At 44.4% G+C, this 72,089-nt stretch overlaps 1 protein-coding gene and 1 long non-coding RNA gene across 3 annotated transcripts; one reads left to right on the top strand and one right to left on the bottom strand.

The window, feature by feature from the left end:
• Positions 1–36,655: 36,655 nt before the first annotated feature.
• LOC123060458 (uncharacterized) lies at positions 36,656–43,255 on the bottom strand. 2 transcript variants are annotated; one of them, XM_044483188.1, is made up of 5 exons: positions 43,067–43,255; positions 40,626–42,873; positions 38,558–40,144; positions 37,694–37,943; positions 36,656–37,590 (listed from the first exon to the last, which is right to left on the bottom strand). In XM_044483188.1, exons 2-5 carry the CDS (start codon positions 42,771–42,773, stop codon positions 37,049–37,051), a joined length of 4,527 nt encoding a protein of 1,508 aa, XP_044339123.1. In that variant the 5' UTR covers positions 42,774–42,873; positions 43,067–43,255; the 3' UTR covers positions 36,656–37,048. The 2 variants fall into 2 exon arrangements, with proteins under 2 accessions (XP_044339123.1, XP_044339121.1); XM_044483186.1 differs by having other exon boundaries at positions 36,656–37,596.
• Positions 43,256–43,438: 183 nt separating this feature from the next.
• LOC123060459 (uncharacterized) lies at positions 43,439–47,414 on the top strand. The gene is made up of 2 exons (XR_006427967.1): positions 43,439–43,714; positions 43,831–47,414. It is a non-coding gene; the product is annotated as an uncharacterized lncRNA (long non-coding RNA).
• The last annotated feature ends 24,675 nt before the right edge of the window (positions 47,415–72,089 follow it).

Consider the following 72,089-nt stretch of genomic DNA (forward strand, 5'->3'; position numbering starts at 1 on the left):
TATGTTCTGTGGAATTTCAGGCGGACTACCGCCGTTTTCCCTTTATACTTAACCGTTATGCCAGTTTTATTTATTGTGCATTAAGGAATTAATCATGTTGCATCCATGCATGCATTTGTTATATCTTACGTCCGAACTGTCTTGCGAGTACTTTCAAAGTACTCACTGGCTTGTTGATTTGGCCAGATGCTGACGAAGGCGATCTCATGGATGAAGAGTTCGATAGCGAGCCCGACACTTAGAGGAGTCCCAGTCAGTCTTGTGCGACCCTGGATTTGGCCACTGTTTTATATCCGCTTCCGCTACCAAATAAATTCATCGAGCCTCTCCTCGACGCTCGATGAGATGACAGACGTAGAGTCTTGTCTTTCTCTCCCCGCTGTGTTTTTCCACCACCAGCCTATCCTTGAGTCAGTAGTATGTCTCCACACCACTGTGTTCTGTCCGCCATTATGTATGATTATTGGCGTGCTTGTAATAATTTGGTTGAGCAACCGTAGTTCGACCCTGTAATATATTTTATGCTACTGGCTTATTGTATCAAGAATTTGTCTGCCAGTGTGGAGGATTTCTCTCATACTGGACTTAAAAGATTGGCTTTTCAATAAATATTTTTATTGGAAAACCGGTCGTGACAAGCTTGGTACCAGAGCCAGGCTGACTGTAGGAAGCCACTAGGTGCGATCGCTAATTGGTTATTAGCCTGATAGAGCTAATTTATATTTTTGCAATGGTAGTCATTTTCTGTCAGTCAGCATAAATTTATGATCTGACCCTGCAGAATTTTGCCTACTTTTGTAGATGGCCGACGTCAGCTGCGAGTCTCAGACCTTCGCCAACGTACCCGATGGGTTCGTCAAGCTTCTTTCTTCCATCGTTCAGGTCGCGATGGGGCCATCCGTGCGCCCAGTCTTCACACTCTACCAGCACCGAGTCAACGACAGTCTGACCATGCACCAGGCCGCGGTGCAGTTCAGGGGAGGGCGTGGTGAGTTACGCCGCTTCCGGTTCGTGGGAAGAGCCATGCCTACGGAGAGGCATGCTATGCAGATGGCAGCCCGCGAGGCGATAGCTCGTCTCAGGGATGTCCTTCCCGTGATGAAGACTCGTCGTTACCGTTATCTTCCGTGCCATGTGCCTTACACCTGTCACTACGCATATTCCTGCCCCAGAGGAGAACGAGACGAGGCTTTTGAGATGCTCATTGAGTATCTCCGGGCCCTGGAGGCAGCCTTCGACAACCTGGTGGACGACTTCGTAGCTACCCGCATGGACTCAGTCCATGGCTGTGCTGCCAACAGGAGGGAGCTCCTACCCATCGCTCCGCCACCGACTTTTGTCTCGTCATCAGCATCTTTTACGCCTACTCGTCGCCTGCCTTCTACCGAAGAATTTAACCAAGTCATTGCACCCACTCCAGCGCGTACTACACCAACCTTCGCGCCCACTCCTGTACGTGTTGCTCCGCCCCTGGCGACCGCTCCGCCCGCTCTGCGCAACACTACACGTATGGAGCCCATTAGCGAGGAGGAGGTTGAGTCCCCAACCTCGCTACGCCTCGCCCTCGGCAGGGCAAGGGAGGTCGTCAACATTTCTGCCTGAGTACGCTTAGCTGCCGTGTGTTGTACCGCTTTGTAAGATATGTGCATAGGCTGGGAGAAGTAGCCTGTTTTCGCATCATGTAGGATCTGGAGAAGTGCACTAGCCTTAATAACATGTCAGGATTAGGTACGCATATCCTGAGTGATGTACTGTATAATTACCGCCCGCGTGTAAGATGTGTAATGAGCAGTCCTTCTCCGTGCGCAAGTCGTTTTTTTTTTCTTAAGTAAGCTGAGTTATTTAATTCTATTTGCCAGCTTTATGCATTTTATGGATTTGTTTTTGCGACTCTTTCCGCTTTTCTTATGGGTTTTACAAAATATATCCCCAGAGTGAAAAATGTCTCGTCCTTGGACTCGCTCCATGCCAATTCCATCAGAGGAAAATTATGATGCACAACCCAGCAACGAGTTCACTCAGGGACAGTCAAGCCAACCGGGAAATGAATCGGCACTTTCACAAATGTGCCGCCTTTATGAACAGAGTCAGCAACAACATCGTGAAATAATGAACCAAGTCATCAACATGGGAAATCACCATGGACAGTATCAGCAACATTCCAAGTTATCTGAGCTACAGAAGACACGTCCTCAAACATTTTCTCACACTGACAAGCCTCTTGAAGCCGAGGACTGGCTTCGAGATATGGAGAGGAAATTAATTATTGCAAAGTGTTCAGATCTCGAGAAAGTACTATATGCTCCACACTATCTCACAGGAGCAGCCGCATCGTGGTGGGAGAATTTTCTGCACATGCATCCCAACGAAAATGACATAACCTGGGATGATTTCAAGGAAGGTTTCCGTGGTGCACATATTCCTAAGAGTATTATGAAAATCAAGAAGAGAGAATTTGATGACCTCAAACAAAGGAACATGACAGTGTCAGATTACAACAGTCAATTTACCCTATTATCCCGCTACGCCAATGAGGAGCGTATGACTGAAATCAAGAAGATGGAGAAATTCCTTGACGGTCTGGCGCCCGCACTTAAATGCCAACTGGTCGTGCACACTTTTCCTGATTTTAAAACGCTGGTGGACAAGGCCATTACTCTGGAAAATGAGAGACGCAGTCTGGAAGATATCCGCAAGCGAAAAAGGGACCAGACTAACCACACTCGCAATCACCGAAGCAAGATAGATTTTAAAAAGGGTGGGACACCCAAATTCTCATCCAATGTCTCACGCCCAATCAAGAATTTTCATGCAAGGGACAAGGAATTCACCTATCGCCCCGGCGTTACTTGTTACGCTTGTGGAGAAGAAGGGCACTATGCCAAACAGTGCCCCAAGCCAAGGAACTCAACCCCAAAGCCGAACAACGACAGCAATAATTCAGCGCCCAAACGAAACAATTTCAATCCCAACAATAACCACAGGAAGGGTCATCTGAACCACGTAACCAAAGAGGAGGCACAAAATGCTTCGGATATCGTACTCGGTACGTTTCCTGTCAACACAATACCTGCAATGGTTTTGTTTGATTCTGGAGCTTCTCACTCTTTCATCTCGAAAAGTTTTGCTTTGCAAAATAATTTTTCGATGCTTCCTTTGGAGAAATCCATAATAATCAAGTCCCCCGGGATTCAGCAAGTTTCTCAGAATTACTGTCAGAATGTGGTCATTGAGTTTGAAGGATTGGAGTTTTACGCAAATCTTATTGTATTGGAAAATAAAGGACTGGATGTCATCCTAGGGATGGATTGGCTAACCACCAATAAAGGTTTTATAGACTGTTTCAACAGGACCGTGATTCTCACACACCACCAAGGGAAGACAATAAGAGTATCAGCCAAGGAAGGAAAAAGACCCCGGCAACCGAGATTAAATAAGGTGGACGTTTCTGAGCTAAACAAGGTTCCAGTAGTGTGTGAATTTCCAGATGTATTCCCTGAAGAGCTGCCAGGCATGCCACCAGATCGAGAAATAGAATTCCGCATTGAGCTAGCACCAGGAACCACCCCCATATACAAGAAACCATACAGAATGGCACCATCCGAGTTGATCGAATTGAAGAAGCAGATAAAGGAATTACTGGATAAAGGGTACATTCGGGCCAGCTCCTCACCTTGGGGATCACCAATTTTATTTGCCAAGAAGAAGGATGGAACGCTGAGATTGTGTATCGACTATCGAGCACTTAACATGGTCACAGTCAAAAACAAATACCCGATGCCAAGGATAAATGATTTGTTTGATCAACTTGCTCAGGCCAAGGTATTCTCAAAGATTGACTTAAGGTCAGGATACCATCAATTGAAGGTACGAACGGAAGATATCCCCAAAACAGCCTTCACCTCCAGATATGGACTGTACGAGTTCACAGTGATGCCATTTGGATTAACTAACGCCCCGGCATATTTTGTTCACCTCATGAACAAAGTATTTATGAAGTTTATGGACAAATTCGTCGTAGTATTCATCGACGATATTCTGGTATACTCCAAAACACCAGAAGAGCACGCAGAACATCTCAGGATTGTACTAGGAGAGCTAAGGAAACACCAATTGTATGCCAAGTTCAGCAAGTGCGAATTTTGGCTAAGACAAGTAGGTTTTCTAGGCCACGTGCTGACTCAAGACGGTATAGCAGTGGACCCAGAGAAAGTCAAGGCCGTACTCGACTGGAAGTCACCAGCCAGCGTAACAGACATACGAAGTTTCTTGGGAATGGCAGGGTATTACCGCAGATTTATTGAAGGATTTTCCACCATATCCAAGCCTATGACACAGTTACTCAAGAAAGATAAGAAGTTTGAATGGACAGAAGCCTGCGAGAAAAGCTTCCAAGAGCTAAAGCGGAAATTAACAACAGCACCAGTATTAATTGTACCCGATATACACAAGAATTTTGAAGTATTTTGTGACGCATCCAGAAAGGGTCTCGGATGCGTGTTGATGCAAGAAGGCAAGGTTGTCGCCTACGCTTCAAGGCAACTTCGCAAACACGAGGAAAATTATCCCACTCATGATTTAGAAATGGCAGCAGTTATTCATGCACTCAAGGAATGGAGGCATTTTCTACTTGGGAATCGATGTGAGATATATACGGATCACAAAAGCCTCAAATACATTTTTACGCAGCCAGAACTAAATTTACGGCAACGCCGCTGGTTAGAATTGGTAAAGGATTATGATGTTGGTATCCATTACCATCCAGGGAAAGCAAACGTAGTGGCCGATGCCCTGAGTCGGAACCCCAGCTCCGACGGGAACTATCTGCACAGCTTGAGGCCCGAATTCCATCAAGAATTTGTCAAGCTCAACTTGATAATGGTAGCAGAAGGCACCATATCAAACTTGGAAATACAACCACACCTTGTGGAGAAAATTAAAGAGGCTCAGTCCGGTCACCCCAGCATTGAAGGAATTAAAAGGAAGTTGAGTATGGGCAAGGCCTCGGAATTCGTCATAGACAATGAAGGAATATTATGGTACGGAGAAAGGCTATGCGTGCCAAACATAGAAGACCTTAAACAGCAAGTTTTAACTGAAGCACACACCACTCCATATTCGATCCACCCTGGAGGAACCAAAATGTATAAGGATATTCAGGAAAGATTTTGGTGGCACGGTATGAAGAGGGACATAGCCGCTTTCATTGCATGCTGCGACTCGTGTCAACGCATAAAAGCTGAACATCAGAGACCAGCCGGACTACTGCAACCTAACAAAATACCTGAGTGGAAATGGGATGAAATAGGGATGGATTTTATTGTCGGATTACCTCGGTCACGACACGGGAATGATGCCATATGGGTCATCACTGACAGGTTGACCAAAGTAGCACACTTTATTCCAGTGAAGACAACCTACACCACTCAGAGGCTTGCCAGGATTTATCTTTCCCGCATAGTCTGTCTGCACGGTGTCCCGAAGACTATAATTTCCGACAGAGGCACTCAGTTCGTCTCAAGATTTTGGGAGCAATTACAACAGGCTCTGGGAACCCAACTAGCCTTCAGTACCGCATACCATCCTCAGACTGATGGACAAACAGAACGCGTAAACCAAGTTTTAGAAGACATGCTGAGAGCATGTGTCCTCACCTATGGAACCAGTTGGGAGGACAGCCTGCCATATGCCGAGTTCGCATACAACAACAGTTACCAGGCCAGCCTGCAAATGGCTCCTTTCGAAGCCCTATACGGAAGGAGATGTCGTACCCCGTTAAATTGGTCAGAGACCGGAGACAGCCGCATCTTCGGACCAGATATGCTCAGAGAAGCCGAGGAAAAAGTCAAGCTAATCAGGGACCGACTTAAGACCGCTCAAAGTCGACAGAAAAGTTATTATGATCAGAAACATCGTAGGGTCAGCTTCGAACCCGGTGAATTCGTATACTTGAGAGTATCCCCGATGAGAGGATTGCAACGGTTTAAGATTAAAGGAAAATTAGCACCAAGATTCATTGGACCATTTTGCATAGTGGCACGAAGAGGCACTGTAGCCTACCAGCTAGACTTACCCGAAGACTTGTCCGACATTCACGACGTGTTCCACGTCTCTCAATTAAGGAAGTGCGTAAGCAACCCAGAGAAACAAGTATCTCATGAGAACATTGACATACAGCCAGACCTCACTTATCGAGAACGTCCCATAAGAATATTAGAGGAGTCTGAAAGGAGGACCCGACAGAAAACCATCAAGTTTTTCAAAGTCCAGTGGAGCAATCACACCGACAGTGAAGCAACCTGGGAAAGCGAGGATTTTCTTCGGACAGAGCATCCACACTTATTTAAGGATCAGCTGAAATCTCGGGGACGAGATTTTTCCTAAGGGGGTAGGTGTTGTGACACTCCAAAATTTTTACTTTGGTTTTCAGCAAAAACTTTGTGGTTTTTGAAAAGAGGCCATTTAAAATTTTCCAGAAAACCTTCCTCTTAAGAGACTTTCTTTTCTTTGGCAAGGTTTTTATTCTGGCTTCAAACTTTGGTGTTTGACCTTTTGAAACTTCTTCTCTGTTGGTTCTCTCTCAAATTATTTTTGGGAGTTTAATCTTTTTCTTTTAAAAAAGAAACTCCATGAAATTTGGGATTTTCATATCTTGGAACCACCATGACTTGGCATTCTTGCCCATGTGGTAAAACCCCTCCAAAACCTCCCCTACAACTTGTGATCAACCTAAATTCTCTGTCCCAACTAATCCAAACTGGTTTTGGATTTTTATTCCAATTATTTTTCCCTCAATTCAATTCTGAAAATTATTTGGAGCCTGAGAGATTTTCAAAGCAAGTGCCCTATTGCATTTGAGTTTTGACCTCAAACCAATTCTCCTGGATTGTCCTTTGAACCCACAACCCAGAACCATCTTGATCCACTCCTCCTCTTTTCAAATTTTTCAAAATTCAGTCTCTGCAAGTTTGGACCAGATTTGCCAAATTTGGTGAAATTCATATCTACACTCCTCCAAAAATTCCACCAAAATTCAGGCAGCCTATTTGAGCAAGGAGAAGCCACTCCACCAAAAATCAGCTCAAGGAAAAATCACCAGAGGCCAATTTCATTCGGTCGAACACCTTGTGGGCACTGTTACTGTTCAATGTTCAGAAATTCAGTTTCAGTGTCATCTTCAGTTTCGACAGTTTCAGTCACGCGGCCACAGTGCACTTGGCACGTTGCTCGCGGCCTCGTTGCTTGTCCGAAGCTTCACACGCGCACTTGGCGCGACCCTGGCGTCGGTGGCGCCCTGGCCCGCCTGCGCCAGCGTGTCTTGCGGCGGCCGGCTCCCCGTAACGGCCGACAGGGAGGAGAACGGCGGCGCAACGCCGTTCGGCACCGCCCAAATCTTCTGGTGGCTCCGCGTGGCCTTCTCCGTGCCAGCGCACGCATGCGGCACCGTCGCCGTGGCGCAGCACGCACGGAGAGCGCTCTCTGCCGCCGACGGGCCCGCGCCACCCCGTTCCGTCGAGCTCGACCCAAACGCCCAAACCCCGGCCAGCTTAGCACAAAAATGGACCCGTTGAACCTCCGTGATGACGCTCGACCCCCTAACCACCCCGACCGAGCACTGCGCCACCGTAATCGCTCGCCGGAAATCTCCGTTCACGGCAACCGCCTCGGACCGCCTATATAAAGGGGTCCCGAGCTCACTCTCGTGCACGCAGCACCTCCACTACTCACCAACACCCCGCCAGGCCACTGGGAGGACCTCGAGGAGGTCTCCTTCCCCGGCTCCGGCCACCCCGATCCGCCTCGGCCTCCAGCTCGATTCACTTCGGTGAGGCCACCTCCGGCGCCCAAACCTCGTCCGTAGCCCTCTCTTGCACCCAGTAGTCTAACCCCCACCTCAATTTAATCTTTGCAGCCCTCTCCGACGAGCTCCATCCACGCCCGAACCACCGTCCGCCGGAGTTGAGACCGACGTCGACGTGCTGCTCACCGGCGACCAACACCACCACCCACCGTTGCGGAAGGACACGGTGAGCACATTGGTAACCTCTGATCCCCATGCCTCGCCGTGGATCGCCGCCGGCGACCACAGCAGCTCTCGGGCGCCGACGAGCCTCGTCCCTCCCATTTGAAATTTAAACATGACAAGTGGGACCCGCTGTCAGCCTCTCTGTCCTTTCTAAACGAAGCGTTATCTGAAAACGCCTTCTGCCAAATACGTTTTCTCTTCGGGCTGGCGTAATCGCTACCGAAGCGTTTTCTGCTTTTATAAACTAGCCCCTGGAAATCTTCTGTTTCATTACAGATAAGTCCCTGGACAAAAACCCTTATAACTTTTAATCAGAAAAGTATTTTTGATTGATTCTTTTTCTGTTCTCTTTAAAATTTTGTCTAGTTTTTTATCAGATTTATTTGAAAAATATTTGGTTTACCTTCTGTGCTCTCCTTGGTATTTACGTTAGCGCATATATCTTCTTTAAACGTAGATACCGAAGGAGGTGACGGAGCCGCGAACTTCACCGAGCTAGGCTCCGACTACTCTGAACCAGGCAAGCATGTTTGAACTTTTGATATGATGAGTGTCTTGGCATGTTTTGCATTTAGTTAGTTTCATGGCATGCCGGTGAGTATACCGATGAACGTTATTTTATGTGATAATGAGGTAAGTGAGTTCGATGATCCATACGTGGATGAATGTGAATATGAATGGCCATGTGTTGGCATGAGGATGGGTACGACGGCAGTGTTGTAGCATGCCAGTCTTACGCCAGACTATGTGACTTCAGTGTCAAACCATATCGGTCCAGTACCTATCATTTCCTTCCTTGTACTACCACATGTTTTCCGCAAGGAATATGGTTTAGTAAGTTCCAAACCGCTTTCATGGTACACACCAAAGAGGAGAGGCCGTGATGATGGTTCCATGGCCCTGGATTAAAGCCAGTCATCCGGTCAGGGGGCATGGGTGTTTCCGGTTGGGACCGAGAGGGGGGCACCCCTTAGAGCGCGCGTATATAAATTTGATCCCATGCTATTCGAGATTGTGATCTCCCCGTCTCAAAAGTTTTTCTTGGACGATGACTAGGGTGATTCCTAGCATCGAGAGGTAGGATGGGTGTGTACCGGTTAGCTGTGTTTTCTTCTGAAATACCGTAAACGGAACTAGTCCTTCGTGACTACGGAAATCCGTTGACTGTGGGAAAAATTTTGTACAAACTCTGCAGAGTCATATATTCCTCCAAATCATCTCTTCCATGTCAAGTTTCGTTCCTTCTTATCCTAATCAATTGTCAGCTTTGATGACAGAGACTCCGGTGAATCGCATGAGTGCTAAGTCCGGTTAAATGATCACTCCTGTGGATGGACTAACCCGTTTGTTTTCATGAATTGAATGTTTATTATGAGTATTATTTACTTGTGAATTAAAGCCCTTTATGTGATGTCGCTCAGACGTCCGACTGTGGCATTTCTTTTAAAGCCCTTTATGTGATGTCGCTCAGACGTCCGACTGTGGCATTTCTTTTAAAGCCCTTTTTGTGATGTCGCTCAGACGTCCGACTGTGGCATTTCTTTTAAAGCCCTTTATGTGATGTCGCTCAGACGTCCGACTGTGGCATTTCTTTTAAAGCCCTTTCTGCGATGTCGCTCAGACGTCCGACTGTGGCATTTCTTTTAAAGCCCTTTCTGCGATGTCGCTCAGACGTCCGACCGTGGCATTTCTTTTAAAGGCCCTTTATGTGGTGTCGCTAAGATGCCCGACTGTGGCATCATTTTCCTTATTTTTATTTGTTCACCTTTCGAGGCGTCGCTTCAGACACCCGATCGGTCCTTATTTATGTTCTGTGGAATTTCAGGCGGACTACCGCCGTTTTCCCTTTTACTTACCCGTTATGCCAGTTTTAGTTATTGTGCATTAAGGAATTAATCATGTTGCATCCATGCATGCATTTGTTATATCTTACGTCCGAACTGTCTTGCGAGTACTTTCAAAGTACTCACTGGCTTGTTGATTTGGCCAGATGCTGACGAAGGCGATCTCATGGATGAAGAGTTCGATAGCGAGCCCGACACTTAGAGGAGTCCCAGTCAGTCTTGTGCGACCCTGGATTTGGCCACTGTTTTATATCCGCTTCCGCTACCAAATAAATTCATCGAGCCTCTCCTCGACGTTCGATGAGATGACAGACGTAAAGTCTTGTCTTTCTCTCCCCGCTGTGTTTTTCCACCACCAGCCTATCCTTGAGTCAGTAGTATGTCTCCACACCACTGTGTTCTGTCCGCCATTACGTATGATTATTGGCGTACTTGTAATAATTTGGTTGAGCAACCGTAGTTTGACCCTGTAATATATTTTATGCTACTGGCTTATTGTATCAAGAATTTGTCTGCCAGTGTGGAGGATTTCTCTCATACTGGACTTAAAAGATTGGCTTTTCAATAAAGATTTTTATTGGAAAACCGGTCGTGACAACACCTTACAACTCAGGTAAGAACCCCTTCTTTGACTGATCTATTTTGAACTCCTTCAAAAACATGTCAAGGTGTGCGTTCTTTGAAAGTATCATCAGGCGTTTTGATCTATTTCTATAGATCTTGATGCCCAATATGTAAGCAGCTTTATCCAGGTCTTCCTTTGAAAATCACTCTTCAAACAACTGTTTATGCTTTCCATAAATTCTACATTATTTCGAATCAACAATATGTCATCCACATATACTTATCAGAAATGTTGTAGTGCTCCCACTCACTTTCTTGTAAATACAAGTTTCTAGCAAACATTGTATAAACCTAAAAGCTTTGATCACTCCATCAAAGCATATATTCCGACTCCGAGATGCTTGCTCTAGTCCATAGAAGGATTGCTGGAGCCAGCATATCTTTTAGCATCCTTAGGATCGACAAAACCTTTTATTGTATCACATACAACTTTTTCTTACGAAAACTGGTAAGAAAACTTGTTTTGACATCCATCTGTCAGATTTCATAATCGAAAAATATAGCTAATGCTAACATGATTCCGATGGACTTAAGCATGCTACGGGTGAGAAATTCTCATCGTAGTCAACTCCTTGAACTTGTGAAAAGACTCTTTCCCACAAGTCGAGCTTCATAGACGGTAACATTACCGCCCACGTCCGTCTTCTTAAAGATCCATTTATCTCAATGGCTTGCCGATCAACAGGCAAGTCCACCAAAGTCCATACTTTGTTCTGATACATGGATCCTATCTTGGATTTCATGGCTTCTAACCATTTGTCGGAATATGGGCCCACCATCGCTTCTCCATAGCTCATAGGTTCATTGTTGTCTAACAACATGATATCTAAGACATGATTACCATACCACTCAGGAGTAGTACATATCCTTGTCGACCTACGAGGTTCGATAGCAACTTGATCCGAAGCTTCATGATCACTATCATTAACTTCCTCTTCAACAGACGTAGGCGCCACAGAAAACATCTTTCTGTGTTGCATCACTCTCTGGTTGAAGTAAAGGTTCGACAACCTCATCAAGTTCTATCTTCCTCCCACTCAATTCTTTCGAGAGAAACTCCTTCTCGAGAAAGGACCCATTCTTAGCGACAAACAATTTGCCCTCGGATCTAAGATAGAAGGTATACCCAACTGTCACCTTTGGGTATCCTATGAAGATGTGTTTGTCCGCTTTGGGGTTCGAGCTTTTTCGGCTGAAGCCTTAAGCATCGCAACCCCAAACATTAAGAAATGACAACTTTGGTTTCTTGCCAAACCAATGTTCATATGACGTCATCTCAACGGACTTATATGGTGTCCTATCTAAAGTGAATGCAGCTGTCTCTAATGCATAACCTCAAAATAATAGCGTTAGATCGGTAAGAGACATCATAGATCGCACCATATCTCATAAGGTTCGATTACGACGTCCGGACACACCTGTGATGTTCCAGGTGGCTTCAACTGTGGAACAATTCCACAATGTCTTAAGTGATTGCCAAACTCATAACTCAGAAAATCCCCTTTGATCAGATCGTAGGAACATGATCTTCTTGTTATGATGATTCTTAACTTCACTATAAAATCGCTTGAACTTTTCAAACGTTTCAGACTTGTGCTTCATTCAGTAAATATACCTATATCTACCCAAATCGTCAGTGAAGATGAGAAAATAGCGATATCCACCGCACGCTTCAATTCTCATTGGATCACACGCATTAGCATGCATGATTTCCAACAAGTCACTTGCCCGTTTCATTGTACCTGAAAACGGGGTCTTAGTCATCCTGCCCATGAGGCACGGCTCGCATGTGTCAAGCGATTCAAAATAAAGTGACTCCAAACATCCATCGATATGGAGTTTCTTCATGCATCTTACGCCAATATGACCTAAGCGGAAGTGCCACAAGAAAGTGGAACTATCATTATTAACTCTACATCTTTTGGTGTGAACATGTGTATTACCACGACCAAGATTCAATGAACCATTCACATAGGGTGCATGACCATGAAAGTTATTATTCATGTAAACAGAATAACCAGTATTCTCTAACTTAAATAAATAATCGTATTGCAATGAACATGATCTAATCATATTCATGCTCAACGTAGACACCTGATAACATTTATCTAGGTTCAATACTAATCCCGAAGGCAGATGGAGCGTGCGATGGTGATCTCATCAACTTTGGAAACACACACATCGTCACCTCGCCCTTAGCCAGTCTCCGTTTAGTCTGTAGCTTTTGCTTCAAGTCACCAATAATAGCAACTGAACCAGTATCCAATACCCAGGTGCTACCAGGAGTACTAGTGAGGTACACATTAATAACACGTATATACTTTGTTAAAGTTGCTAGCCTTCTTATCTACCATGCATTTGGGGTAATTCCGCTACCAGTGACCGTTCCCCTTACAATAGAAGCACTTAGTCTCGGGTTTGGGTTCAACCTTGGGTTCCTTCACTGGAGCGGCAGCTGGTTTGCCATCCATGAAGTTTCCCTTCTAGCCCTTGCCCTTCTTGAAACCAGTGGTTTTGTTAAACCATCAACACTTGATGCTCCTTCTTGATTTCTACCTTTTGCAGTCTTAAGCACCGCGAACAGCTCCGGGATCAACTCCATCCCTTGCATGTCATAATTCATCTCGAAGATCTAGTAGCTTAGTGATAGTGACTAGAGAACTCTATCAATCACTATCTTATCTGGAAGTTTAACTCCCACTTGATTTAAGTGATTGTAGCACCCAGACATTCTGAGCACATGCTCACTAGTTGAGCTATTCTCCTCCATCTTGTTGGCAAAAGAACTTGTCAGAGGTCTCATACCTCTCAACACGGGCATGAGCCTGAAATCCCAATTTCAGCTCTTGGAACATCTCATATGTCTTATGGCGTTCAAAACATCATTGGAATCCCGATTCTAAGCCGTAAAGTATGGTGCACTAAACTATCAAGTAGTCATCAGGATGTGTCTGTCAGGTGTTCACAACCTCCACAGACGACGTTGTAGGGGTTTGCACATCGAGCGGTGCATCAAATATGTAAGCCTTCTGTGTAGCAGTGAGGACACTCCTCGGACTACGGACCCAGTCCACATCATTGCTTACAACATCTTTCAACTTGGTCTTTCTCTAGGAACGTATTGAAACAGGGAGCTACAACGTGAGCTATTTATCTACAACATATTCGCAAAGACAATTTAGACTATGTTCATGATAATTGAGTTCATCTAATCAAATTATTTAATGAACTCCCACTCAGATAGACATCCCTCTAGTCATCTAAGTGAAACATGATCCGAGTCAACTAGGCCATGTCCGATCATCACGTGAGACGGACTAGTCAACATCGGTGAACATCTTCATGTTGATCGTATCTTCTATATGACTCATGCTCGACCTTTCGGTCTTCCGTGTTTCGAGGCCATGTCTGTACATGCTAGGCTCTTCAAGTCAACCTAAGTGTATTGCGTGTGTAAATCTGGCTTACACCCGTTGTATTCGAACATTAGAATCTATCACACCCGATCATCACGTGGTGCTTCGAAACAATGAACCTTCGCAATGGTGCATAGTTAGGGGGAACACTTTCTTGAAATTATTACGAGGGATCATCTTATTTGAGCTACCGTCGTTCTAAGCAAATAAGATGTAAAACATGATAAACATCACGTGCAATCAAATAGTGACATGATATGGCCAATATCATTTGCTCCTTTTGATCTCCATCTTCGGGGCTCCATGATCATCGCTGTCACTGGCATGACACCATGATCTCCATCATCGTGTATTCTTGAAGTTGTCTCATCATCTATTACTTCTACTACTATGGCTAACGCTTTAGCAATAAAGTAAAGTAATTACATGACGTTTATGTTGACACACAGGTCATAAATAAATAAAGACAACTCCTATGGCTCCTGCCGGTTGTCATACTCATCGACATGCAAGTCGTGATTCCTATTACAAGAACATGATCAATCTCATTCATCACATCCTTTTGGCCATATCACATCACACGGCATATGCTGCAAAAAAAAGTTAGACGTCCTCTAATTGTTGTTGCAAGTTTTTACGTGGCTGCTATAGGTTTATAGCAAGAACGTTTCTTACCTACGCCAAAACCACAACGTGATATGCCAATTTCTATTTACCCTTCATAAGGACCCTTTTCATCGAATCCGATCCGACTAAATTGGGAGAGACAGACACCCGCTAGCCACCTTATGCAACTAGTGCATGTCAGTCGGTGGAACCAGTCTCACGTAAGAGTACGTGTAAGGTCGGTCTGGGCCGCTTCATCCCACGATGCCGCTGAATCAAGATAAGACTAGTAACGGCAAGTAAATTGACAAAATCGACGCCCACAACAACTTGTGTTCTACTCGTGCATAGAAACTACGCATAGACCTAGCTTTGATGCCACTGTTGGGGATCGTAGCAGAAATTTAAAATTTTCTACGCATCACCGAGATCAATCTATGGAGTAATCTAGCAACGAGGGGAAGGGGAGTGCATCTACATACCCTTGTAGATCGCTAAGTGGAAGCGTTGCAAGAACGCAAATGAAGGAGTCGTACTCACAGCAATTCAGATCATGGTTGATTCTGATCTAAGCGCCGAACAATGGCGCCTCCGCGTTCATCACACGTGCAGCCCGGTGACGTCTCCCACGCCTTGATCCAGCAAGGGGAGAAGGAGAGGTTGGGGAAGACCCCGTCCAGCAGCAGCACGACGGCGTGGTGGTGGTGGAGGAGCGCGGAACTCCAGCAGGGCTTCACCAAGCACTACGAGAGACGAGGAGGGAGAGAGGTAGGGCTGTGCCAACATGGGAAAAACTTCGTGTGTTGGGCTGCCCCTTTGCCTCCACTATATATAGGGGGAGAGCGAGGGTTGCGCCCCCACCTAGGGTTTCCACCCTAGGGGTGGCGGCAGCCCCAATCCCCATCTGGGGTGGCGGCCAAGTGGGGGGAGAGGGAGGCGCACCAGGCATGGGCCTTAGGGCCCATCTGCCCTTAGGGTTTGCCCCCTCTTCTCTCTAGGCGCATGGGCCTTGGTGGGGAGGCGCCCCAGCCCACTTAGGGGCTGGTCCCTTCTCACACTTGGCCCGTGTATGCCTCCGGGGCCCGTGGGCCCTCCCGGTGGACCCCCGGGCCCCTCTGGTGGTCCCGGTACACTACTGGTGATGCCCGGAACACTTTCGGTGGCCAAAACCATACTTCCTATATATCAATCTTTACCTCCGGACCATTCCAAAACTCCTCGTGACATCCGGGATCTCATCCGGAACTCCTAACAACATTCGGTAACCGCGTACATACTTTCCCTATAACCCTAGCGTCATCGAACCTTAAGTATGTAGACCCTACGGGTTCGGGAGTCATGCAGACATGGCCGAGACAACTCTCCGGTCAATAACCAACAGCGGGATCTGGATACCCATGTTGGTTCCCACATGCTCCACGATGATCTCATCGGATGAACCACGATGTCAAGGATTCAATCAATCCCGTATACAATTCCCTTTGTCTATCGGTATGATACTTGCTCGAGATTCGATCGTCGGTATCCCGATACCTTGTTCAATCTCGTTACCGGCAAGTCTCTTTACTCGTTCCATAACACATCATCCCGTGATCAACTCCTTGGTCACATTGTGCACATTATGATGATGTCCTACCGAGTGGGCCCAGAGATACCTCTCCGTTTACACGGAGTGACAAATCCCAGTCTCGATTCGTGCCAACCCAACAGACACTTTCGGAGATACCCGTAGTGCACCTTTATATCCACCCAGTTACGTTGTGACGTTTGGCACACCCAAAGCACTCCTACGGTATCCGGGAGTTGCACAATCTCATGGTCTAAGGAAATGATACTTGACAATAGAAAAGCTTTAGCATACGAACTACACGATCTTGTGCTAGGCTTAGGATTGGGTCTTGTCCATCACATCATTCTCCTAATGATGTGATCCCGTTATCAACGACATACAATGTCCATGGTTAGGAAACCGTAACCATCTATTGATCAATGAGCTAGTCAACTAGAGGCTTACTAGGGACATGGTGTTGTCTATGTATCCACACATGTATGTGAGTTTCCTATCAATACAATTCTAGCATGGATAATAAACGATTATCATGAACAATTAAATATAATATAATAATAACTAATTTATTATTGCCTCTAGGGCATATTTCCAACAACCTCAACCTTCGAAAAGCATCCGTTATACGAGTTATGGCAATACTCTCGAACTCCCGCCCCAGTACTGGGTGGCGTCGAGGTTATCTCACCAACAACTGCATAAAAGAGATTTTCGATGTCGGCAAAACTCAGGTATTCTAGAACTGCAACGATAAAATTGTGATGACAACACCTTGGAGCTCTGCTCCCCGGGACACTGCCACAACCCCTAAATGTCAGGAGGCACCAAGAACAATGTTCTCGTCACAAAACCATCGGAATGATTCCAAGATACCCGCGTGATCCTAAAAAAAGTTTAGTGAAATTTTGAGAATAGAAGAGTCAAAACTCTACGTCAGGATGCCTCACCAGAGCGACGAAGGGACCGAGGAGTAAAAAGAATCCTACTCTCTGATATATATAATCCTAAATGACTCAAAACATTTTTCTAGACTCAACAACGCCAACGATTCGATCAAGCGGGGGCTCCTAAGGTCGGGGAAGGCTCTGATTACCAACTTGTAACGCCCTCGATGCGGCTATATCTCCCACGTGTCGAAGCACGACTTAGAGGCATAACCGCATTGAAAGCAATGTCGCAAGTGAGGTAATCTTCACACAACCCATGTAATTGATGCGTCTCCAACGTATCTATAATTTTTGATTGCTCCATGCTATATTATCTACTGTTTTTGACTATATTGGGCTTTATTTTCCACTTTTATATTATTTTTTGGGACTAACCTATTAACCAGAGGCCCAGCCCAGAATTGCTGTTTTTTGCCTATTTCAGTGTTTCGGAGAAACAGAATATCAAACGGAGTCCAAACGGAATAAAATCTTCGGGAACGTGATTTTCTCACTGAACATGATCCAGTAGACTTGGACCCTACTCCAGGGGGTCAAAGAGGAGGTCACGAGGGTGGGGGCGCCCCCCTAGGGCGCACCCCCTGCCTCGTGGGCCCCTTGGTGCTCCACCGACGTACTCCTTCCTCCTATATATACATACGTACCCCCAAATGATCAGAACAGGAGCCAAAAACCTAATTCCACCGCCGCAACTTTCTGTATCCATGAGATCCCATCTTGGGGCCTGTTCCGGAGCTCTGCCGGAAGAGGGCCATCATCACGGAGGGCTTCTACATCATCATAGCCCCTCCGATGAAGTGTGAGTAGTTTACCTCAGACCTTCGGGTCCATAGTTAGTAGCTAGATGGCTTCTTCTTTCTCTTTGAATCTCAATACAAAGTTCTCCCCCTCTCTTGTGGAGATCTATTCGATGTAATCTTCTTTTTGCGGTGTGTTTGTTGAGACCGATGAATTGTGGGTTTATGATCAAGTCTATCTATGAATAATATTTGAATCTTCTCTGAATTCTTTTATGTATGATTGGTTATCTTTGCAAGTCTCTTCGAATTATCCGTTTGGTTTGGCCAACTAGATTGGTAGTTCTTGCCATGGGAGAAGTGCTTAGCTTTGGGTTCAATCTTGCGGTGTCCTTTCCCAGTGACAGAAGGGGCAGCAAGGCACGTATTGCATCGTTGCCATCGAGGATAACAAGATGGGGTTTATTTCATATTGCATAAATTTATCTCTCTACATCATGTCATCTTGCTTAAGGCGTTACTCTGTTTTTAACTTAATACTCTAGATGCATGCTGGATAGCAGTCAATGAGTGGAGTAATAGTAGTAGATGCAGAATCGTTTCGGTCTACTTGTCACGGACGTGATGCCTATATACATGATCTGAAGGAAATATGCCCTAGAGGCAATAATAAAGTTATTATTTATTTCCTTATATCATGATAAAAGTTTATTATTCATGCTAGAATTGTATTAACCGGAAACATAATACATGTGTGAATACATAGACAAACAGAGTGTCACTAGTATGCCTCTACTTGACTAGCTCGTTAATCAAAGATGGTTATGTTTCCTAACCATGGACAAAGAGTTGTTATTTGATTAACGGGATCACATCATTAGTTGAATGATCTGATTGACATGACCCATTCCATTAGCTTAGCACCCGATCGTTTAGTATGTTGCTATTGCTTTCTTCATGACTTATACATGTTCCTATGACTATGAGATTATGCAACTCCCGTTTGCCAGAGGAACACTTTGTGTGCTACCAAACGTCACAACGTAACTGGGTGATTATAAAGGAGCTCTACAGGTGTCTCCAAAGGTACATGTTGGGTTGGCGTATTTCGAGATTAGGATTTGTCACTCCGATTGTCGGAGAGGTATCTCTGGGCCCTCTCGGTAATGCACATTACTTAAGCCTTGCAAGCATTGCAACTAATGAGTTAGTTGCGGGATGATGTATTACAGAACGAGTAAAGAGACTTGCCGGTAACGAGATTGAACTAGGTATAGGATACCGACGATCGAATCTCAAGTAGCATACCGATGACAAAGGGAACAATGTATGTTGTTATGCGGTCTGACCGATAAAAGATCTTCGTAGAATACGTAGGAACCAATATGGGCATCCAGGTCCCGCTATTGGTTATTGACCGGAGACGTGTCTCGGTCATGTCTACATTGTTCTCGAACCCGTAGGGTCTGCATGCTTAAGGTTTCGATGACAGTTATATTATGAGTTTATGCGTTTTGATGTACCGAAGGTTGTTCGGAGTCCCGGATGTGATCACGGACATGACGAGGAGTCTCGAAATGGTCGAGACATAAAGATTGATATATTGGAAGCCTATGTTTGGATATCGGAAGTGTTCCGGGTGAAATCGGGATTTTATCGGAATACCGGGAGGTTACCGGAACCCCCCCCCCCCCCGGGAGGTATATGGGCCTTAGTGGGCCTTAGTGGAAGAGAGGAGAGGTGGCCAGAGATGGGCCGCGCGCCCCTCCCCCCTTTGGTCCGAATAGGACAAGGAAAGGGGGCTGGCCCCCCTTCCTCCTCTCTCTCCTCTCCCCCCCCCCCCCTCCGCGAATCCTATTCCAACTAGGAAAGGGGGGAGTCCTACTCCCGGAGGGAGTAGAACTCCTCCTGGCGCGCCTCCTCTTGGCCGGCCGCCCCCCCCCCCCCTTTGAACCTTTATATACGGAGGCAAGGGGCACCCCTAAGGACATAAGTTGATCCACGTGATCATATTCTTAGCCGTGTGCGGTGCCCCCTTCCACCATAGTCCTCGATAATATTGTAGCGGTGCTTAGGCGAAGCCCTGCGACAGTAGTACATCAAGATCGTCACCACGCCGTTGTGCTGACGGAACTCTTCCCCGACACTTTGCTGGATCGGAGTCCGGGGATCGTCATCGAGCTGAACGTGTGCTAGAACTCGGAGGTGCCGTAGTTTCGGTGCTTGATCGGTCGGCCGTGAAGACGTACGACTACATCAACCAAGTTAATGCTTCCGTTGTCGATCTACAAGGGTACGTAGATCACACTCTCCCCTCTCGTTGCTATGCATCACCATGATCTTGCGTGTGCGTAGGAATTTTTTTGAAATTACTACGTTCCCCAACATGATCATGCCTAGATATTCTCATAACTATGCTCAATTCTGTCAATTGCTCAACAGTAATTTGTTCACCCACCATAGAATACTTATGCTCTTGAGAGAAGCCACTAGTGAAACATATGGCCCCCGGGTCTATTCTCATCATATCAATCTCCATCACTTTAATCTTGCTTTGCTTTTTACTTTGCCTTTACTTTTTACTTTGCATCTTTATACCAAAAATATTTTATCTATTAGATCTCACTCTCGTAAGTGACCGTGAAGGGATTGACAACCCCTAATCGTGTTGGTTGCGAGTAGCTATCGTTTTGTGCAGGTACGAGGGACTTGAGCGTGGCCTCCTACTGGATTGATACCTTGGTTCTCAAAAACTGAGGGAAATACTTACGCTACTCTGCTGCATCATCCCTTCCTCTTCGGGGAAAACCAACGCAAGCTCAAGACGTAGCAAGAAGGATTTCTGGCGCCGTTGCCGGGGAGGTTCACGCAAGTCAAGATTTGACTCCCGACAACGAGCCATTTCTGGCGCCGTTGCCGGGGAGTCTACGCAAAAAGTCAACATACCAAGTACCCATCACAATCCCTATCTCTCGCATTACATTATTTGCCATTTGCCTCTTGTTTTCCTCCCCCCACTTCACCCTTGCCGTTTTATTCGCCCTCTCTCTCTCTATCCTCCCTCTCTATTTGCCTCTTTTGCCCACTTGCTTTTTGTTTGCTCATGTGTTAGATTGCTTGTTTGTCACGATGGCTCAAGATACTACCAAATTGTGTGACTTCACCAATACCAATAATAATGATTTCCTTAGCACTCCGATTGCTCCTCTTACCGATGCTGAATCTTGTGAAATCAATACTGCTTTGTTGAATCTTGTTATGAAAGATCAATTCGCCGGCCTTCCTAGTGAAGATGCCGCTACTCATCTGAATAGCTTCGTTGATTTATGTGATATGCAAAAGAAAAAAGATGTCGATAATAATGTCGTTAAGTTGAAGCTATTTCCTTTTTCTCTTAGAGATTGTGCTAAAGCTTGGTTTTCGTCTTTGCCTAAGAATAGTATTGATTCATGGAACAAGTGCAAAGATGCTTTTATCTCTAAGTATTTTCCTCCCGCTAAGATCATCTCTCTTAGAAACGATATTATGAACTTTAAACAACTTGATCATGAACATGTTGCACAAGCTTGGGAGAGAATGAAGTTAATGATACGTAATTGCCCTGCTCATGGTTTGAATTTGTGGATGATTATACAAAAAATTTATGCCGGATTGAATTTTGCTTCTAGAAATCTTTTAGATTCGGCCACGGGAGGCACTTTTATGGAAATCATTTTAGGAGATGCTACTAAACTCCTAGATAATATTATGGTTAATTATTCTCAATGGCATACTGAAAGAACTTCTAATAAAAAGTTCATGCGATAGAAGAAATTAATGTGTTGAGTGGAAAGATGGATGAACTTATGAAATTATTTTCTACTAAGAGTGTTTCTTCTGATCCTAATGATATGCCTTTGTCTACTTTGATTGAGAATAACAATGAATCTGTGGATGTGAATTTTGTTGGTAGGAATAATTTTGGTAACAACGCTTATAGAGGGAATTTTAATCCTAGGCCATATCCTAGTAATCCTTCTAATAATTATGGGAATTCCTACAACAACTCTTATGGAAATTATAATAAGATGCCCTCTGATTTTGAATCTAATATTAAAGAATCTATTTCTTCGCAAAAGAATTTTAATGCTATGATTGAAGAAAAATTGCTTAAGATTGATGATTTGGCTAGGAATGTTGATAGAATTGCTCTTGAGGTTGATGCTTTGAAACTTAGATCTATTCTACCTAAGCATGATATCAATGAGTCTCTCAAAGCCATGAGAATTTCAATTGATGAGTGTAAGGAAAGAACCGCTAGGATGCGTGCTTCCAAAGATGCCTTTATTAAAGCGTGTTCCTCTAATTCCTATGAAAATAATGATGAAGATCTAAAAGTTATTGATGTGTCCCCTATTAAATCTTTGTTTTGCAATACGAATCTTGATGAAACTGAATATGATCTTCCTTTACCTAGAAGGCGTTCTAAAAATTCGGAGTATTTAGATCTTAATGATGAAATTGATGAAAGTGGGATTGAAAGAAATAAAAATCTAGATGTTGCTAAACCCACTATATTGGATTTCAAGGAATTTAATTATGAAAGTTGCTATTTAATTGATTGTATTTCCTTGTTGCAATCCGTGCTAAATTCTCCACATGCTTATAGTCGAAATAAAGCCTTCACCGAACATATTGTTGATGCCTTGATGCAATCTTATGAAGAAAAACTTGAGTTGAAAGTTTCTATCCCTAGAAAACTCTATGATGAGTGGGAACCAACTATTAAAATTAAAATTAAAGATCATGAGTTTTATGCTTTGTGTGATTTGGGTGCTAGTGTCTCCACTATTCCCAAGACTTTATGTGATTTGCTAGATTTCCGTAATTTTGATGATTGCTCTCTAAACTTGTATCTTGCGGATTCCACTATTAAGAAACCTATGGGAAGAATTAATGATGTTCTTATTGTTGCAAATAGGAATTATGTGCCCATAGATTTCATTGTTCTTGATATAGATTGCAATCCTTCTTGCCCTATTATTCTTGGTAGACCTTTCCTTAGAATGGTTGGTGCGATTATTAATATGAAGGAAGGGAATATTAGATTTCAATTTCCATTAAAAAGGGCATGGAACACTTTCCAAGAAATAAAATAAAATTTCCATATGAAACTATCATGAGAGCCACTTATGGATTGCCTACCAAAGATGGCAATACCTAGATCTATCCTCGCTTTTATGCCTAGCTAGGGGCGTTAAACGATAGCGCTTGTTGGGAGGCAACCCAATTTTTTTTTTATTCCTTGATTTTTGCTCCTGTTTAGTAATAAATAAATTATCTATCCTCTGTTTTGGTTGTGTTTTTTGTGTTTAATTAGTGTTTGTGCCAAGTAGAACCGTTGGGAAGACTTGGGGAAAGTCTTGTTGAACTTGCTGTAAAAAACAGAAACTTTAGCGCTCACGAGAACTGCTGTCATTTTTATTTGAAGAGTGATATTTAGTTAATTATTTTTGCAGATGATTAATAGATAAATTCCTCACGTCCAGCAATTTATTTTAGAATTTTGGGGGTTCCAGATCTTGCGCTAGCTACAGATTACTACAGACTGTTCTGTTTTTGACAGATTCTGTTTTTCGTGTGTTGTTTGCTTATTTTGATGAATCTATGGCTAGTAAAATAGTTTATAATCCATAGAAAAGTTGGAATACAGTAGGTTTAACACCAATATAAATAAAGAATGAGTTCATTACAGTACCTTGAAGTGGTATTTTGTTTTCTTTCGCTAACGGAGCTCACGAGTTTTCTTCTTTAAGTTTTGTGTTGTGAAGTTTTCAAATTTTGGGTAAGGATTTGATGGATTATGGAACAAGGAGTGACAAGAGCCTAAGATTGGGGATGCCCATGGCACCCACAAGATAATCCAAGGACACCAAAAAGTCATAGCTTGGGGATGCCCCGGAAGGCATCCCCTCTTTTCGTCCACTTCCATCGGTAATTTACTTGGAGCTATATTTTTATTCACCAACATGATATGTATTTTGCTTGGAGCGTCTTGTATTATTTGTGTATTTGTTTGTTAGTATGCCACAATCATCCTTGCTGTACACACCTTTTGAGAGAGCCATACATGAATTAAAATTTGATAGAATACTCTATGTGCTTCACTTATATCTTTTGAGCTAAGTAGTTTTGCTCTATATGCTTCACTTATATCTTTTGAGCGTTATAATTTTGCTCTATGTGCTTCACTTAGATCTTTTAGAGCACGGTGGTGGATTTGTTTTAAAGAAACTATTGATCTGTCATGCTTCACTTAAATTATTTTGAGAGTCTCTTAATAGCATGGTAATTTGCTTAATAATAATATGCTTGGTATTCAAGATTTGTGAAACTTTCTTTTGAGTGTGTTGAATACTAAGAAAAGATTGAAGCATGATAATTGTTTTGAGATATGGAGGTGATAATATTAAAGTCATGCTAGTTGAGTAGTTGTGAATTTAAAGAATACTTGTGTTGAAGTTTGTGATTCCCGTAGCATGCACGTATGGTGAACCGTTATGTGATGAAGTCGGAGCATGATTTATTTATTGATTGTCTTCCTTATGAGTGGCGGTCAGGGACGAGCGATGGTGGACGAGCGATGGTCTTTTCCTACCAATATATCCCCCTAGGAGCATGCGCATAGTACTTTACTTTGATAACTTCTAGATTTTTGCAATAAGTATATGAGTTCTTTATGACTAATGTTGAGTCCATGGATTATACGCACTCTCACCCTTCCACCTTTGCTAGCCTCTCTAATACCGCGCACCTTTCGCCGGTATCATACACCTACCATATACCTTCCTCAAAACAGCCACCATACCTACCTATTATGGCATTTCCATAGCCATTCCAAGATATATTGCCATGCAACTTTCCACCATCTAGTTCATCATGACATATTCATCATTGTCATATTGCTTAGCATGATCATGTAGTTAACATAGTATTTGTGGCAAAGCCACCGTTCATAATTTTTTCATACTTGTCACTCTTGATTCATCGCATATCCCGGTACACCGCCAGAGGCATCCATATAGAGTCATACTTTGTTTTAGAATCGAGTTGTAATCATTGAGTTGTAAATAAATAAAAGTGTGATGATCATCATTTAATAGAGAATTGTTCCAAAAAAAGGCCAAAGAAAAAAAAGGCCCAAAAAAGGGCAATGCTACTATCTTTTTTTTCCACACTTGTGCCTCAAAGTAGCACCATGATATAGCGAGTTTCATATATTGTGCTTCAAAGTAGCACCATGTTCTTCATATAGAGAGTCTCATATGTTGTCACTTTCATATACTAGTGAGAATTTTACATTATAGTACTTGGCTTGTATATTCCAATGACGGGCTTCCTCAAATTGCCCTAGGTCTTCGTGAGCAAGCAAGTTGGATGCACACCCACTTAGTTTCTTTTTGAGCTTTCATACATTTATAGCTCTAGTGCATCCGTTGCATGGCAATCCCTACTCACTCACATTGATATCTATTGATGGGCATCTCCATAGCCCGTTGATACGCCTAGTTGATGTGAGACTATCTTCCCCTTTTTGTCTTCTCCACAACCACCATTCTGTTCCACCTATAGTGCTATATCCATGGCTCACGCTCATGTATTGCGTGAAGATTGAAAAAGTTTGAAAAAGTTAGAGTATGAAACAATTGCTTGGCTTGTCATCGGGGTTGTGCATGATTTAAATACTTTGTGTGGTGAAGATAGAGCATAGCCAGACTATATGATTTTGTAGACATAACTTTCTTTGGCCATGTTATTTTGAGAAGACATAATTGCTTTGTTAGTATGCTTGAAGTATTATTATTTTTATGTCAATATAAACTTTTTTCTTGAATCTTTCTAATCTGAATATTCATACCACAATTAAGAAGATTTGCATTGAAATTATGCCAAGTAGCACTCTGCATCAAAAATTCTCTTTTTATCATTTACCTACTCGAGGACGAGCAGGAATTAAGCTTGGGGATGCCTGATACGTCTCCAACGTATCTATAATTTTTGATTGCTCCATGCTATATTATCTACTGTTTTGGACTATAATGGGCTTTATTTTCCACTTTTATATTATTTTTGGGACTAACCTATTAACCGGAGGCCCAGCCTAGAATTGCTATTTTTTGCCTATTTCAGTGTTTCAGAGAAACAGAATATCAAACGGAGTCCAAACAGAATAATATCTTCGGGAACGTGATTTTCTCACTGAACATGATCCAGGAGACTTGGACCCTACTCCAGGGGGTCAAAGAGGAGGTCACGAGGGTGCCCCCCCTAGGGCACGCCCCCTGCCTCGTGGGCCCCTTGGTGCTCCACCGACGTACTCCTTCCTCCTATATACATACGTACCCCCAAACTATCAGAACAGGAGCCAAAAACCTAATTCCACTGCCTCAACTTTCTGTATCCACGAGATCCCATCTTGGGGCCTGTTCTGGAGCTCCACAGGAAGAGGGCCATCATCACGGAGGGCTTCTACATCATCATAGCCCCTCCGATGAAGTGTGAGTAGTTTACCTCAGATCTTCGGGTCCATAGTTAGTAGCTAGATGGCTTCTTCTCTCTCTTTGAATCTCAATACAAAGTTCTCCCCCTCTCTTGTGGAGATCTATTCGATGTAATCTTCTTTTTGCGGTGTGTTTGTTGAGACCGATGAATTGTGGGTTTATGATCAAGTCTATCTATGAATAATATTTGAATCTTCTCTAAATTCTTTTATGTATGATTGGTTATCTTTGCAAGTCTCTTCGAATTATCCGTTTGGTTTGGCCAACTAGATTGGTAGTTCTTGCCATGGGAGAAGTGCTTAGCTTTGGGTTCGATCTTGCGGTGTCCTTTCCCAGTGACAGAAGGGGCAGCAAGGCACGCACTGCATCGTTTCCATCGAGGATAACAAGATGGGGTTTATTTCATATTGCATAAATTTATCTCTCTACATCATGTCATCTTGCTTAAGGTGTTACTCTGTTTTTAACTTAATACTCTAGATGCATGTTGGATAGCGGTCGGTGAGTGGAGTAATAGTAGTAGATGCAGAATCGTTTCGGTCTACTTGTCACGGACGTGATGCCTATATACATGATCATGCCTAGATATTCTCATAACTATGCTCAATTCTGTCAATTGCTCAACAGTAATTTGTTCACCCACCGTAGAATACTTATGCTCTTGAGAGAAGCCACTAGTGAAACCTATGGCCCCCGGGTCTATTCTCATCATATCAATCTCCATCATTTTAATCTTGCTTTGCTTTTTTACTTTGCCTTTACTTTTTACTTTGCATCTTTATACCAAAAATACCAAAAATATTTTATCTATCAGATCTCACTCTTGTAAGTGACCATGAAGGGATTGACAACCCCTAATCGCGTTGGTTGCGAGTAGCTATCATTTTGTGTAGGTACGAGGGATACAAGCTTTATATTACAAGCCAGGGGCCTCGAAGGCTCGAATACAAGAGTTCGATCATAGACGAGTCAGCGGAAGGAACAATATCTGAGTACAGACATAAGTTCAACAAGTTTGCCTTAAGAAGGCTAGCACAAACTGGGATACAGATCGAAAGAGGCGCAAGCCTCCTGCCTGGGATCCTCCTAAACTACTCCTGGTCGTCGTCAGCGGACTGCACGTAGTAGTAGGCACCTCCCGAGTAGTAGTAGTCGTCGTCGACGGTGGCGTCTGGCTCCTGGGCTCCAACATCTGGTCGCAGCAATCAAGTATAGAAAAGGGGGGAAAGAGGGAGCAAAGCAACCGTGAGTACTCATCCAAAGTTCTCGCAAGCAAGGGACTACACTACATATGTATGCATTGGTATCAAATGGAATAAGGGTATCATATGTGGACTGAACTGCAGAAATCCGGAATAAGAGGGGGATAACTAGTCATGTAGAAGACTATGCTTCTGGTAACCTCCATCTTGCAGCAGGAGAAGAGAGTAGATGGTAAGTTCACCAAGTAGCATCGTGTAGCATAATCCTAACCGATGATCCTCCCCTCGTCGCCCTGTGAGAGAGCGATCACCGATCGTATCTGGAACTTGGAAGGGTGTGTTTTATTAAGTATCCGGTTCTAGTTGTCATAAGGTCAAGGTACGACTCCAAGTCATCCTATTACCGAAGATCACGGCTATTTGAATAGATTAACTTCCCTGCATGGGTGCACCACATTTCCCAACACGCTCGATCCCCTTTGTCCGGACACACTTTTCTGGGTCATGCCCGGCCTCGGAAGATCAACATGTCGCAGCCCTACCTAGGCACAATAAAGAGGTCAGCACGCCGATCTAAATCCTATGGCGTAGGGGTCTGGGCCCATCGCCCATTGCACACCTGCACGTTGCGTACGCGGCCGATGAGCAGACCTAGCCTCCCTTATACAAGAGTAGGCGTTCCAGTCCAACCCGGCACGCACCGCTCAGTCGCTGACGTCATGAAGGCTTCGGCTGATACCACGACGTCGAGTGCCCATAACTGTCCCCGCGTAGATGGTTAGTGTGTATAGGCCAGTAGCCAGACTCAGATCAAATACCAAGATCTTGTTAAGCGTGTTATTTTGAAATAACCGCGAAAGCTGACCAAGGCCAGGCCCACCTCTCTCCTAGGTGGTCTCAACCTGCCCTGTCGCTTCGCCACAAAGATCCACACAGAGGGCTGTCGGGAAAGTATGTCCTTCCAGCCCCCAATTCGTGAATCAACCGCGGGTACTCCTCGAGCCAACCCGACTTTAGTCATCACATGTATCATGTATAAAGTATATAGTATATACCCGTGATCACCTCCCGAGTGATCACAGTCGGATAGTATAGCATGGCAGACGGACAAGAATGTAGGGCCACTGATGATAAACTAGCATCCTATACTAAGCATTAGGATTGCAGGTAAATGTAACAACAATAGTAGCAAGGACAGGTTATGCATCAGGATAGGATTAACGGAAAGCAGTAACATGCTACACTACTCTAATGCAAGCAGAATAGTACCGAGAGTAGGCGATATCTGGTGATCAAGGGGGGGGGCTTGCCTGGTTGCTCTGGCAAGAGAGAGGGGTCGTCAACACCGTAGTCGTACTGGGTAGCAGCGGCGTCGGTCTCGGTGTCTAGCGAGAGAAGAGGGGGAAGAAACTATAAATATAATGCAAACAAATGCATGACGATGCATGACATGACAAAGCGTGATGCTAGGTGTGCCCTAACGCGGTACAAGTTGGTACCGATGAAGGAGGAAAACATCCGGGAAAGTATTTCCGGTGTTTCGCGTTTTAGGACAGCTGAACCGGAGGGGGAAAGTTGCGTGCTTGCTATGCTAGGGATGTGTGGCGGACGAACGGGCTGCGTATCCGGATTCGTCTCGTTGTTCTGAGCAACTTTCATGTACAAAGTTTTTCCATCCGAGCTATGGTTTATTTTATATGATTTTTCAAAGATTAAAGCACTTTCAGAAACTATGGAAAATAACAGAAAAGAATTGTGACGTCAGCAGAGTGTCAGCATGACATCAGCAGGTCAACAGACCCGCTGACTGGTCAAACTGACCAGTGGGTCCCACCTGTCATAGAGAGTAGGGCTAACATAGGTTAACCTAAACTAACTAAGTTAATTAATTAGACGGGGCCCACCTATCAGTGTCTAATTGTGTTAATTAAATTAGCTTAATTAACTTTGTTAATTAGGGGAGTGTAGGCCCTAACTGTCAGTTGCATGTGCCGGTCCAGTCAGTATGGTGGACCGGGTCAACAAGCCGGCCGGGCCCCTGGGGCCCACGGGTCAGCAACCCAGGGGGTGGCCCCAGGCCGTCCACGTTGGCGGATGGTGTTGGCGTGCCGGCGGCGACCTCCAGGACGGCGGCGCGGCTCGGCCACGGTCGGAAAATGGCCATCGGGGACCGTTTGGACCGCCGCGAGCACCTACAGGTGCAGGGGGTGGCGTGCTTCCAGCTGGTGCATCGCTGGGTTCGAGGGCTGGCCGGAGTGGCGCCGGCGACGAGCAGGGGCGGCGGCGGTGTTCGGTGGCTCAAGGAGAAGTGGGCTGTGGGGGCTCTTTTGGCGCGGAACTTGGTGTATTCGAACGCGGGCATCGCACCGCGTCGAACGATGGCAGCGGTGGCCGTTGAAACGGCCCGCAGCGTCAACGACGGAGTCTAGCGACGGTGGCCGGAGCTCGAGCACGCGTGGAAGCTAACTACGGTACACAGGGAGGAGAAGGGAGAGGGGGGTTCGATGCGGCTGCTCACTGGGCCCTGCAGGTGTGCACAAGTGGGCTGGGGGAAGCGTGTCATCACCGGAATCATCGCCGGAGTCGAAGATGGCCGTACGGGGAGAAGAGGTCGCCGGGCTCGTCTCGGTGGCTCCCGGCTCCAATGGCTTGGACCGGACGACGCAGAGGACGAAGGCGGAGCGCTATGTCATCGGGGCGAGACGAGGGGTCGACGGGGAGCGCGGGATCGACGGGCGCGCGGCAGCGGCTGCGCTCTGTGAGGGAGGAGAAGGGTGAGGGGGAGCGAGGGAGTGTGGTACTGGGGGCGCTAGGGTTAGGGGTTAGGTCGGAGGCGACCTAGTAGGCGATGGGGGAGCGGCGGATGGCCGACGCGTGGTCATCCATGGCCGCGGGCGGTCGAACGGCGGCCACCGCACCTCAGGTGAACAGAGGTAGGGGGTGACCCATTAGGTGGGCTGGGTTGTGTTGTGCACTGGGCCTTTGCACTATGCACTTAGGCCCAGTGCACAGTGAGTCTTCTTTTCCTTTCTTTTATTTCTATTTTTCCCTTTTATTTTATTTTGTTTATTTAGTTCTCCTCTACTTTGCCTTTAGTTTAGATAGAAAATGAATTTTGGTGAACATGAAACTTGGCACATAAATATTGGGTCATATAATTGAGTTGCACATGAAATTTCAAGTCATTTTGAAAAGTATTAATATTTGTTTACTTTTAAAAGGTTAATTTAAATGTTGTTTGTTCCTGTTTTAATTATCTTAGAGGCATTTAAACATTCCCAAAATGTTGTTTAGTGTTTGTTAATTTGTTAGTGAATATTTACAACCTTTTGAACATTTTTAATTCACTGCTTTATGAAATTATAATCTGACTTGTTATTTTGAATTTGAATTTGATCTTAGTTTGAGACAAGTGAGGTTTAGCAAGAATAATAGTGGTGACATGGCATCATTAACAGAGGATTATTGTAGCTTAATTACCCGGGCGTCACAGAAGGTTTTGAAAGTACACACAATCTTTTGGTGGTTTTGGTAATTCATGTCAACATACATTTCCTTGGACTAATGATTTCCTTGAGTACATCCATGAATAGTCTCTTTAGGTACAACTTGGGAACTGAAGATGAAACCCCACAAAATGCTAAGGACAAGTGTTGGCCAAGCCTCTAGACTTCATTTTATATTTAAGTGATCCAAGACCACGTTGATTCTATAGGTATTGTTGGAGCTGTGTCGAATATTGTGTACAAGGTAGGTTACAGTTGGACTCTGAGTTGTATTGTGTTTAGATAGGATATGGAGTCGGGTCCTAATAGGACACTTGGATCCTAGGCCTCTCTTATATAGTGAGGGTAGACACACGATGTAACCTACGCCAACATAATAGCACAGGCGCGCAAGGGGGAGCCGGTGGCGTGTGCCGGCGCCCGGGTGGCCGGTGTGCGTTATTGTGACGGTGTCACGGGGAGGAGCGCCCGTAGTCAGGCCCCGGGGATGTAGGCATGATGGTGAACCTCGTTAACAAATCTCGGTGTCGTGCTCTTGTGATTGATTGGTCCTTGGATGATCGAAGGTGTGCCTCGGATTTATTTTAACAAGTTTTATCATGAGCTAGGATGTTCGGAGGTTGATATGGATCATTGAGCTAGAGGAAGGAAGAAGCGTTGACGGAAGTCTGCAGGAAGCAATCCTAATACGGGATTAGTCATCGGCGAGTTAGGATGCAGAGCAGATGTATTGGTCGTCTTGTGATCTTCGGTGAAGCAAATGGAAGCGAGCAGCAGAATCGGCGAGTTCGATAGTACAAGGCGAACGACACGGAAATTGGAAATCATGGCAGAGGCTGGCGGCGCGTGGCAGGCGGTGGCAGCAGCACAAGACACACAATAGGGCGTTACGGCGGCGTGTACGCAGAGGTTCATCTCGCGGGCAGAGGTCCAAAGCGCGTGCGTGGGCGCCGGTAAGGGAAGGCCTATGTGGCCTTATCCCAGTACGGAAGCTGCAAGGCGTGGTGCTGGCCGAGGCGAGGCTGGCCGAGGCGAGGCTGGCCGAGCGGGCCATGTCAGGCGTGGCCTAGAGATGCGTGGGTGGTGCAGGCCGAGATCGATTCCATGTGGCACCGGATTTGTTTTAGACCAAAAGGAGGACCGAGTCCTCGTGTACAACACGGACGGAGGCAGCATCAGATCAATCGGCAGAAAGGAAATCCATCAAGCGATACGTACTAGCTGGGACATTGACAAGGCAAAAATCTAGCATTCGGAGTTGTGAGAAGACCAGAGGGTGTTTTTGCGTTGATAGCTTGGATTATTTTCACACAGTCAGTCGTACAAAGAACTATGACACGAACGGGTATCTAGTTTGGGGTAGAGAAGTTCACGGAACTGAAAATCTTGGGTTATGAAAGACAGGGTGAAAGATTTGTTGGCATAATAAGAATGTTTGAAGGCGTTGCGGGGAGTCATGTCAGCTAAGATGGAATATCATGTGATGGATGAAAATTTGCGGAAGACGATTTGGGAGCCTCGAGCGTGTCATGCAGTCGAACAAGTTCGGCTTGGTCGGACTAGTCAGTCTGACGGATCGACGCAAGTCGGTTGGTACAGAAGACAGTGGTGAGATCGGCAACGACGACATAGGAGCGTGATGCTGATGGTGACCGACTTCTGGGCGTGGAAACATGTGACGCAGGCCTGAGGGCTTGTGTGGCTTCGACAAGGCTATGGCACGGAGTTGATTCAAGACGGTGCACATGAGAGCTTGAAGACGATGGGCCGCGGGGTGGACTGATCATCTACCATGGAGTCATGTTAAAGGTGGAGCTGGATTGAGGGGCCACGGTGTAAGGATCCAGACAATCGAAGCCTATTTAAGCTAGGAAAAAGCGAGGAACACGTAGTTCGGACTGGAGCCCAGTGGTCTGATGAAAGCGTGAAACTCGTCATCGGTCGGTGATGATTGGTGGTACTCTGCAGTGGGGGTTGAGTGGTGTGGGTTCGCGACCCTTGAGACTCGATCAGGATAGCGGAGGCTCGACGCAGTAATAGCGGCGAGGTGTGCGGTATGCACGAGGCATGGAGACGGACCAGGGCTGTGGTGGTCATACATGTGGTGAGACAACTGCGAATTTGACTCGAGATGACTATAAACAATGGTGAAATTCCTTCAGGTTTCAGACAGGCGGTCAAGAAAGGAGCGGTGATGTTGAGTTCAGGTAACTCTTATGTGTGACACCCAATACGTGAGTTGTTCACTTTCACGCAGGTCAGTGATCGGTGTGTGATGATGTTTGACGGACACTTTAGAAGTTGGGAGCACAAATTAGAGTAAGGAAAACTTAATTTCGCTCGAGCGTTGACTGTGGTCAAGAAAAGGAGGGACTACAAGTTGCAGGTGGAGTCACATGGAGTCTTTAGAGTAGCAGCGGTACTCATGGGATAAACTCAAGTCCAATGTACATGGAAGTTTGACGCATGGACGAATTCAAGGTGGTGGAGAATATTCGCCAAGGTAGAGTTTGTTGGAGCTGTGTCGAATATTGTGTACAAGGTAGGTTACAGTTGGACTCTGAGTTGTATTGTGTTTAGATAGGATATGGAGTCGTGTCCTAATAGGACACTTGTATCCTAGGCCTCTCTTATATAGCGAGGATAGACACACGATGTAACCTATGCCAACATAATAGCACAGGTGCGCAAGGGGGAGCCGGCGGCGTGTGCCGGCGCCCGGGTGGCCGGTGTGCGTTATTGTGACGGTGTCACGGGGAGTAGCGCTCGTAGTCAGACCCCGGGGATGTAGCCATGATGGTGAACCTCGTTAACAAATCTCGGTGTCGTGCTCTTGTGATTGCTTGGTCCTTGGATGATCAACGGTATGCCTCGAATTTATTCTACCAGGTATGCCAGTACTATCAAAAGGGAATGAGGTTCATATGATGAGTTCATTACTCAAGTGCTTAAAGTTTAAACTCCAAAAGCCTCATACAAGTTTCCGCATTCCCACTATATCACAAATCAAATATTCAACTTGGACTCACTGAATCATTTTACACTGGAGTCACCGAGTCACATCGATATAGCCGTTGTCCTAAACCCCGAACTTTTGGTCTCACTGAGTTGGCCCTTTGGTCCCATCAAAGAGCACTTGCCAACCTTTTATTGCCTACCGTAGTTCGTTCGGAATTTCTGAACAGTTTTAGTCTGTGACACCGAAGTGTGTTAAGTGGTTAGTTCATCACAACTCGGACCAGCAAACAATTCCATCCGGGGTCACCGAAATATCAAAAGTTTGAATCTTTTGTACAGTTCAGTCTGACCGAGTATTTTCATTCGACCTCACTGAAATGTGCTAAAAGTGAGCAGCGGTCAGATTCTTGGTGCTGCCTATATATACCCCCAACCACTCCACAATTGTCTCTCGAAGCAAACGCGTTACATGTCCATATTTCTGAGAGAGAACTCCCACCCCTTGTGCTAATTTCAAAGGGATTCCACTCCAACCATTGATCGTTTGATTTCTAGTCACCTCATTGTTTTCCACCCAAACCCTCTCCTACCCTAAAGCCAAAATCTGTGAGAGAGTGTTTGAGTGTTGAGGAGATTACCTTTTGAAGCACAAGAACAAGGAGTTCATCATCAACCCCAACTATTGCCTTTTGGAGGGTGGTGCCTCCTAGATTGGTTAGGTGTGTCTGGGAGTCTTCAAGTCTTGTGGTGAAACCAAGCAGCTTTTGAGGGCAAGGAGATTACCTACTTCATGAAGATCTACCCGAGTGAGGCCAGCCCTTCGTGGGCGTAAGCCATGGTGGGATAGACAATGTTGCTTCTTCGTAGACCTTTCATGAGTGTGAGCCCTCCGTGGACTCGATTTTTTTGTGGAATCTTGCAACCGTAATCCTTGTGATTGAAGTCTCCATCAACGTGGATGTACGATATCACCACCTATCGGAACCAAGGGTAAAAAATCCTCCATGTCAACCATTATTTGTGAATCTCTCAAACTCTACTCCTTAATTTCTTGCACGTGCATGATCTTCACTTCCTATACTCTAGATATGCATGTGTAGGACGCTATTATGACTTGTTAGATAATACTAAAATCAATAACAAACATTTTAAAATTGGTCATTGGCTTGTGGTAGTTGTCTATTCACCCCCCCCCCTCTCTAGACACTCCTTTCGATCCTGCAGGTTTCGAGTTGCTTAATGGTCTCGTTGCCCTCAACAACAAGTTTCATAAGGTAGAGAAACTTAGCTAGGTTTTGACCATCTAGAGTAATCATGAATTTATGCAAGCCCACCAACATACGTTGCTCCTCATCATCCTCATCACTACCACCCTTTGCATCACGAGAAACATCGGTACGAGGCTTGGGAGAGAGAGAGAGAGAGAGAGAGAGAGAGAGAGAGAGAGGAAGGTACCTTAAGACTTATTTGCCATAAGGCATTCGTGGGAGCCAATTTGCTCATCATCCTTGACCTTCGATGGTCATAAGGCACTTGTGGGAGTCACCTTTGTAGTTCTTCTTGCAATCGTACTTGATTATCTTGTCATCTTTGACCACCTTTAATTGGGCTACACCCACAACATCTTCAGGGTCGGAGTCGTCGGAAGCTTGAGCAATGAGTGTCTTCCCTTCCTTATTCTTGAGCCTTGCATTTCATGGATAAGGCAACTTCTTGACAAACTGGCTCTTGTGTGGGTGCAAGAAGTGGTCAACCCGGCCTTAGGTTGGTTGACGTAACGGCAGGTGACTTTGCGTCACTGACATGTGGATCATCTGGTTTGCGGCCCCACATGCCAGTGACCCTAAGTCACTCAACTCTCTAAGTCGGCCAATCCCAGCCGGGTAAACCCATATGCTACCGACTCCCATGTTCAACAGTTGGTTGTCCACAGTACTAGTGAGGAGGATTTGTCGTTATAGATGGGCTGATCAGGGAAGATGTCAAACAGAGGAGAACAGGGAGTGCATAGGGAGTGAATGGGTGAACCAGAGAATACACGTTGGATGGAGTGCATCGTAGAAATGGTGTGGAAAATTTCTTGTTGTGTGAATTAGATTGTTATAAAATGGTGAAAATGAATACATTTATTGTTTGTTAGATACTACTTCCTTTGTTTCATAGTGTAAGATGTTTTATTGACAATAGTGTAGTGCGAGAAAACGTCTTATATTATAGGATGGAGGGAGTAGATGATTTGAACGAGACTATCTGTTTACTTCTGTCAGATGCATGGTTTGCCATTTATTTGTATGCCAATCTGTGGACCAGATTATTATCTTCAAATGCAAATCACTTTATATAATTTTCTACACAATTTATTTTTCACATCACCGCTCAGCATGTCTAACTTAGATATTGTGTACCAAACAAACAAAATCTCATATCAGCATGTTCTCGACATATACAGACCACTGACAAGATAATCTATGCTCAACATGTCCAAACGCATCGCAGCCGTACACACCCTTGGAAGTTTCAAGGGTGCCCGAGCTGAACCAATCTCAAATATTTGGAAGAGCCACATGAGACTACAACCCCAACCTCCACCGCTGAGAGATCCCGGCCCATGTCTGAGCAAGGACAAACAGAAAAACAAACAGTGCGATAGCATTACCAACACTTGTAAGACGCAGAGCCATATGTCCTCAACTATTCTCTTCATATTTCATTTTCTTTGGGCAGGGTAGCGGCTGGCAGCACAAGCCATGGCCGTTTCCCTTGGATGGAAGAAGCAACCTTTACAACAACAATGAGAATGCAAAATCATGCAACAACAGCTACCTGCCCTATCAACAACCATCTCTGCCAACAACACAGTTAACCACCCGGGAGGCATCAGCCATCATCCCCAGACAAGACTCTGAACAAGGTAAGGAGGAGGAAGAAATATCACATGTACAAAAGGATCAAACAGAACTGGTTTGGGGTTTGGAGGAAGGTTGGTTTTTCTACGGCCCGATGCTATCTACTGCATTGATCCTATCGACAAAACGATGCGCCCGCACGCATCAGCTCACGCCCGACAACGAGGCGTCACCGCCCGTCGTCCCTCCTGCTGTCAGCCGCCCGCGACGAGTCCCTGCTGGACGCCTTGATCGCGTCCGCGATCATGACGGCCACCGAGGCCTTGTGGAGGGCGAGGTCCGCCTTGTGCATCAGGCAATGGGCCTTCTCCCTCTTGAGCCTGGCCATCGTCGCGGCGTGCTGCGCGGCGCTCGTGGCGTCACGCAGCTTGAGCTCCTCGACGTCCACACGGTGGCTCTGGGGCGCCTGCTTCGAGTTCTGGTACTCATGGATTGCAGTGTTCCAGTGATCAGGCACGCCTCCTCGCCTTATTTTCTGGCTGCGGAAGGACGGGGACGGTTGGTGATCCTCAGAGAATGCAAAGCTTGCATTCCTTTTCATACTGTTAGTCCTGAATCTTGGAGTAGAACCTCTGTCCGAAGCATCAGACGTGCGAGGGGAATCTGTTCTCATAGAGAACCTGGGGGAGTACCCTGTTGGTGAATTAAGAGAACCACCGTCATAGGATTCATATGTCCTCCCATCCCCAACATATTCGCCGTTTCTCCGGCCTGAAGCTTTTGACAAAAAAACAAACAAACAGAAACTGTATCAGCAAATGCAGGGGGGGAAAGCACGAGCCGTTGATTTGACTACAGAACATAAAGGGTGTACCTTGTCGGTAAAAGCCATCCTGCTCTCTCGAAAAGCTGTGGCATCCAGAGTACATAAGCTTCTTATGTGATCTCTGCTTCGGCCCCTTGGATACCTGAAGCCGGAGTCCACGAGGTTTCAAACAGAAGGCAAAGAGTGCAGGTTTGGAGGGCGGCCTCTTTCCTTGGTACCCATTTGATGAACCCTGCATTCTGTTTACTGCCGATTCCCATTCCTGTAGCTGCTGAGCATAAATCTTCCACATAACAGGCTGAAAATGATAGAAAGTAAAGTCAGAGGGAGTATGCACTCAAGTCTCAACATTGTTTGCTGGACTGCGATGGTACCATCTGGTAAGATTAGAGCATGATAGCGGAAAAGAAATGCAACAATAAATCCTTTCCCTGGAAGCATGAGCTTATTTGCAGCCACTTAATGAACCACATTAGAAGAGAAACTCCAAATCAAGTTACACTACACAAAATAAGCTACCGCCTAAACTATTTGAACTAACACAAGAATCTTTTGCTTTAATCGATTGGTGTTGTCAAAGATTGGAGCAAAAAACAAGCAAAATTTTCCATTTTGGATCATTATGTTAACACAGTGCTCCATCAATGGCATAGTTGGAATAATTCGAATAGAAGTAAACAGACCTACATAAGCATAAGAAGCTACAGTTTACAAAATATTAGTTTGTAGGAAGGACCACAAAGGAGCCAAGGCATATATATATATAACTAAACATCCCGAAGAAGATAGAAAACAGATTCTGAAATGCTTACTCGATCTCTGTTTTTGTCATAAACCATCAACATGGTGATCATGTACAGGAAAGTAAGGCAAAGCTAACAAGACAAAACAGAGCATGAGAAGACATATGACCTGAAAATGTCGAACAAGCGGCATTCCCTTCTTCTGCCTCTTGTCATGCCAATGATCATGTATCACTTCAGTGATGTCCAGCGGTGCATTATCAACATCTAGTTCCTTAATCTGATCAATGGTGAGCGCACTGCAGTTATGGGTATGTGCAAATTTCTCAAATTTGTCCATGATCTTCTCAAACAAATCCTCTGTTAACTCAGATATAGTGTTGTTCTTATCTCGCTGAGACTTCCTCCATCCTGAAATCCACTCTTCATCATCACTATCCATGTCATATATCACACGGGATTCGTCAAGAGCCATTTCAACATCTGGCCCGATATGGCAAAGATAATCTTGGGGGCGCACAAACGATACAACATCATTATTGTCATGACCTTCAACCAAGCGGACACCAGGGATTGGAATGTTTTTAACAGATGCAGCTCTGATGTTATGACTATAGCATTCATCATGCATTTGTTTGAAAATCGACCACTGGCTTCTGTCAGGAAATTCTAGGTACCATTCAGGGCCCCCTTTCCACAAAATAGCATGCGTATAGCGGTTAGTAGCACCAGGCTGCAAAACTTGAGAAACTTTGTGAACATACTTCTTTCCTTCAGCAAGCCTCACACAGATACTTCGATCACTCTGCCCATCGGTGTGAATTGTGATCTGAGTATCATATTCCCTCCATCCTCTATCACCAACTGTTACCAGGACATTTGCAACACAAGCCAATGACTCCGGGCTGCTCTCCCCACTTCTAGTATTATCAGGAAGCCTCTTTGAACCATTAGTCTTGGCGATGTTGTGAGGTTGTATCTTGCGGAAATGTCCTTTGTGTTTTGATCCTAGTTCATCACTTCTAGGAGAAACTGAGTATGAAACATGGGTTCGTGTTTTCTTAGAACCACTAGCACTGCCAGTTGACATGTTATCTTCTGGCCATAATTTTGAACCATCTCCAAATGTGCGTGATATGGATGTAAACCTGTTCCGATGGTAGGACGTCCTTGGGGCAGTTGGTGTGACACGACCAATTGGATGTTCATTCAATTCCTGAACCAAGTTAGATACAGGCTCTGTGGCTTTGCCATCTTTGCTAAGTAACTCATCATCCAGAGCATCAGATATCTTATCTTGAGGAATATCCATGGAAGGGTAACTTTGTTTAGATTTCTCTGGAGAGTTTGTAGCATTATGATTGGAAGAACAAAGTTTGTCACCAGCTATGCAAGTCCCATTTTGATCTGGCAACCTTCTGCTTATCACATTGATATCACCATCACTGTTGTCACAATCCAGACTTACGGTACCCGTCTCCAAGGAACAAACCTGCTTAACCAAAGCAGATCTATGTTGTGAAATAGACTGCTGATTATCTTCTACAGAAATTTCAGAATGAGCAGCCTGGTGAACTACAGCATTGGAAGTCAAGTTGGTTTCAGTGAGCAGCTTTAGGTGATGACGTGCAGCTGCCACGTCCACATGATTTCGAGTGCATTCACTTTGATTATCAAGACAAAATATGACAGGATCAGCATCAGGATAATTAGATTCTGAGCAGAACTGAGGTTCCTGAGCATCGGAAGATAAACTCTGCCAACAGGAAATGTAGTCAGTAATAATTTCATCTGGTAATGGCTGGAGACCTAAAATTTCAGCACAAAATACTTTGATCTGATGCATTCAAACTTACAGACTAAATAATGGCATGTCTAGAAAAGAAATAGATAAATAAACTGGATAGTAATCAATAAAGGTCAACATTTTGACAAATTTTGTAATTCCAACTGACAAAATAAGATGCTGGGCCTAGGTTTCTCCCACAGATACTCTGGCTTGTAACTCCACAGTGACTGGTACAGCAACTAACTAACCCTCACGTACAGTCGAACTTGGGGTGCAGCTGACTACTAATACTAGCTATTAATCAGCATATTCTCCCGAACGTGCAAACCATGGATAGTAGTTATTCTTTTATGTTTCTATTATAAAATCCTGGCATGCAATACCCATAATCAACCGAAAAACATGATTTTAAAGTCAATTAAATCTGCACATAAAGTGAGTTCTGTACCTTCGAAAAGAGATTCATTGAAGTCCGGACATTCTGGTCATTTCCACTGATGAGTTGTTTGATATCGGTGTATGTGCAGTCAACTTTAGACAGCTCCCTTTTCAAAGAGTGATATCTGAACTTTGCTTGCAGGTTCTTCCATTGTGTCTTGCCAATTCCAATGAGGCTGAACAGCACAAACACTGCTTGGCTCCTACCATGCAAACCAGATATCTGGAATCTGACCGAGGTGCATGGCACTTCTGATTCATTAAAAGCATTCAGCCCAGAATCCTGATTGAAGCTTCCGACGAGTGAACAGAAAAGAAATACTGCTGATCGTAAGCAAGTCTCAAGAAGCAAGTGTTTCAAACCTAAAGTACCATTAACAAGAAGTATGTCCAGACATACTGTAGGCCATAAGGTAATCAATGAACCATGCTGAGGGTGAAAGAAAGTACTGGGAAGCCAAGCACTGCAGGCTTCAGAAATTAACTTGTAAACAGATTTAAGTGGACAGCTTAACACCAATATGACATATTTCACTGGAGCACCAGTTTCAGTATCAGCCTCCCTGCCATTGGCTGAAGCAAGAACCACCGCAGAACTTGATCTGCTTTTCAAATGTGAATCATGTTCTGAAATGTTGACAAAACCATTCCTTCTCCTGCGAAATCGCCTCCTATAATAAACAAAGCGGAATCTCCTTTCCCGAGGTACAGTCCCATCGTTATGAACTTCCGGGCCACCATTTGCATGTAAACCTCCTGGTATAGCACCATCAGAGCCAAAGAATCCCGGGTTGGCATCGAATGAGTTTGATAACACAGGAAAATTTGGGTGACCAAGAACTGTTTTGCTGATGCTACTGGAGGTACCAGATCTTGCTTGGTTTGATTGAGCCAACCATGAGATGATGGGCTCTGACTCGCTTCCTGAACCGTTTTGATCCATGTGTACTCTCTTCTCCCCCTCATAGTTCACCTTACGTGCTTTCCTTGAAGTATTATTAATACATCTCCTGCGACCTTCACCTGGCAAAAGGAGGAGCTTGATTCTCTCATTTTGAAGATTGATCCATTCTTCATCCTTATCATCATATTTGACATGATGCCTCTTTGTCACAGGGTCATATTTCTTGACCAGGCCAAAGTACCAAGTCTCATCAAGAGGCCAAAACACCCTGATCCTCTCTTTTACAATGGAAAATGGATCCAGATCATGAGGGCTGACTTCATAAAAATGACGACGTGGGCGACGCTTCCTGAATGGACCTTTACCGTCACGCTTCCGTAGCAACCTAGAAGGACCTGCTACATCATCTTCATTCTTGTATGGATTGTTCAAGCAATTAGAGCGGTGAAGATTAGATTCCTTTGATGATCTATCTGGTGATGACATTCTGTTCCTCAATGGGTCATCATGTCTATTATCTGACAGAGAACAGAGCATCATAGCAGCATTTTCTTCCAAGCTAACATCAATGTGCCCTAGCGCATGCCCAGCACTATCCTTATCAACATGAACAGGTTTAGATGGTTCACCTGGTAGCTTTGGAACTGAGAGATCATTTTCCGAACAAGACTTTGTTGTGATGTCCTGATCATGAGTGCCATTCTCAGTTTTTAAGCAAATGACAGGATCACCGCCACCAACTCTGTTCTCCTTGAGCGCCCTTGGTTTCCTTATCCTTTTCCTCCTCATGAAATGGGAAGGCTTAGAAATACCATTGGGTTGAAGCACATTACAACCACCAGCCCCAGTCTCGGCACTGACATTCTGGGGAAGCTTCCTTAGCTTCAGGACGCCGCGAGGCCGGCTGATCAATGCGGCGGAAGTAACCGAATGCTCGGAGCGGCCATTCTTTTTCCTCGACAAGGAGCGTGGGCAGCCGTCGTGCAAACTGTCCATGCTCCATGTGGTGTCACTCGAACCGGATCTTGTTGGCTCTGGACCATCAGCTTCCACTCTGTCACAACTCAAGCTCTCACGCTTCCTCTTACTCCCTGTAGCAGAGGGAGTGCTTGAAGAGGCCTCCTTGCCACCACGAGCATCCGGCGTGCTTGGGCCCGACCCAGATCCAACCGAGCCCCTCTCAGACAAGGTCTCGTCATCTCCATCTAAACCCAGGAGTGGCTCGGGTGCAGGGGCGGGCTTAACCTGGGGCATGGGGGTTCAGTTGAACCCCCAATTGTCTCCCTCGACAAGAAGCTGCTCCACGCCGGGGCAGCGGGTCCCAGATCGATCTTGCTCGCCGGAGAACAGGGACCTAATCGAAACCATGCACGGATGAATCAGATTAACGAAAACCAGGCAACAGGGCAGGAGACAGATCGGCAACCGGCCGGAATGGAAAGAAAAGAGCGGTCTTGTCCTCGTCCGGCCACTGCCACAGCGAACAAGGATCAAGAAACGCTCTCCTGGGGCAATCCGGCCGGGGAAAAAAAGCTAGGGTTCCATACCAGGAGCGGAGGAGGTCGATCCACGGCAATCAAACGCCGGCCGTGGGTTCCCCTGGCGCCCCTCCGTGTCCTGGGGTGCGGGCTGGGGTTGATAGGTGGAGGAGGGGCGAGAATTTTGGGTGGAACCGGCGGGGAGGGAGGCCGGAGGTGGAGGTGGAGGTGGAGGAGGAAGAAGGGGACATTGGGGAAGGGGAAATTTTTCCGAATCAGTCCCTGTATTATAGGGTCATGGACAGGGCCGGGCGGGTCACGTCGCCGGGTTTCTCGAACCGTCGGATCGCGATCGGACGGCTGGGATCAGTGTGGGAGGGGAGCGTGGCCCCCGGCGGAAAATAAAAAGCGCCCCGTGCGGTGGTCTTTGTTTTCGGCTCCTTCGTCGGTCGGCCGGTCCGTCCGTCGTCGCCGCTCCGCCACACACGACGGCGCCGCCCGCTGCCCGCCGGCGGTTCCCCGTGACGCGGCCTCCGGCGCTCTAGGATCTTGCAGGGGCTGCCTCGTCATAATCCCCACGCCCCCACCCCCACCCCCACGCACTGACCTCCTCATCATCCCCACTTCAGGCCGCAGGATGCAGCAGGGGCTTCAGCAACAGGTAAATCGCCGCTTCAGGGGCGACGGCCGGCAAGGCCAGGCACTGTTTGCCGGCAGGTACTGTCATATTCCGGCCAGTTCTGCTCCTCGTGTATGAATCTGTTAGACCCTGTATAACTGTATTAATCTTCTTGTTAGTGCCTAAGATGTCAAACTGATGGCTAACCTACCAGGTTTGCAGTGTGAAGCTTCTATTTGTTATGTCTAGAGAAGATCAATCCGGCTTTCACATCATATGCTTGGAGTATGCAAGTAAATGTATGATGACTGCGACATCCCTGCTTGCAACTTGATCTTACAACAAGTTTGCAACTGTGATAGTTTTGCAAAGCTAGTATCCATGAATTTTTCGGAGGACTTTGAATATTACTAGTAATGAGCATTATAAAAATATTTCTGCGTTCCTCACTGCAGGTACAATCCGTTAATCACTGTGTTTTTCTGACCAATTTCATAATTCATGGATTCGATTACCTGTGTTGGCGCTGGTTCTTCCAAGTAGTTTCCCTTGTGCCCTGTTTTCTACTTGTTAACACTGATATAATTGCAAGAATACCATGGCAAAGACAACAAGTGCTAAACAATGTGCTTGATCAGTATACTACTTTCTCCTTTGTTTATAGTCAATTAGCTGTGAAGCTACAGAAGGCAATTTGCTCAGATGAAGAATATTGGTTTGCCTTATTCAGGAAACATATTTCTTAAATGTGCTATTTACAAGAAATTCTGACATAGGACATCCATAACATATTCTAGGACCTTCCATATGTGTCATGGACTAACTCCTGGGTTCTGGTTCTACAGTATGACAGTAACCACCCAATCACTCTGCCAAACTGCCATATATGTGTCTGATACCTGGGGATACACGCGTTGGGGATATTGGGAAACTTTGTCTTCCCATTTTTTTCCTCATATCACTCTTTGATACTTCCTGATGTTTCGTGGTTCAATGCCTCCTGAAGTGCCCCCCAAAAAATCTTGAGGTGGAAAAACTTTTAGAAGAAATTATAATCTAGCACATCCACAATACACTCTAGGACCTTCCCTTTGTGTTGTGGACTAACTTCTGGCTTCTGGTTCTACAATATGACAGTAACTATCCACGGGGATATGCTATTCTGCCCCACCATTTTGCCAAACTGCCATATGTGTGTTCGATACCTGGAGATACAGGCATCAAAGAGTATTGGGGAACTTTGACTTTCAAGATTAAGAAATCATGATATCCCACCATTACTCTTCGACGCTTCCGACACTTCATGGTTTAGAACCCCGGTTTAGAACCCCCTGAAGTTCCCTCCCCATAAAAAGATTTGAATCTAACCCCACGAAAGCCATTAGATCTATAACTATAAACCCTAGCAAACCTTATCAATCTCAGATCTAACCTGGGAACCCTCGACGCTGCCCTTGGTGAATCCTTGACATCGCTCCCTTGGTCCATTGGACGATGCCTGCGCCATACGGCAGCAATGGCGCTCCAACCCGGCAAGCCATGAGGAAGAGGTGGCTTCGCTTGCCTCGGCGGAAGGAGCGGCTTGGTTACTCATCAGCCGGCGGTGCCGAGACGCACAAGGAACACCGAATCGATGTGCCAGGCCGCCGGCGTAGGAGGATGGCAACCCTTTTGGTGGAAGAGGGCATCATGGAACTGCTCTTGCGGAGGTGCTGGCCTGGCGGCGCTGCATCCGCCCCATGGGTGGTGGCTGCCAAGCGCAAGGGCAGCCCTAGGTTACTTTGTGTGTAGCCGTGTTTGCTGCGAGCATATAGGCCTATATGGGCCCAGCCAGCTGTCACTCACCCTTTCCATTTTCTCTTGGGCCCAATATGAATACGAATATTATTTGGAACATAATTAAGAATATTTGGTGTGTTTTGTGAAGAAACGCTTAGGGAGTAGGACGAATATGCCCTTCTATTGTAATATCCAATTTAGAGTATTAGGAGACTAGATATACAGTTTTTATTCAGGCAGTAACATTTTTCCATACTCATACTTGTCTTTGTTGCCATACCGGCATGTCAGCACTCACCACCCACATCGTGTATTCAGGAAGCTTAGGAGATATTCAAGCAGACTTGTCTTAGGCTCTGGTAGTATCCTTGAGAAGTTATCAAATTCTATTAAGCACTCAGCCCCAGCTTCAATAGCTCCCTTTCATACCAGCTTCTGATAACGTGTGTTATGCTTCAGTGTATTTAGTATACAACTGAACTATCAGAAGAAAAAAAGAGTAGACAAAATGCATACAATTCACATGGCTGTGAGTCAAGTTTATCTAGAGGTTGAGTACCATGCATCCAACAACGCAATGGCTTAGGTCATTGGACATAGAAATGATCAGGTAGGTTTTATGTTATTCACCTTATTTTCGAGTTGAATTCTTGCTTCTCGTTTTACAATGCAACTCAGCAACTAAAAAGGTAGAGTATTTGCTTGTGTTTATTCACCTATTTAACATCCAGGACTTCCTTGGTTTGAGTCTCCAAATTGACAGACAAACCATATATTATTAGCCAATTTGGGCTTTCATGCAGCTCTTTTGCACTCTCTTTGCTCTTTGTTGAGAGCATTCATTTTATTTACTTGAGTTGTGATGTATTGTTTCTCCTCTACAAAGATCAATATGGACCGTCACTAAGAATGTTCCTTCTGGGAGGCAGTTATGGTTAGTATCTACTAGTGCTTTCCTCTGATGCACCTTGCACCTTTTTTATGGAAATTGCAGACTTACGGCCTTGCAACTGGATAGCCTTAGTTCCATTCCTTTAATGGTTGGTATCTCCACTACTACTTATTTTTCTCGAGACTCATCTTTGACTGCTGTTTGTATCAGTTTCGCAGCACCTAGCCACTTGAAAGGATATGGTATGATTAAATACCTAAAACATACCCTGTTTTGCAATAGGGATATTCTGTGTCTTGCTTTGTCATATGTAGGATTGTGTTCCCATTATGCAGCTAGGAAGGCAGGTAGTCCAGAGTCCACGTCGAACTCTTAACACCTTTTGTTACAAAAGAAAAGTGGTGTGCGCCTACCCATTCGGATTTTACCCTTAAGCAAAATAGACCTGACATAGCAAAATTTTCTTTATCCATCCAATGTGTATTGGCCAGTGTGGTGATGCATTTTGTTTTGCTTCTGTTGCTGCTACGATATGCATTGTGCAGAATATATCATCATTATATATTTTTTATGTAAAATATCATATTCTAATGGTAAGCATATGTTCATTTATACCACGTTGCAATGTTGCTTCATTCTAGTTTATTTTCTTCTGTTTTAATTCAGATGTGATTCAAGCAACATTGGCTATTTTGAAGGGTGAATTCAGTCAAAGGAATTGCGTTTCAACGCGTGTAATTTTTGCCACCCATACTGCTAATGGACCAACAGCTTTTGTTTGGTATCAGCATTGAACGACTTATGGCTCCTTTTGATTCAAAAGAATTTGACAGGAACTTTGGAGGATTTGAGTCAGTAGGATTTGCTTTTCCTTGGGAAGACTTTTCCCTTGTGCTACAGTTATTTTGTTTCTCTTATGATGTGCCAAACAATCTTTGATGTTGAATTACATGACACACCAATGCTTCGCTTTTCTTATTCTTGTGTGTTGAGTAACCTTGTGGATCAGAGCCCTTTGATTTGGTGGATTGGATATGGGTTTGTACATTTGTCATCTTAGGATGTAATTTTTGATTAAAATAACTTCATAATGTATTCCTTGCTGTTTAAAGAACAACTTTAGATGAGGCGTGTCCCTAGCAACGTGGTTAGTGATGAGTAGGTGGGGGTCATGATGGCCTTATAGCAGAAGTCGTTGTATACTTGGCAAAGTGACGCGGCGATATTGTACGACCTATGTCGTATGAGGAGAGTCATCGAGAGCGATGCTCGGCACAAAGAAAAACTTGTTGGAGTGTTGCTGCTTGCAAAGTCACACGACTCCTCACTAGTCCGAATCTTACTAGGTCCCTTGGACTCTGATTCCAAACCTTCAGCTTCAGTCGAGCTAGGCTCTATGGAGGGGAGAGTAAGTCTTCTCAAGTTTATTCAAGTGGGAGTGAATTAGTTACATACCCATGGGGCCTTATATAGCCTAGAGGTTCTTACCAAATGAACAAGGTTACCCTTGGAAGAGGAGGGTTTTTTTTTTTGAGGGAAACCTTGGAAGAGGAGGTGAGAGGGTAGAGCTACATAATTTTGTGTCCTTTATCCCATATGCCTCTAGTTGGGCTTTGAAGTGGGTTCTAATCCATTAAGTGGGGAACACCTACACTATTTGAAGGCCTCTTACTTGAACTTGGGCCGCTATACAACTTTGCCTCCATCTTTGACTTATTCTTGTACGGGCTCTTCTCCCTTTGACTTGTTAACCGTGAAGGCTTCCTTGGATTTTCGTTGATTTTTGTTGACTCCCTTGAGTTTGTTTGACCATCCATGTGGTGGGACCCAAGATATAATTTTGGGTGTTCTCTCAACATGAGCCCTCTTGAGTCGAAGGCACCAAAGTCTTTTTTGTGTCTTGTAGTCAATAATCAATTTTTGAGGGGAATCCCTTTGACATCTTTGCCTCGTCAATGATTTTGAAGTCTTGATCGGTACTCGAGGGACCAGCCTTGATAGGTACTTGAGGGACCGACCTTTTATAAGCCGTTCTTGCACGAATTAAAGGTACCTCTACAAGTTTCACGGAGGCCGGAGCAACTCCAAGCAAGTTTGGCAGGAATTTGGGATCCTTCTACCTTTTTTGAGAAATGTTATGGCCCTGGGTGCTGTTCTTACTCCTTCTGGACAAGTTCCCATTTTAAGGACACTTTTCAGATCTTAAAGACACCCAGGTTAGTAGGTACGGAAAGAAAAGCATCGTAGAAGGGAGAAAACAGTCTATTAGGATTAGCACACTTCCCTGGTTGTCCCTGAATTTTTTCCCCTTGTTTTTTTGGAGCCTCCAATCATTTCCTATAATTTCCTATTAGGTTAGCAGGTACGGAAAGAAAATCATCAAGGAACGGAGAAAACAACCTATTAGGATTAACACACTTCCCTGGTCATCCATGTATTTTCCCCTCATTTTTTTGGAGCCTCCAACCATTTCTTATAATTTTTTGTTCTTGGAATTTCCCTCCAATCTAATCGCATTTTTAGCCAAAATAGGGGCTATTTGGTGATTTGTAGAAAATCCGGGGCCTTTCTACAAGTTTCAACATGCTTCCCGGGCCTCTTCATGATTGTTTCTGAGGTGGAGAGGTGAAATTGTGATTTCCTAAAAAACTGGTCTTTTCTACAAAATGTATGACCTCTAAAAACATCCAAAAAACCTACATGGGCCTTTTTATTTTTGATTTTCCTTTTGAATATGAATTTGGTTCAAAAATCAAACTTGTTCTAAATTCGCTTTGGAAAATTTACAAGGAGTCAAAACAATAGTTAGGACTATGGAAAATGATTTCCTACCAAAATAGAATGTGTAGCCTTGTTTTGAAAGAATTCCCTTTTGATTCATGAATTGATTGAAAAATCGAATTCACTCTTTTTTTGGTAAAATTATTAGAGGCCCAAAAAATTATTGGGATTTAAGAAAAATACTTTTGTGCCCAACAATTGAAGTATCACCCTATTTTGGGGTATTAATTCAACTTTAGCACCCCTTCCTTATCGGAGCCGGGCAAATCTTGTCGTAGTAAACAATCAGGAAGTCTTCGTGCTATGGCCCAATAGGACCAGTGCACCAGAACAGCAACCGTCGTCGATAAAGAGAAACGTAGATCGAAAGTATCCAACCTATAGACACAGGAACACAGACGAACGAAGACCGGATCCATGTGGATCCACCAAAGACAAACCCCGATCGAGTCCCATGAGATCCACCGGAGATAAACTTCACATGCCCTCCGACGATGCTAGGAACACCATCGGAACAGCGACTAGGCGGGGAGGACATTACTCCATCTGCAGAGAGCCGCCTCCGCGCTCGCATCTCTCAGTAGGACACGAACCCTAACAAAACTCAAAATAGTCGTCACTAGATGGTCTATGGACCTAGATGTATTTTTTTACTTCTGATTTTCTTTGTACTCTCTTGACAGTTGATGAATAGATCGGAAGTTTTCCTTGCAAAAAAAAGGAAAAATTATGAGAATTAATTTCCAACCCAATATTAAACTAAGGTCGCTAAAATTTGTGATTCCAATTTTGCATTTTATAAATATTCTCTAAATGACAATTTATGGTTCTAAACAATTCTAAATGTTTACCTGAGCCACATTTTCAATCAATTTAATCTACTCCTAGTCAAAACTAGCTAATATCAATCAATCACAAGCAATGTTTTTTTAAAAGTAACTCCCTATGATTTTTTTAATATTCCAAATTTGAGAAAATTTTGGGATGTGACATCTGACGAAGAGGTCCACAATCATCAGGAGGATGTCCACCATGAGCCGAGGAGCCGAGCGAAGGCGTGCATCAAGCTAGAAGCGAGTTGAGCGGAGGAGCGGTTCAAAGGGAGATGATCCCACCGTATGAAACCTGGTACGCTCGACAGAAACTTTATAACCGGTTTCCACCTCCCGCCGCATAAACTTTCCATAAAAAACCGTTCCCTTCCATCCCTTTCTCGGGTGACGTTTGTCAAATAACATTATTAATGCATAGCATATCCTGTCTAATATCAACATGTACTTATTTTGCTCCCGATTAAATTTGTGCATTGCACATATGCATTTACTAGTATGAAAAATGTTCAACCATTATTAAAAAAAGTCAACATGTATTTAAAAATAAAAATAAAAAGTAAACAAATAGAAAAACCCAAGGAAAACCAATAAAGAAAACAAATAAAAACTGAAGAAACACAGAAAAACAAAAAAATGATCGGAAGGTCTAAACCCGTATGACTTTTAAGATCCTCTCCATTGTCTCTTAAAAAACATTCAATTTAGCCGGCCCATTAAACAAAAGGGTGATATATCTCGCACTAAGTGAGATATAATACCAGCGCAGCAAGGGGAACTCATATTCAGAGCTTAAGCGTTGTCGTGTGAACCGGTGCTCACGTGCTCGCTAGCGTTGTGTGAACTGCTTCGCCCGATAAAAAACCTGTCTCGTTCGCTCAATCCAGATCAGCTGATAGTTGACCTAAAAAACTGAGAATTTTTTAAAAAGTTCATAGATTTGAAAAAAAATCACAAATTCAAAAAAGTTTATGAATTTCAAAAAATTTCATGAAGTAAAAAAAAATCATGTATTTGAAAAAAGTTCATTCAATTTTTAAAAGTGTTCATGTATTTTTAAAAAGTTCAGATAGTTTGAGAAAAAGTTCACAGATTTGAGAAAATTCACCAATTTTAGAAAACTTCATTGATTTTAAAATTTCATGGATTTGAGAAAAGTTCATGGATTTTGAGAAAATAGTTCACAAATTTGGGAAAAAGTTGATCAATATATTTTTTAAAAATACCACATATCTGAAAAACAATTGCGTATTATGGAAAAGTTGTGAAAAAACTGAAAAATTCACGGATTTGAAAAAATTGTCGTGCATTTGAATAGTTTATGAATTTGAGAAAAAAATCAAATTTGAAAAAAAATTACACATTCAAATTTCCATGAGTAAATAATAAAAAAAGAAAATGATAAAGAATAAACGAAAATAAAAACCAAAGAAAAAAAGATAGGAGCAGAACAGAAAAAGGGAAAGAGAAACGGACAAGAAAACATGGAACAAAAAAAACCCATCGAAAAGCTTGGTTCGCGAAACCGGCTTGCCATTTTTTTAGCAGTACCGGCTGGGAGTCCCTATATGATGCATTTTGCGTCATGCAGAAACTCGACGCACAGGGTGGATGCGCGACTGTGCCGGCCCACCAACGCGCCCGTTCGTTGTTTTGCTATCACGCGACGTAAAAAGTAGCTGTGAAACAAACGAGAACAACAGGGTTCGATCCCCTGACCTCCCACACAGCATATAGGCGCAAAACACTATAAGAATACACAGCAAGGTGGAGATTTGAAAAACATTCCTTCAAAGTTGCAAACAGTTTTGAAATGCCGCAATTATTTTGTATATTACAAACAGTTTTTCAAATATTGATTTTTTTGTTTTCTTCTTTTGGAAATTCCCAAATATTTTCTAAGACCACAAACTATATTTTTAAACAAAAGCATTTTTTAAATTCAAAACCAACAAAGTTAAAACACGATTATTCTTTTAAAATGCGAACAATATTTGTATTCATATGTTTTTTGGAAATGAGAACAAAAAACACGGGGACATCTTTTGAAATTGCGATCAAAATGTAGAAACTGCGAAGATTTTTTGAAACATCAACATTGTCCTGAAAATTGTGTTTCTACCTGAAAATGAGAACATTTTTTAAAATTCCTGAACATTTTTTGAAACACGAACATTTTTCTGAAATTATGAACAAATTTCGAAAACAACAACATTTTTTGAAACCCGGATATTTTTTTGAAACTGCGAACATATTTTGAAAACGGGAACAAAATTTGAAACTGTGAACATTTATTGAAATTATGAACTAATATAGAAAACAATAATTCTGTTTAAAACACAAATAATTTTTTGAAATTGTGAGCAACTTTTGAAAACAAGAACATTTTTTGAAAATCATGAAGAATTCTTTTGAAACAGAACATTTTTCTGAATTCCAAAACAAAATTTGGAAACGTGAACATATTTCGAAATTCCTGAACAAAATTTGCAAACACGATTTTTTAAACTTGTGAACAATTTTTTAAACAGGAACATTTTTGGAACTCCTGGAAAAATGAAAATATGAACAAATTTTGGGATTTGTGGATAATTTTTGAAGCAGGAACATTTTTTAAAATTGTGAAAAAATGAACAAAACATTCCAAAGATTTTTTGTAAGACAAGAACAATTTTTGAAACGTGCGAAACAATATTTAAATAATATGAATTTTTTTCGAAATTGTGATTTTTTTTAAAATACGAACATTTTTGAACATTTTCTAGAAACATGAACAAATTAAAACTTTTCTAACAATTTCCAGAAGAAATAAAAAAACGAAAAAAGAAAACATAAGAAAGGAAAGGAAAGAAGAAAAAGAAGCAGAAAATGGAAAAAAGGAAATGAATCATAAAAAAACAAACGAAAAAAATAAATAAAACTGGAATAATAATAAAAAACCCGGTTCAGGGAACCTTCTGGAAGGTTCCCAAAACCGGCTGCCTCGCAGTGGGGAAATGGGCCGGCCCAATTCTAGCGTATCTCGACAAAACAGGCTGCCTCGCAGTGGGAGATCGTGTGTGCGAATGCTCGACATTTTGACGCAGTTAGCGTCGAATAGGATTTTCGGTACCGGCTTGCCAAATAGGAAATGCCCGCAGCGGGGTCCTCACGCACACGCTTGCCGCCAGCTGCTAATGGGCTGGCCCATCTTGTACGTTAGCGGGCGCGTTATAGCAGCCCCACCCCCTTGAAGGCTTTGAAGGCCAAGGGTCCGTTTGGTTTAGAGCCCTGATGCGCCTGACCAATTTTTTGGTAGTTGACCAGAGCGATGCTTGCGTTTGGTTGAGATCCAATAATTTGGCTCGCCCCAGACTCGTCGGTCCTTCCCGTTTATTCTACAACCAAATATTTGGCGAGGCGCTGGCGGCCGTTTCGTCCGCCAAAATTTTGGCACGCCCTCGGTTGGCAGGGTTGCTGTAGGCGCAATCCAAATGCACCTCAATCCTTCTTGTAATCGAACCCATAGGGTATGTTTAGTTCTTGCCTATATATGCCCTGCCAATATTGGCTTGCCAATTATTTGGCGTGGGATTTCACCGCCCAGGGTTGGCCAAAATTTTGGCAAGAATCTGTGAAGGAAAGAACAAGGGACTCGTTGGCAGCCAAATATTTGGCAGCAAAGCAAATAACATACAAAAAATTTGACGTGACTAATATTTTGGTAGGGCGAGTTGGGGGTATAAACCAAACAACCCTTATATTTTTGTAGAACCCTTCTAAAAACACTATGGGTCCGTTTGGTTTAGAGCCCTGATGCGCCTGACCAATTTTTTGGTAGTTGACCAGAGCGATGCTTGCGTTTGGTTGAGATCCAATAATTTGGCTCGCCCCAGACTCGTCGGTCCTTCCCGTTTATTCTACAGCCAAATATTTGGCGAGGCGCTGGCGGCCGTTTCGTCCGCCAAAATTTTGGCACGCCCTCGGTTGGCAGGGTTGCTGTAGGCGCAATCCAAACGCACCCCAATCCTTCTTGTAATCGAATCCATAGGGTATGTTTGGTTCTTGCCTATAGATGCCCTGCCAATATTGGCTTGCCAATTATTTGGCGTGGGATTCCACCGCCCAGGGTTGGTCAAAATTTTGGCAAGAATATGTGAAGGAAAGAACAAGGGACTCGTTGGCAGCCAAATATTTGGCAGCAAAGCAAATAACATACAAAGAATTTGACGTGACCAATATTTTGGTAGGGCGAGTTGGGGGCATAAACCAAACAGCCCTTATATTTTTGTAGAACCCTTCTAAAAACGCACCCTATATTTGTTGAACCCAACCCGGCACGCGAGGAAAATCTAGGTTTCCCTTGCGTTAGTCGAGCGGTGGTTCAAGGCGGCGGCGATGAAGGCTCTGGCGATCGATCCAGAGCTTGAGGAGTTGATTGCAGAGGCAAGGGAGGAGTCTGCGATGGCCGGGGAGCAGGAGAGGATAAAGATGCTGGAGGATGCGGCACAAGGGAGGAGCAACGCCATGGATCCGGAGGAGGTGAGGAGGAAAACAATGGAAGTGGAGGAGATGAAGCAGCTCAAGACTTTGAAGAGGAAGGACGCACTACAAGTGGCGGCAAACAAGCTGGAAGCATCGGAGACATTCGACGAAAAGAGAGCCAAGTCGTCGGTGGGAGCAAAGGCGGTGAAAGCAAAGGAGGACACGCGCATTGACGATAGCTACGACGAGGCCTGCATGTATCGCCATGAATGGGAGGAGCTGTGGGCTGGCACATTTGGCTGCTTCGACGACACTAGTAAGTAGTCAACTTGCTCCCCTCCCCAGCGCTGGCTACTCCAATCTTCTCAATTGATTTGTGACTTGCTAAATTTGCATATATATGCAGCGCTCATCCCCTCGATGCGCTACACGGATAAACCACCTGCTTCTGAACTCTCCGTCTGCTCCTACATGCATACTCTGAACGTCTTTTCAGTAAAACTTGCTGGAATAGACGATTCTCTACGGTGGCCATTGCATGTGTTCGGTGTCGTTGCTGCCCGCGACTATCTGGATCACAATCGCAATATAATATTTCTTCAGGACAGGGATAACTGCCAAATCATCCACCAGAAGGTACGTAACTATGTATCCTCTGCTTCTTCGGCTGGCTTAGATATGATGGAACGGTCGAGTTAGTTTGTAATTTGAACATCAAGCAGAGGAAAGATAACTAACTCCTCTCACAGCCTATGCTTTCTCAAATGTTAACCAACTTCATTGCCATCGTATTGCGCATTAGCTTTTTTCTTTTGCGGGGTGATATTGCGCATTAGCTCATAATAGTATCTGTTGTCCAATGGTTGAAGCCAATATATAAGTACACAAGCTCGGCGTGAAACATATTTCTCTGATCCATGGGAGCTTTGTGTAAGCTTATTGCACATAAGCAATCACCCTAGAAGTTAAATTGCATGTGATGCATGTCCGTCAACCTTATTTAGTCTAAATTGACTTAGTTGGTGTTTCAATTATCCGTCCTCTGTCTCCTACTCCCTCCATCCAGAAATATTTGTCATCAAAATGAAGAAAAGAAAATGCATCTAGATGTATTGTAATTCTAGATACATCCTTTTCTATCCATTTTGATGACAAGCATTTTCGGACGGAGGGAGTATTTGTCAATGTGAAGGTTCACATTTGACTATTTGAGTACAATCTTGTGCACTCTGGTGTCAATATACATCACATTTTCAGGTGCAGGGGAATTCTGTGAAGGTTGTAACTTTTTCGTAGCTTTTGACTGCTCATTCGAGAATTATAAGCCGCTTAAATGTGTCCCGCAATGCATCCCTTGGCCTCAGTTGACACTAGTGTTATATCTTTTTGTATCTCATAGTATTGTGTTCTCTTGAATATATTTTTCTTGGTGATGTGTTACCATTGTTTGTAAGGCATGGGCCAAAGATCTCTTAAAATAAAATATCAACATCTGTAGTACCTAATAGATCAAATATGAAAATACTTTTCGTGATAGGTCAAATGGCACAAATTTGATATTGTAGATATTGATTTATTTTTTCTAAAAACTTGGTAAAAATGCACAATTTCGACTTTTGAGAAAACTAACACTCCTTATATTTTGGAACGAAGGGAGTATCTTAATTTGTTACTCTGCAACAAATGGTTTAGGCTAGTTTTTTTTTCCAGCATTTGTGTAATGCAGCTCACATCCTTTGTGCGATGCACTGCACTGCACCATGGTTTCGTACTATTATTTTGTATTATGCTGCTCAGTTATCAACATTACCTCTTTTCCGCTTCATTTTACTTATTATCTGTTTAAACTGATTCCTTGCATCTGATGAGATCTTAAGATTTGAACATCCTTCAAGGCCTAACTTAGATTTAAGTTCAGTTATGCGCACCATGAACTAAATTAAATTGCAATAGTACAATTTCGCTTGATAGATGAATTATGTATTGGTATTGGATGGAGTCATCAGTATGTATAATGTATATTCCACTAATGCAGTCTTATTAGGGATGAACTATGCATTATTACCAACTTAACTAATGTTGTGTGCGTGCAGGATCCATATCTAGAACTGACAGGTCCTACACGTGGTGTTGTGGTGGTGGATCCTACGGAATTCGAGGTTAAATTGAAAGTTAAGGGCTCTACTGAATCTGAGGACAGGGATTTAAGCTTTCTCATTACACGGTACAATTGTTACGACTCGGAGAATCGTTCACGCGTGATTAATAGAGTTATGACTAGCCTGCTTAGTACACTGGAGCTGACATTTGGCCACATTGTTCGCTCGGTGGAGGCCACGATCAGTGTGAGATTCATAGGTGGGACATGGCCAGATGGTTTCCGAGGTGTATTTACCGCAAGTACCGCCAGCATACATCACATGGAGGTCACGTTGCTTGCTTTTCGAGATGGTATATTACGTGTTGATTCCTGTGGCATGATCGCGCTTTCACGAGACGTTGCTTGCGTTGACCTTGATGGAAAGCTGAAAGTTTCTGTCGCGGCGCGAGGTGAAGACAAGGAAGCTGTTGGAGAGAGTGCTGATATGGTTTTCACGCCTAAGAAAGCTGGTAGAAGCTGTGGTATCATGAAGATTGGGTCATGCGAGATGGAAGTCACTGTGGCCTGGTCTGTTTTCACGGCTTGCATGTTTGCCCGTGATCCCAGTGCATGCCTAGCCGTCTGGGATCCCTTTTTTCGGCCCTCTGATTCTGATTAGCTGATGGAACTGCTTATCTGTGTCAACTTTATGTTGTTGTCCTTTTTTTTATAGGTAAATGATTCTCCCTGGCCCTCTGGCCACGTTTTCCGCCGGTCGATCGCCACACGCGACTTGATGCGGCACTACACACCGCTTTTCCTTCCTTATCTCTAGCGAGGGGTCCTCATTCCTCAACCTCTCTCTCAAGCCGCATCCATCTCCCTTTTTTGTCTTAGTGCAAATCATCTTGCGATAAAAGTACTCTCTCTGTTCACTTTTATAAGTCCTTGAAGACATTTCAGACAACATGCAAAGCAGCCTATTTTCAGTTGTCTGAAATGACTTATAAAAGTGAACGGAGGGAGTATCATGTTGCTACCGCCCAGATGCTAATCTCCTTCCTGGATGGCAGCGAGATCGTTGGCGTCTCGCTACTCGATTGCACCGAGGACGCGCAACACGGGCTCCTGTTTTTTGAGCTTCGGCGGTGGGCACCGCGTGCTGGGACGATGGTGGTCGAGCGTTGTGACCGACGGCGGGCCCTGACCGTTGATGTTGCTCTCCCACGTCCATTAGCCTAGTCAGCGAGCTCACCACACTACCGTTGAATGGCGTCAACGGCGAATGCTACAACCGTATACTGCAGGAGCTACAACTAGTTTTCGGCGTTGCTACCATCGTGCACACCGGTGCAACAATCGGCGACGACGTTGTCGATGATTTGCTACAACCCTGTACCGCAGATGCTACAACCAAGTATGCCAAAGCTGCAACAGTTATCGAAAAAGGCTTTCATCCCGTTTTATATAAAGCAAACCATCAGAGCTGCAACGGTTGGCTAAGCATGAGCACACGGAGTTGCAGCCGGCGGTGCAGTACACTGCATGACGTTGCCCACAGGGAGCTGCAATGGGGTGACGGACCTGCCACGGCCGGCATCGCATCACGCTAGGATCGGCGAATGAAGGTGATGTGAACCGGCGTTGCGGTGTGCAGCAACGGCGGCCATGGCTGCATTGCGAGCGAGCGGGGGCCTAGGCTCCGGTGCACCTTTGTGCGTGAGAAATATGAGCTCTTGAGCTGAGATGCGACGATGTTCCCCTTTTTGTGTGCGTGTGGTCAACGATATTCAACAATTGCAGGGTAAATCCTCCACAAAAGGAGTGCAATTCCTTATTAGATAAGTGGTCCTTCATGGTATCCTGAATTCTTAGGAAGTCTAAAGAGTGATCCACTACACTCTCTTATAAATCTTTTTCTAATCTCCCAACCAATCTCTCCAGCATTCCAGAATAAACCTTTCATTAGGAGTTTTTACGTTTTTTAATTCTTGATAGCATACCTATTTACCGGTATGCCTTCTTTTAGCCTAACAATTGCGGGCCAAAAGGTCCCTATTTTTCTTAGAGGAAAAACTTGTTTCAGTTCTCTTAAGTATTTTGTTCTCCAAGTCAATGTCAGGATTATCTCTGTCAGAACATAACTCATTCAAGTCAGCATCTCTAGTAGTGATATCATGACTAGAAAGCATATCTAATCTAGCCATCTCTAATTTCCTCATAATCTCTATGTTATGTCCAATCAAATACATAGTACATCCAATGCAAGAAGACATAGTCAAAAGAGAGGGGTTATTAAGTCTAAAAGATCAGGAACAGATTCATTATCATAATTATCTTTCGATGTTGCCCTCTCTTCAGTCATGTCCTCCACTCTAACATCTTCCCTGGCTATGAGCCTATGGACCATCCTCACCAGTCTCCTCCACTTGATCACGGAAGTCAGTAATGCCTGTAATTTTCTTTATTACCTTTCCAAAAGACTCCTATGAAGATACAATCTCGATCTGACTAGCATTGTAATCAACAAGTTCCAAATAGTTATCTCTTGTGTCACCAATCTTTTCCTCCATGCAGTTCTCTAATTCATCCTCTCCTTCCCTAGGAGTCACGTCACCTTTATTTTTATTAGCTTCATTCTTGTCTAAGAACTGTTGTAGCAATTTCTGCAAGCGCTTGTTCTGCTTCTAAAGTTCCACCTTCAACTTTGTTGTCTCTCATTATTTTTTCCATCCATAGCAATTTTAACAGATTGTCTAGCATTCTCTTCCTCCATCTCTTTCTTTTTAGCAGTTAAAATCATCCACTAAACCATCAGTTGAGGGGTCTGTGTCACTAGCCACTTTTCATGCTTCTACATTATTTTTGTCAACATTCAAAACCTCATAAGCCAGAGAAAGACTTCCCAATTTGATGATCTCCTTCTTAGCTTCTGACGCTGTATTTTTCTTAGTCAATCTTCTCTCACTGGTATCTTCTTCTCTTGGATTATGTAGTAAACTATCATCTCCACCTCTCTTTCCAGGCCTAGAAAACCAACCCTGCTCCACCACTATCTCAACCTCAAAGGTCATTCTAAAAACCCAAAGCTCTATTGTAGTCATTTCGGTAGAACCATGAATCTTCTTCAGATCTCTCACCCCAAGCTTCACCTGACGATGACATGTACCTAGGGTAGGGTCATAGGCCTGACCTAGACGCCCTACCCAAGGACACAACCCTAGAGTCAAGGACATTCAAAGTACAACAGAAGATACCGACTGAAATCACCTTGGAGTACAATCCACTTGACCAACTATCCCACTCGGATACCCCTATTGGGGAATGCAGTATTTCAAAAAATTTCCTACGATCACGCAAGAGCTATCTAGGAGATGCATAGCAACGAGAGGGGAGAGTGTGTCTACGTACCCTCGTAGACCGAAAGCGGAAGCGTTTAATAACGCAGTTGATGTAGTCGAACGTCTTCGTGATTCAACTGATCCAAGCACCGAACGTACGGCACCTCCGCGTTCAGCACACGTTCAGCTCGATGACGTCCCTCGAGCTCTTGATCCAGTTGAGGTCGAGGGAGAGTTCCGTCATCACGACGGCGTGGCGACGGTGATGATGAAGCTACCAGCGCAGGGCTTCGCCTAAGCACTACGACGATAAGACTGAGGTGTGTAACCGTGGAGGGGGGCACCGCACACGGCAAAGAGAAACTTTGGTGTGCCTTTGGGGTGCCCCCTCCCAGGTATATAAAGGGGGAGGAGAGGAGGTTGCCATAGGGGGAGCGCGCCACAGGGAGGAGTCCTACTTGGACTCCCGGTCCAAGTAGGATTCGCCCCCCCTTTCCTATTCCAACTAGGAGAATGAGGCAAGGGGAAGGAGGGGAGAAGGAAGGAGGGGGCGCCGCGCCCCCTCCTAGTCCAATTCGGACCAGCCCATGGGAGGGGGGGCACCCCTTGAGGCCCCTCTCTCCTTTCCCCTAAAGCCCATTAAGGCCCATTACTCTCCCAGGGGGTTCCGGTAACCTCCCGGTACTCCAGAAAATACCCGAAACACTTCAGAACCATTCTGGTGTCCGAATATAACCTTCCAATATATCAATCTTTATGCATCAACCATTTCGAGACTCCTCATCATGTCCATGATCTCATCCGGGACTCCGAACAAACTTTGGTTCATCAAAACACGAAAATCATAATACAAATCGTCATAGAATGTTAAGCGTGCGGACCCTACGGGTTCGAGAACTATGTAGACATGACCGAGACATATCTCCGGTCAATAACCAGTAGCGGAAACTGTATGCTCATATTGGTTCCTACATATTCTACGAAGATCTTTATCGGTCAAACCGCACGACAACATACGTTGTTCCCTTTGTCATCAGTATGTTACTTGCCCGAGATTCGATCGTCGGTATCATCATACCTAGTTCAATCTCGTTTCTGGCAAGTCTCTTTACTCATTCCTTAATGCACCATCCGGTAACTAACTCATTAGTCACATTGCTTGCAAGGCTTATAGTGATGTGCATTACCGAGAGGGCCCAGAGATACCTCTCCGATACAAGGAGTGACAAATCCTAATCTTGATCTATACCAACCCAACAAACACCTTTGTAGACACCTGTAGAGCATCTTTATGATCACCCAATTACACTGTGACGTTTGATAGCACACAAGGTGTTCCTCCTGTATTCGGGAGTTGCATAATCTCGTAGTCAGAGGAATATGTATAAGTCATGAAGAAAGCGATAAGTCATGAAGAAAGCGATAGCAATAAAACTAAATGATCATAATGCTAAGCTAACGGATGGGTCTTGTCCATCACATCATTCTCTAATGATGTGATCCCGTTCATCAAATGACAACACATGTCTATGGTTAGGAAACTTAACCATCTTTGATTAACGAGCTAGTCAAGTAGAGGCATCCTAGGGACACTCTGTTTGTCTATGTATTCACACATGTACTAAGTTTACGGTTAATACAATTCTAGCATGAATAATAAACATTTATCATGATATAAGGAAATATAAATAACAACTATATTATTGCCTCTAGGGCATATTTCCTTCAGTCCCCCACTTGCACTAGAGTCAATAATCTGCTTCACATCATCGTGTGATTTAACACCAATAGCTCACATCGCCATGTGACCTACACCCAAAGGTATTACTAGAGTCATTAATCTAGTTCACATCGCCATGTGATTAACACCCAAAGAGTACTAAGGTGTGATCATATTTTTCTTGTGAGAGAAGCTTAGTCAACGGTCTACCACATTCAGATCCGTATGTATTTTGCAAATTTTTATGTTTAAAGTGCTCTCCATTGAGCTACTCCAGCTAATTGCTCCCACTTTCAAGATGTATCCAGATTGAGATTCTGAGTCATCTGGATTAGTGTTAAAGCTTGCATCGACGTAACTCTTTTACGACGAACTCTTTATCAACTCCATAACCGAGAAACATTTCCTTAGTCCTCTTAGGTAACTAAGGATAATTTTGACCGTTGTCTAGTGATCCACTCCTGGATCACTATTGTACCCTCTTGCCAAACTCATGGTGAGGTACACAATAGGTCTGGTACATAGCATAGCATAATTTATAGAACCTATGACAGAGGCATAGGGAAATTGAAGAAAATATGCCCTATAGAGGCAATAATAAAGTTGTTATTTATATTTCCTTATATCATGATAAATGTTTATTATTTATGCTAGAATTGTACTAACCGGAAACTTAATACATGTGTAAATACATAGACAAACAGAGTGTCCCTAGTATGCCTCTACTTGACTGGTTCATTAATCAAAGATGGTTAAGTTTCCTAGCCATAGACATGTGTTGTCATTTGATGAACGGGATCACATCATTAGAGAATGATGTGATGGACAAGACCCATCCGTTAGGTTAGCACTATGATCGTTTAGTTTATTGCTATTGCTTTCTTCATGACTTATACATGTTCCTATGACTATGAGATTATGCAACTCCCGAATACCGGAGGAACACTTAATGTGCTATCAAACATCACAACATAACTCGGTGATTATAAAGATGCTCTACAGGTGTCTCTGATGGTGTTTGTTGAGTTGGCATAGATCGAGATTAGGATTTGTCACTTCGATTGTCGGAGAGGTATCTCTGGGCCCTCTCGGTAATGCACATCACTATAAGCCCTGCAAGCAATGTGACTAATGATTTAGTTGCGGGATGATGCATTACGGAATGAGTAAAGAGACTTGCCGGTAACGAGATTGAACTAGGTATGATGATACCGACGATCGAATCTCGGGCAAGTAACATACCGATGACAAAGGGAACAACGTATATTGTTGTGCGGTTTGACCGATAAAGATCCTCGTAGAATATGTAGGAGCCAATATGAGCATCCAGGTTCCGCTATTGTTTATTGACCGGAGATGTGTCTCGGTCATGTCTACATAGTTCTCGAACCCGTAGGGTCCGCACGCTTAACGTTCGATGACAATTTGTATTATGAGTTATGTGATTTGATGACCGAAGTTTGTTCGGAGTCCCGGATGAGATCATGGACATGACGAGGAGTCTCAAAATGGTCGAGACGTAAAGATCGATATATTGCAAGGCTATATTCAGACATCGGAAAGGTTCTGAGTGGTTCGGGTATTTTTCGGGGTACCAAACAGTTACGGGAATTCGTCGGGGGAAGTATTGGGCCTTCATGGGCCTTAGTGGAAAGGAGAGAAGGGCCACAAGGGGAGGCCGCGTGCCCCCCATGGCTGGTCCGAATTGGACTAGGGAGGGGGCGGCGCCCCCCTCTTTCCTTCTCCCTCTCATGTCCTTCCTTCTTCTCCTACTTGGACTAGGAAAGGGGGAAACCTACTCCTACTAGGAGTAGGAATCCCCCCTTTGGGCGTGCCCCTTGTGGCCGGCCCTCGTCCTCCTCCCCTCCTTTACATACGGGGGAGGGGGCACCCCATAGACACACAAGTTGATCTTTAGCCGTGTGCGGTGCCCCCCTCCACAGTTTTGCACCTCGATCATATTGTCGTAGTGCTTAGGTGAAGCCATGCATCGGTAACTTAATCATCACCATCACCACGCCGTCGTGCTGACGAAACTCTCCCTCGGCCTCAGCTGGATCAAGAGTACGAGGGACGTCACCGAGTTGAACGTGTGCAGATCGCGGAGGTGCCGTGCGTTCGGTACTTGATTGGTTGGATCCCGAAGACGTTCGACTACATCAACCGCGTTACTAAACGCTTCGCTTTCGGTCTACGAGGGTACGTAGACACACTCTCCCCTCTCATTGCCATGTATCTCCTAGATAGACCTGGCGTGATCGTAGGGAATTTTTTGAAATACTGCGTTCCCTAACAGAAATGACTTTGATTCTCTTTCTATTTTCTGCCGTGGTCAGGTTCTGAGTCTTACTCAACTTCACCCCTTGCAACACAGGCAAGAACTCCTTTGACTGTTCCATTTTGAACTACTTCAAAATCTTGTCAAGGTATGTACTCATTGAAAAACTATAATCAAGCATCTTGATCTATCTCTATAGATCTTGATGCTCAATACGTAAGCATCTTTACCAAGGTCTTTCTTTGAAAAACTCCTTTCAAATATTCCTTTATGCTTTCTAGAAAATTCTACATCATTTCCGATCAACAATATGTCATTCACATATACTTATCAGAAAGGCTATAGTGCTCCCACTCACTTTCTTGTAAATACAGGCTTCTCCAAAAGTCTGTATAAAACCATATGCTTTGATCACACTATCAAAGCGTATATTCCAACTCCGAGAGGCTTGCATCAGTCCATAAATGGATCGCTGGAGCTTGCACACTTTGTTAGCACCTTTAGGATCGAAAAAACCTTCTAGTTGCATCATATACAATTGTTCTTTAAGAAATCCATTAAGGAATGCAGTTTTGACATCCATTTGCCAAATTTCATAATCAGAAAATGCGGCAATTGCTAACATGATTTGGACAGACTTAAGCATCGCTACGGGTGAGAAGGTCTCATCGTAGTCAACTCCTTGAACTTGTCGAAAAACTTTCGCAACAAGTCGAGCTTTGTAGACAGTAACATTACCGTCAGCGTCAGAATTCTTCTTGAAGATCCATTTATTCTCAATGGCTTGCCGATCATCGGGCAAGTCAACCAAAGTCCACACTTTGTTCTCATACATGGATCCGATCTCAGATTTCATGGCCTCAAGCCATTTCGCAGAATCTGGGCTCATCATCGCTTCCTCATAGTTGGTAGGTTCGTCATGGTCTAGTAACTTGACTTTCAGAACAGGATTACCGTACCACTCTGGTGCGGACCGTACTCTGGTTGACCTACGAGGTTCGATAGTAACTTTATCTGAAGTTTCATGATCATCATCATTAACTTCCTCACTAATTGGTGTAGGCATCACTGGAACTGATTTCTGTGATGAACCATTTTCCAATTCGAGAGAAGCTACAACTACCTCATCAAGTTCTAATTTCCTCCCACTCACTTCTTTCGAGAGAAAACTCCTTCTCTAGAAAGGATCCATTCTTAGCAACAAAGATCTTGCCTTCGGATCTGTGATAGAAGGTATACCCAACAATTTATTTTGGGTATCCTATGAAGATGCACTTATCTGATTTGGGTTTGAGCTTATCAGGCTGAAAGTTTTTCACATAAGCATCGCAACCCCAAACTTTAAGAAACTACAACTTTAGTTTCTTGCCAAACCATAGTTCATACAGTGTCGTTGTAACACCCCGGATGTAACTTTCCCAATTTGTACTCCAACTCTTGCCGTTTCCGGCGTTAAGTTATATTTATTTCCTCGGGTTCGGGTTTTGCCTTCGTGTGTTGTTGTCTTTGTCATGCATCTCATATCATGTCATCATGTGCATTGCATTTGCATACGTGTTCGTCTCATGCATTCGAGCATTTTCCCCGTTGTCCTTTTGCATTCTGGTCCTTCGTTCTCCTCCGGTGGCCTTCTAGCTTTCTTTCGTGTGTGGGGATTAAACATTTCCGGAATGGACCGAGACTTGCCAAGCGGCTTTGGTTTACTACCGGTAGACCGCCTGTCAAGTTTCGTGTCATTTGGACTTCGTTTGATACTCCAACGGTTAACCGAGGGACCGAAAAGGCCTCGTGTGTGTTGCAGCCCAACACCCCTCCAATGTGGCCCAAAACCCACCAAACTCTGCTCCATGTCCTAGAGCGTTCGATCACAATCGTGTGGCCAAAAACCGCACCTCATTTGGACTCTCCTAGCTCCCTCTAGGCCTATATATACACCCCTCCGTTTTTGGATCTTCGTCCTCCCCGGAACCCTAAAACTGCTCCTCCTGCCGACGGACACGTCCGATTCGGGCCAGACGTGTCCGCCACCGCCCGCCGCCGCCACGTGGTGCCGCCCCGTTGGCTGCGCCCGCCGCCTCCACCGCCAGCCCGCCGCGGCCCGCTGCCGGCCCTCCCCGGCCCGCGCCCTCGCGCCTCCCTCGTCCCCGCGCCCGGTGGCCGGCGCCGCCGCGCGCCATTGCCGGCCCCGCCGCACCGGCCCAGCGACCGCCCCTCGCCACTCGCCGCCCCCGCCGCCAAGCTCGTCGCCGGGCAGCCCCACGCCCCGCGGCCGCCGCCCCGCCTCCGTGAAGCTCCGCCGCCCCGCCTCCTCGTCGCCGGCGGCCTCTCCGGCGAGAGCTCCGGCTGCCGCGGCTCTTTTTCTTCCGGCGGTCCTCGAACAGCTACAGTGCAGCGCCGTGCCTCGGTTTCCGTGCAAACCCTAGATCCAGATCCGGAGGTTGTTTTTTTCCTAAGTCCCTAGAATTTTTAGTCCAAGTTGCCCTGTTCGAGGCTCCGTAACTTTGCATCCATAGCTCCGATTCATGCATATAGCATATCAAAATGTCCATCTCAGAGAGTACATCATTTCATTCCATTGTATCATTTTCATTTGAGTTCATCTTGATGCCCGAAATGCTGTTAGAAGAGGGCTACTTGAGTTAATTGTCAGATCTGTTACTTCATTTAGCACTTTTGTCATTTTTGCCATGATTAATGTGTGCATGATATGCCCGTGAGTTCTTCATATGTTTTGTTAAGGGTTTTGTCATCTTTCCAGAGGTGCAACCCATGTATTTTTAGGATGTGTGTGGTGACTTGTGCAAGCTTGCAAAGTGGTGCACTTGCTAATTCTGTTTTCAGGGACAATAATTTCACTAAGTCCTGGGATTGTTTAGTTCTTGATGCCATATGTTCATGTTGTTTCCTAGTGATCTGTGCCTCTTTTGAGGATGATCAGTAAGGGAGTTTTGTTAACCTTGTAGTGCTCTATCCATCCGTGTCTTTTTTTGCAATTATGGAGCATCCTAGCTTGAGTCAATCGAGCTCTACTTTTGCTTCGTTGTGAATCTGGGCAGATCGTCAACTTGTTTGCCATTTTGCCGATGTTATTGTAGTTGATCCGTTCATGCTATGCCATTATTCTTGCCATGTCTAGCTTGTATTTTGTGCCTTCTTTAGGGATGTATGCTTTTCTTGCCATGACTTGCACCGTGGTGAGTGCATCGAGCTCGTAAACATGCCTTCGTGAGTTATATTTCAGCATGTCCCAGTTTTCACTAAGTCTGAAAACTGATTATGTTTTTGCTATGTTCGTGTGCTTGTTAGTATATTTTGTGATCCCTTTTGGCTCAAGGTCACTAAGGGACTTTTGTTAAGCTCGTTGAGTAGCTCCATGCCATGTCTTTCCTTGTCATGTTCAGGTCCTGTAGCATGTTGTTTTGTTGCTCCGAAGAGGGCTATATGATCTGAAATTCCAGACAAGTGTTAATTTCACTAAGTCTGAGATCTGTTTTACCATTTGCGTTTTTGCCATGCTTGTTTGAACCTCCTAATGGATGATTTGGCCGTAGCTCAGTGCTAGACTTTTGTTAAGCATCTTGTGTGCATCCCTGATATGTATTTTGTTGTCATGTTTGGATGCTGTAGCATGTTCATTTCATTGCATTTAGATGCCTACTTGCTGTAAATCGCAGACCGGTGTCATTTTTGAATCGCTTGCCATTTCCAAACCGTAACTCCGATTCCGGTGTTCTTTATATCGTTTTCAAGCGATTTCATCTCATCTTTCCAGTGATACACTTGGATTTCCAAGTTGAGGCCAGGTTCATGCATTTCCTGTCATATCTTGCATTTTGCATCCCGCATCGCATCCCGCATAGCATATCATCATTTCATCATATTGCTTGGTCTTGCACGTGGTTGATTGTATCCTTGTTGCTTGTTTGTCTTATTTGGGTAGAGCCGGGAGACGAGTTCGCTAACGAGGAGCCCGTTGAGTTTGCTCTTGAGGATCCAGTCAACTCTGACAACTGTGCAGGCAAGATGATCATACCCTCGAAATCACTACTATCTTTGCTATGCTAGTTTGCTCGCTCTTTTGCTATGCCATTGCTACAATGCCTACCACTTGCTTGCAAGCCTCCCAAATTGCCATGTCAAACCTCTAACCCACCATTGTCCTAGCAAACCGTTGAATGGCTATGTTACCGCTTTGCTCAGCCCCTCTTATAGCGTTGCTAGTTGCAGGTGAAGATTGGAGGTCGTTCCTTGTTGGAACATCTTTTATTTACTTGTTGGGATATCATTATATTGCCATGTTATCTTAATGCATCTATATACTTGGTGAAGGGTGGAAGGTTCGGCCTCTCGCCTAGTGTTTTGTTCCACTCTTGCCGCCCTAGTTTCCGTCATATCGGTGTTATGTTCCCGGATTTTGCGTTCCTTACGCGGTTGGGTTATAATGGGAACCCCTTGATAGTTCGCCTTGATTAAAGCTTTTCCAGCAATGCCCAACCTTGGTTTTACCATTCGCCACCTAGCCTCTTTTTCCCTTGGGTTACCGGAGCCCAAGGGTCATCTTATTTTAACCCCCCCAGGCCAGTGCTCCCTCTGAGTGTTGGTCCGAACCGGGCAGCCTGCGGGGCCACCTCGGGGAAACTTAAGGGTTGGTTTTACTCGTAGCTTGACCTATCTGAGTGTGCCCTAAGAACGAGATATGTGCAGCTCCTATCGGGATTTGTCGGCACATTCGGGCGGTGTTGCTGGTCTTGTTTTAACCTGTCGAAGCGTCTTGAATTACCAAGAAACCGAGTCTGATCAGAACATCTTGGGAGGAGGTCTATTCCTTCGTTGACTGTGAGAGATTGTCATGGGTTAAGTTGGGACTCCCCTGCAGGGATTGAACTTTCAAAAGCCGTGCCCGCAGCTATGGGCAGATGGGAATTTGTTAATGTCCGGTTGTAGACAACTTGAACCTTAATTAATTAAAATGAATCAACTGAGTGTGTTACCGTGATGGCCTCTTCTCGGCGGAGTCCGGGAAGTGGACACGGTGTTGGAGTAATGTTTGCGCAGGTTGCTCTCTAGTTTCTCGCTCGCGCTTTGCCTCCTCTTCTCGCTCTCCTCTGCGAATAAGTTAGCCACCATATTTTCTAGTCGCTTGCTACAGCTCCACTCATATTATACCTTGTCACACCTATAAGCTTAAATAGTCTTGATCGCGAGGGTGCGAGATTGCTGAGTCCCTGTGACTCACAGATTACTATTACACCAGATGCAGGGCCTGATGATTCCGCTCCAGGAGACGCGTGTGAGCTCAAGTGGGAGTTCGACAAAGACTCTCAACGATACTACGTTTCCTTTCCCGACGATCAGTAGTGGTGCCCAGTTGGGGGTGATTGGGACCGTGTCGCATGTTGGGTTCTCTTTTATTTTGGCGCCGTAGTCGGGCCTTGAGTGTATGGATGATGTAATGTTATTAATGTACTTGATTGACGTGGCGAGTGTAAGCCAACTATGTTATCTCCCCTTTTATTATTATTACATGGGATGTTGTGAAGATTGCCTAACTTGCGACATATGCCTTCAATGCGATTATGTCTCTAAGTCGTGCCTCGACACGTGGGAGCTATAGTCGCATCGAGGGTGTTACAGTCGTCTCAACAGATTTAGATTGTGCCCTATTGAACGTGAATGCAACTGTCTTTAATGCATAACCCCAAAATGATAGTGGTAAATCGGTAAGAGACATCATAGATTGCACCATATCTAATAAAGTACGGTTACAATGTTCGGACACACCATTACGCTGTGGTGTTCCAGGTGGCGTGAGTTGCGAAACTATTCCACATTGTTTCAAATGAAGACCAAATTTGCAACTCAAATATTCGCCTCCGCGATCAGATCATAGAAACTTTATTTTCTTGTTACGATGATTTTCCACTTCACTCTGAAATTCTTTGAACTTTTCAATTGTTTCGGTCTTATGTTTCATTAAGAAGATATACCTATATCTGCTCAAATCATCTGTGAAGGTCGGAAAATAATGAGACGCACCGCGAGCCTCAACATTCATCGGACCGCATACATCGGTATATATTATTTCCAATAAGTCAGTGGTCGCTCTATTTTTCTGGAGAACGGAGTTTTAGTCATCTTGCCCATGAGGCATGGTTCGCAAGCATCAAATGATTCATAATCAAGTGATTCCAAAAGTCCATCCGCATGGAGTTTTTTCATGCGCTTTACACCAAGATGACCTAAACGGCAGTGCCACTAGTATGTTGCACTATCATTATCAACTTTGCATCTTTTGGTATCAATATTATGAATATGTGTATCACTACGATCGAGATTCAATAAACCATTCACCTTGGGTGTATGACCACAGAATGTTTTATTCATGTAAACAGAATAACAATTATTCTTTGACTTAAATGAATAACCTTATTGCAATAAACATGATCCAATCATATTCATGCTAAATGCAAACACCAAATAACATTTATTTTAGGTTCAACACTAATCCTGAAGGTAAAGGGAGTGTACGATGGTGATCTTATCAACCTTAGAATCACTTCCAACACACATCGTCACCTTGCCCTCAACTAGTATCTGTTCATTTTGCAACTCCTCTTTCGAGTTACAAATCTTTGCAACTGAACCGGTATCAAATACCGAGGGGCTACTATGAACACTAGTAAAGTACACATCAATAACATGTATATCAAATATACCTTTGTTCACTCTGCCATCCTTCTTATCTGCCGAGTATTTGGGGTAGTTCCGCTTCCAGTGACCATTTCCTTTGCAGTAGAAGCACTCAGTTTCAGGCTTGGGTCTAGCTTTGGGTTTCTTCACCGGAGTGGCAACTTGCTTGCCATTCTTCTTGAAGTTCCATTTTCTTTCCCTTGCCCTTTTACTTGAAATTAGTGGTCTTGTCAACCATCAACACTTGATGCTCTTTCTTGATTTCTATCTTCGCTGGTTTCAGCATCGCGAAGAGCTCGGGAATCGTTTTTGTCATCACTTGCATATTATAGTTTATCATGAAGTTCTAGTAACTTGGTGATAGTGACTAGAGAACTTTGTCAATCACTATCTTATCTGTAAGATTAACTCCCACTTCATTCAAGCAATTGTAGTACCCAGACAATCTGAGCACATGCTCACTAGTTGAGCTATTCTCCTCCATCTTATAGGCAAAGTACTGTCAAAGGTCTCATACGTCTCGACACGGGCATGAGTCTGAAATACTAATTTCAACTCTTGGAACTGTTGGGGAACGTAGCAGAATTTTAAAATTTTCTACGCATCACCAAGATCAATCTATGGAGTCATCTAGCAACGAGGGAGAGGGGAGTGCATCTACATACCCTTGTAGATCGCGAGCGGAAGCGTTCAAGAGAACGGGGTTGATGGAGTCGTACTCACCGTGATCCAAATCACCGATGACTGAGCGCCGAACGGACGGCACCTCCGCGTTCAACACACGTACGGTTGGGGAAGACGTCTCTGTTGGAAATATGCCCTAGAGGCAATAATAAAATGGTTATTATTATATTTCTTTGTTCATGATAATTGTCTATTGTTCATGCTATAATTGTGTTATCCAGAAATCGTAATACATGTGTGAATACATAGACCACAACACGTCCCTAGTGAGCCTCTAGTTGACTAGCTCGTTGATCAAAAGATAGTCATGGTTTTCTGACTATGGACATTGGATGTCATTGATAACGGGATCACATCATTAGGAGAATGATGTGATGGACAAGACCCAATCCTAAGCTTAGCTCAAAGATCGTGTAGTTCGTTTGCTGTAGCTTTTCTGAATGTCAAGTATCATTTCCTTAGACCATGAGATTGTGCAACTCCCGGATACCGTAGGAGTGCCTTGGGTGTGCCAAACGTCACAACGTAACTGGGTGACTATAAAGGTACATTACAGGTATCTCCGAAAGTGTCTGTTGGGTTGGCACGAATCGAGACTGGGATTTGTCACTCCGTATGACGGAGAGGTATCTCTGGGCCCACTCGGTAATGCATCATCATAATGAGCTCAATGTGATCAAGTGGTTGATCACGGGATCATGCATTACGGTACGAGTAAAGTGACTTGCCGGTAACGAGACTGAACAAGGTATTGGGATACCGACGATCGAGTCTCGGGCAAGTAACGTACCGATTGACAAAGGGAATTGTATACGGATTGATTGAATCCTCGACATCGTGGTTCATCCGATGAGATCATCGTGGAGCATGTGGGAGCCAACATGGGTATCCAGATCCCGCTGTTGGTTATTGACCGGAGAGTCGTCTCGGTCAT

This window comes from Triticum aestivum, chromosome 3A, assembly GCF_018294505.1.
Source record: "Triticum aestivum cultivar Chinese Spring chromosome 3A, IWGSC CS RefSeq v2.1, whole genome shotgun sequence".
Lineage (NCBI taxonomy): Eukaryota > Viridiplantae > Streptophyta > Magnoliopsida > Poales > Poaceae > Triticum > Triticum aestivum.

Coding starts and splice junctions, on each gene's coding strand:
- LOC123060458 (XM_044483186.1), bottom strand. CDS start 42,773: ATGCCCCAGGTTAAGCCCGCCCCTGCACCCGAGCCACTCCTGGGTTTA. Junction 40,145..40,625: donor CAATGAATCTCTTTTCGAAG/GTACAGAACTCA, acceptor TCCTGTTGGCAG/AGTTTATCTTCCGATGCTCA. Junction 37,944..38,557: donor CGCTTGTTCGACATTTTCAG/GTCATATGTCTT, acceptor TATCATTTTCAG/CCTGTTATGTGGAAGATTTA.